Below are 72,089 nucleotides of genomic sequence, written 5' to 3'. Positions count from 1 at the left end.
TAGATAAGAGAAGTTGTTGAAACAGAGATGTCCTACAGTCCAGAGTCCTGACTGTGAATATATACATACACTGGAGCCTGCATTCAGGTTTCCAAGTTAGACACATTCCTGATCTACTGCACACACTTTCCAAATATCAAGTACTGACTAAAATAGGAAAATAATATTTTTAAATATTTCCTTGCTCAGACTAGTTGAGGAGAGTATAGAGAGCAGGTAATCATGGAGAAAAACACACATAGGACCAAAGGTATTGGAAGAATTGCAGTAAAGGGAAAATAAATGAAGGGATGAAGGGATGAAGGGAAAATAAATCCAGATGAATATGAAATATTTAAAATGGAAGAACCTCTTCTTTGTTTGGTTGTTTTTTTTTTTAAGAAAGAGGCTGAATTTCATTGTCCTATTTTAAAATATGTCATCAAAACTCTCACTAGAATTCAACTTCCTTTCACTGAATAATTTTTGGTTTATACATGTGCACACCAGATTCATATTCCATGGTCCACAACAGCCATTAGAGTGCTTATAGGACAAATTTATAGTAAATTATAAAAAAGTGTTTTCCTAGAAATGGAGAGAAGGTGGAGTACAGAAATAAGTGATGGCAAGTTGAAAACTCTGTAGACCTCTGTATTCCTTCCATGAATGTTGCACAGCAGTTTAGTGTATTGCATGGTTTCAAGACTTCAAGAACCATGGAATGATGAAGGGAAATGACATTAAAGTGAAACTGTCCTTGTTGACCTACCGTCCTTAAGTTTGAAGCTACTCCCCCTTGTTCAGTCTCTAAATCATCTTATTTAAAAAAAGTCCCTCTCCATCTTTCTTGTAGACTCCTTTCAGGTAATTAAAGGCCTCAATTAGACCTCTCTGAAGACTTCTCTTTTCCAGGCTGAACAACCCCAAATTTCTTAGCCTTTCCTCACAGTTCCACCCCTCTAATCATTTTGGTGGCCTCCTCTGGACTTGCTTGAGCAGCTCCATGTCCTTCTGGTGCTGTGATCCCAGAGCTGATACAGCACTGCATGTGGGGTCTCAGCAGAGCAGAGCAGAGGGGCAGAATCCCCTCCCTGGCCCTGCTGCTCACACTGCTTTGGATGTAGCCCAGGACATAGCTGGTTTTCTGGGCTGTGATTGCTCATGGCTGGGTCATGGTGGGTTTTTCATCACCCAAAACTCCCAAGTCCTTCTGAGCAGGACCACTCTTGATCTGTTCATTCCCCACCCTGGATCGATACCACCCTGACCCAGGTGCAGCACTTTGAACTTGGTCTTGTAAAACCTCATAAAATTCCACGGGCCTACTTCTCCAGCTTGTCCAGGTCCCTCTGGATGACATCTCATCCTTCAGGTGTGTCAACAGCACCACTCAGCTTGGGGTCATCTGCAAATTTTCTGAGGGTGCACTCGATCCCTTCATCTTATATCACTCATGAAGATATTAAATAACTCTGGTCCCAGTACAGACCCGTGAGGGCACCACTTGTCATTGATGTCCATTGAGACTCTGAGTCCTTGACCATGACCCTCTGGATGAGACCATCCAACCAATTTCTTATCCATATAGCAGTTCACCCATCAAACCCCCTTTTCCCAATTTAGAAAGTAGGATGTTGTGGAGGAGAATATCAAAGGTTTTACAGAAGTCCAGGATAAACACAGCTTTTTTTTTATCCACTGATGGTGTCACTCCATTATAGAAGGCCACTGAGTTGGTCAGGCAAGACTTACCCTTGGTGAAGTTGTGCTGGCTGTCCCAAATCATCTCCCTGTCTCCCACATGCCTTAGCACAGCTTCTAGGAGGATTTGTTCCAAGATCTTCCCAGGCACAGACATGAGGCTGACCAGTTGATTGTTCCCAGCTCTTCTTTCTACCATTTTAAAAGATAGGTACAATATTTCTCCTTTTCCAGTCTCCTGGGACTTCACTGGACTGCCATGACTTTTCAAACCTCATGGAGAGTGGCTTGGCACCTACAGCTGCCCTTTTTCTCAGGACTGTGGGATACATCACCAGGTCCCATTGACTTATGTACACTCAGTTTCTTCAGGTGGTCACCAATCTGATCTTCACTTACAGTGGGAGGGACTTTGCTCCCCAAGTCCCCATCCTACTGTCCATCCACTTGAGAAGTGTGGGAAGAGAGGATATCACTGAAGACCAAGGCAAAAGTATTGTTGAGTATCTCAGCCTTTTCCTCATCCTTGTTACCAGTTTTACAGCTTTGTTCAACAGGGGCCATTACTCCTTCTTTGACTTTCCTTTTCTGGTTAACATACCCATAGGAGCCCTTCTTGGTGTTCTTTGTGTCCTTTGCCAAGTTCAGCTCCAGCTTTGCCGTGGTCTTTCTGACCCCATCCCTACACAATTGTACTTCATGTGTATACTTTTCCCAGGACATTTGTCCTAGCTTCAATGCCTGTGCATTTGCTTCTTTCCTTTCAGTTTCTGGGGATTGTTGACTCTTGCACTCTGAGGGAGATTTCTTTAAGATTGTTAGCTCTGTTCCACTCCCTTGTATCTGGGGGCAGTGTACCAAGAGATCCCACTGACTATCTCCCTGGAAAGCTGGAAACCTGCTTTCCTAAGGTTCAGGGACCTAATTTTACACCTCGCCTGACCCATATCCCTCAGGACTGCAGGCTCCCACCAGTGCACGATCGCTGCAGCCCAGGCTGCCTCCAGTCTTGATGTCTCCAGTTCACTCACTGGCACTGGTGACCCTCGGGTCCAGTAATGCAACCCCTCCAGTGGAGCTGTCTATTACCTGGGTCAAGAAGCTGTGCTCCATGCATTCCAGTAGTCCCCTGGGTTGTCTGCAGCTCACAATGCTTCTTTTTTAGCAGATGTTGGGGTAGTTGCAGTTCCCCAGCAGGACAAGGGCCTGTGAACAGGATCTTCCTTTCACTGGAGCAGGAACACTTCATCCATAGGCTCCCCTTGGGCAGGCAGGCCGCAGGGGATGCTGACCACAAGGTTCCCTTTTTTACCTTGGTCTCTGATTCTTACCACAGGATTTCAATCTGCTCATGGCTGTTCTTCAGACACAATTTTCCACACCCAATCCCACTCTTGATGTAGAGGGCAACCCTTCTGCCTATCCTTCATCTCCTGTCCCTTGTGAACAGCCTGTACTCATTGATAGTCACACTCCAGCCATGGCACTCATCCCACCAAGTTTCAGTCATGGCAAAAAAGGTCACAGCTTTCTAGCAACATGGTGGCTTCCAAGAGATTGTTTGTTGCCCATGTGCATTGGTGTAGAGGCACCTCAGCTGGGCTGTCAATCATATCACCTTCCTAGAAGAACACACCTTAATTCCTTTGAAATAACTCTCTAGTGTTTCCCTGTAGGCGTCTATTACCTCATGAGTCCCTGGGTCATGTCCATAAGATTTCAAGTGTGTTCCAGCGTGGCCAGCACAGTTCAGAGTAAGCAGGGTGTAGCTGCACTTTGCTGGATGTCAGTTTCACTCCCAACACTGGTATGCCACCCATAAGCTATCTCTGCCAAGGCTGATGTTATCTGCTTCCCCTTCAAACCTACTTTAAAGCCCTCTCAATCAACCCTGCAACTCACAAGCTAGAATCCTTTCCCCTCTTTTAGACAGGTGAATTTCATCTCTCTCCAGTATCCCTGGTGCTGTATGAACCACTATATTATCAAAAAACCCAATATTCAACTGATGGCACGAGTTTTTAGGCCATGTGTTTATCAGATAGACTCTCCTATTCCTTTTGGCATTCTTGCCTGATACTAAAGGAGTTAAGAAAAACACCACCTGTGCTCCTGTCCCTTCAACCAGCTGCTCCAGTGCTCTGAAGTCCTTTTTGGTTGTCCTAGATCTCCTCTCACTAGTTTATCACTGCTGACCTGGAGAACCAGCAGTGTGTAAAATTCAGAGGGCTGAATTAATCCAAGTCTCCTGGTGACATTTCTTGTATACTTCTGCCTCAGTCAAATCATGTGATCATCCACGAGTATCTTGGGCCAGAATAAACTACTAATCTTGTCAACATATAGGCTAAGTTGCCACGGGTTTAAATCCTAATATTAATTAAGACTGGGGTCTTCTTTAATATTCTAAGTGTTAAGCAGAAAATAGTCTCTCTCTCTATATATAGTTTGATCAGAAAGTTATCTGCTATGATGCAGAAAAGTTTTTTATAAAAGTTTAATTTAGATATGGCTAAATAAATAATGTCTACCATTTTCCCAAAGGAAAAAAAAAAAAAGACAATTATTATAATTTGAATTATGTTATAGTAATGAAATTTCAATCAACTTCCTCTCTTTTACTTTCCATTCCTATCTCAGATGAGCCTCATAATATTTTCAAGGTCTTAAGCATGAAATTCAACACTAAATCTTACCAGTTGTTCAGACTCTCTTCTATTGGTTCTCCCATTTTTGTCTCTTTCCTTTTACTTTCACCCTTCCTGATCCACATTTTTGTTTTATTTTTTTTTCTCCCCAATACTCCCTTTAAATCTCAGGAGCAGACTGTAAGCTTTGCTGAGAGAAACATTCTCATCTTTGTTTGAAATACTTAATGTGACTGCTCATTAGTGGTAGCTGTTTTCACAATCTGGCCAGTGTGGTTTACCTTGGTTTATTTTATAAGAAAAGCTACTGATTTTATCTCTACAGCCCACATCAGTTCTCATATTTCTCCAGTGAGGAGGAGGGCAAGAGAAAGACCGTGATTGTCTCTTCCATTCCCTGTTAAATAAAACCTTTAGGCTTCTGACATAATAGTGGGATTCAGCTGATAAAATACAGAGGCTTACATCTGAAATAGTTGTTCTTTTTTGCCCAGTATAAAAAGAGAAACATTTGCAGGGCACAACTCATCCCATCAAAGTAAACTTCTAAAATGGGTCAGATGAATCTCATTTTTAGCATCAGCAGTTATGCAGAGGCTCTATTTTGAATAAGTTGCCTCAATCATTAACACTTTTTTCCTGATATTTCTTACTTTAAACATTCTCATTAATAAGTAAACAAGAAGTGCTAAACAAGTTACTCCATATCAGAGAAAATCTGCTTATTTCCATACAGGAACTTCGTATCCTCTTTAACACTCAAATTTTCACAGGGACTCACAATAGAAAGTAAAAGTTGTATATGCTCTGTAGGCATATAATCAGATCAACCTCATATCCTATTAAATGCTAAAGAGCAGAGTAGTAAAAAAAAGTGTATACATCAGCTATGGAAAGTTGCCATTTGCACTGATCTACCAGCCTGGATCACAGCAAGCTGCTGTGATATAAAAGGAAAAGAAGAGGTTGCATTTGAGTGACCAGTATTCCTTTATTTGTCTGGACATCCCAAACTTTTACATAATGTCTCAAAAGCTGAAACACTTCAGCTAAAATACAAATATGTTTGTTTGGAAAAATTCTTGGGTGCTTCATATGAGTTATATTACATAAGCTTCATATGCCATCTCATATTCCGTATCCTATCACGAGTCACAAGATTTCCTGAGATTAATATTTAGAAATATGTAAAAATCTTTCAGCTTTGGAAGGTAAAGTCCCACTGGGGAATCCTGAGCCCATGAGAGAAGAAAGACATGATATAACTGAACAGTAGCTCTGGTGAGTCACCACTGAAGCATATCCAGCTATATTATTTCACTGGGGAGACATTCTCTTTTTTTCACTTAAAAAAGTAATGAAATTTCAAAAGAAAGACACTTCATTAAAAATTATACATGAAAACATGGAGCCTAGTTCTCCATTATAAGCAATTCTGATTGATTGCTATAAATGCACAAGATTATCTTCTGTTAATACTCTAGAAAAGCCTGAACATACATTAGAGAGTGAAGTTAAGCATTGAAATGCTATATGAAGTTGACTTTAAATTAAATTTTGTCATCATATATTTGTTACCTGTTCATCAGGAAGTATTTACTCGTTCTTTTCCTTTTTTGTTTTGGTATTTGGGTGGGTACTGTTGTTGGAGATGTCATAGGGTAGAAAATGTACTGGTATTGCAAAAAGAACATTTAGGACTAGGAGTACACCAAACACAACTGACTTTTGATCCCTGGGCTGTCAACATAACATACCCTCACAGAACTTCCATTAAAGAGCTAGTAACACCACCAAAATATTTAAGCTCCCTATGTACTCCTCAGTCCACAATTCAAATTGAAAACTAACCATAAATCGTCATGTTCAAGAAAAAGAGCAACTGAAAATGTTATACAAAGCTTGTTGCAATGATTTTTTACCAACAGCACCTTATTTTATTGAAACACCTCTATAAACACATTTTGCTGAGAAGCTGTAAGAACTGACTGGTAGTATTATCCAATGTTTCTTGACCACAGTCCAGTATGCTCCCACTGATCTGGCTGTAAGCGTCAGTGACTGCCCTGTGGGAAACCAGAATAAAAACCTCTCTGGACACAATAGGAAGACAATAAGGCAAATGGTATCAACTATGCATCCTCCCTTTGCTCCCATAGGTAAGTAAGGCTGAACACAAAGCCTAGCTTCACAAAGATTTTTATGTTTCACAATAAATATTTTCTGAAGTAAAGAAACAACAGCAGGAATTAAACAATATTGGGAATATTTTCAGAAATAAGACTTACAAGGAAAACATCAACCAAGTCATTATGTGTAACTAGAACAGAAATTATTATTCTGTTTTTCCACAGATGCCAATTCCATCTCTTGCTGCATTGTCTGTCTTTTCAGTTCAACTGAGTAATCAAAAGCCAGGTTAACAGCTAGCATAAGCAGTATTCCTATGAAAGAGCCAGATGTGTTTTATAGTGCTTGATGTATCATGAATTGTCAGCAGCTCAATAAGGACACCTCATCTGTAAAGGGTCAAAGGAGTTGCCTCTTCTGTGAGCTCAAAGTACAAATCTATTTATAATTTTATATTCTTCCCAGTGGAGAGAGACATGAAGGACTGAGAATGAATGTTTAACCTACATACAATCAAGGTACCCAAGGGAATTTTTTCATATTTTTTTAATTAGGTCAGGATCCCATTAAGAATTACTTCTACCTTCTCATTAATGTACATTAAAAGACTTTTACCCTGTACTTTGGGTAAACAAACAGGCTGTCTATTTTGGACAATCTAGTTTGGAGGAAAGATGAAATATTTTGCTTGTTTTGGATTCAGGAAGGATAAAAACTGGGACTTTGCTGTACTGAAGACATGTGCTCCCATGAGCTTCTCTGTCTCCAAAATAGGTTTTTGTAATAAATAAAATTCTGTATAAATAGATTTGCATCATGTCATGAATTGAATTAACTGGCTAACTATCTTGGTTTAGGTTCTGTTTTGTCAGCAAATAAGCACTGAAATCCTGGGGACTGCACAGGGTTTTTTTGTATTTGTTTAACTGCCTTAAGCTAGGCATCAAACTTTGCCCTCCCAGAAGTCTAACGTTGGTGATAAATAGGGAGAAGAAAAGAAACAGAAGGTATACATCTAAATTAATGTTCAAAGACGGGAGAACAGAAGTTACTGCAATTCAAACCTGTACAGATTAGCCTAGCGATACTTTACAGTCACTCAGACCAACCCTCTGCATTGCCCATTGCCTGCTATAATTTTTGATTTCTCATATTGCCAAGATTTTCAAAGTATAAAATCTTCACAAAGGATGGGAATAGGATTGCAAAGTCATTTCACACAGGTTAATAGAGCTGCTTAATATTAAAGTTTGTATCCACTTGCATCACTAAAAAACTGAGGCTTTTATTTCCAAGAAAAATGAAGACAAAAAATGAAGAAAGTGGTTTTTATTCTCTCTCTGACAGGAATGCACATTATGACACAGTCTGAAGTCGCATTCATCACTCTGCATTCATAGCATGCTGTCATGCCAATCCTCCCCTCCAGCACTAAGAATAAAAATGATAATGCTAAGGAATTAATCACTCAAATTACTTACTCAGAAGAAGTACTGTCAACCAAAACCATCTCTCTTCCATCAGGTTTGCCTATGTTTTGAGTGACCTAGCAGGGACTCTCACATGAACTTGGGTCCAGCACAGTTTGAAAGTCAAATAAGACAAATGACATTTTGTGCTTCAATGGCTGCAGAAAGAAACAAAGACAAATAGCCCAGGGAGTGTTACAACCTTTCAAACTATTCCAATTCACTCTGCGAATATTTACTCTTTTTTTTTTCCTAATAAATATTCCTTCCCACACTTGTCATTATGCCATGCAAGATCTCACAGTTCTTTTTTTTTTTTAGAACATATGGTCCTTTTGCTACCTACTCTTTCTCTAGAACTCCATTTGGAAATGATGCATAAATACATCCTGTTTTTCTCAGCTAGAAGAGTCACCCTGCTCAATACTCTTCCTTATTAACACTTTTTCACTTGTTGTTGCAGTTGAATGCATGAGAGGAGATATAACATTTTCATTTCATATCAGCAAGTGAGAGGTTGAGGTATTTTTTAATTTCCTCACCAAATGTCAAGATGTCATGATGCTATTAAAATCAGTATCCTAAGATTTCAGCTCTAGATCTCATTAATACCTCTCAGTCCTACCTCTATTTAAATACTTTCTTAACATTTCAGAAACTAACACAATTACAATTTAAAATGAGACAGGGCGAATCAAAGCTTTATTACCACAATGTATGGTTACACAATAACAGAGTGGTTTTAAAAAAATGCTGGAGTAATAAAAACAAAGAAAGGGGAGAGGAGTCTTTGCACCATTAGGATTTGTATATTTTAACTATTCCAGTTTTAACTAACTATTATAGGTGATTATTCACCATATTTTTAAAAACAAATAGCTTCCTTGATGAAATGCAAATGAATAAGCTTTTGACAAAAGTATTCAACAAAATCTTGTTTAGGATCCGGCTTAAAATTTTGTCCATCAAAAAAACCAAAAATAGCTCAACATTAAAAATACACATTAAAAAGATGTAACATTCAACAGAGGAAGATCAGTTCTTTAATGAACAAGCACTAGTACCTGCCCAAGCTAAGTGGTTTCTTCATAGTGAAATTTTGTGTCACCTCATACCAACTTCTGAATCTAACTGGTGGTTTGAGCTCTATGATCAGCAAGAGCTCTTTTGTAAGTGTTGTCTTTGTTTAATCTTAGGGGTCAACTGGAGAAGTCTGTTCCTGATCAGCAGCCAAGATACATTTATTTCAGATTATTTCAGATTTATCTCTCATTTTCATGAGACGATGTTTTTAAACTGCTGTTGCAAACATAAGACCTTCCATTGACTGATCATATTTCTGTAGGAGGACAAGTCAGAAGCTCTATCAGACTTCATTGTTGTAGTTCTGCTCTTGTAGCATAGGGATAATAGAGCACAGACCTTCTTTCCTCTCCACCCAAAACTACACCAGAATGTTCTTGCTTCAGAAAAGCATTTAAACTTGCACATGTTAGGGCTTTCAAGAGGCATGTATTTCTCTGGAAATGTTCTGAGCAGGTTGCTCTTACAAAAAGTTGATTTTTTATTTTTAATTTACAGAAACTTTTAAAAATGTGTTATAACCACTCTACTATAAACTTAGAGATAGAAAGACTTTTTATTATTTTGTGTATTATCAGGCACTTTCACATCTCCATTTAAATACAAAGGCTATAATGTATGATACTTCTTTATCCACATGCCTTTGTGTTACTGTGCAAAAACTACTTATCTGAACTTTCTGTAAAATAGTTAATCCTCTGGGGTTTTTCCTCTCAAAGTCAATGCAAAACTTATGGTCAGTGTCAGCCCCCAAGCCCTCAGTATCTTTTTCCAGAGTACGACATCAGCCCAGACATCATCATCATTTTAAGGAACTGATGTTTCAGAAGACTGCAGATTTGGTAAGTAATTGATAGGAGGCACTAAGAGAGGCTCTTACCAGAGGACTGACATATTTCTGAAACTGTAAAAGCCACTATTGCACTGATAGTGGAACTGTTCAGCAAGCCAGCAGATCATATTCTTATTTAGTTATTTAATATTTCTCTTACACTTTCACATCCAGAGTTTCACATGTATTTTTCTGTTAGCATGTAGGATGTGTAGAATAGTGAATCCTTCTGAAGAAAATATTGTCTGATTTATGTAACTGATCCAAAAGCTGAAATTACAAAATATTTGCTGACAACTCTGTATTCTTTAAGGCATTAATGTGTCCTTGTCTTGTACTTGTAGTTTGTGTACATATGTCTCTCAAGAGCCAGTCTAACCCTAGAGCTAGAAAACTGAAGGACAGACACCTTTTTCAAGTCTGAATAAATAGCTGATGAACATCTAAAAGAAAACCAGTTGTACTTCACATTTATATGTATGAGCTCTACATTCTTAAAAGTATTTTTACATTCTTAAAAGTTTATGACTCCTAAGAATTATATCAAGGACATTTTGATAAGTTATTTTCCAGAACTGCTAACCATTATTTACTGTTTCAGTTGCTGCGCTTTGTCAAAAAAATGAAGGATTTATTTTAAAATGTACTGGGAAAAATATATAATTTAAAATATAATATGGTTCTGGCATGATTAAGAAAATGTCGTACTGAAAACTGAACGGGCATCTAGCAACCTGTGGTAATGAGATGGAGTTAGTATTTTTCTGCAGTATACTGCGTTAGCAGGGTGCTGAAGGGTCATGTAGAATTCACATGATATATGTAAATTGTGGAAAATTGATACACTTTTGGAAAAATGTAAGCAATTTTATAAGTGATATTGAGCTTCTGGCATTTCTTTTCTACTTCTGCCATTATATTTTTGAAGAAAGAAGCAAGTGTAAATGATGTTTGCTAGATTCCCTCTTATAGTCTCATTGAAAGCCATTGTATTATACATAAGTATAAACAAATAAAGGGGACTTTTCACAATACTAATATAAAAGAGAGTGGAAACTGCTGTGGACATGTTCGGTGTATTGAGAAAAATGATAGCTCATTTCATGCAAATAATCTAGTTGAAGCAGTGACTGAAACAGGTATAACAGCATCACTGCAGGAGAGAGTAGAGGTAGCACACTGCCTTATTTCTATAGTGAGTTTGGCTAAATATCATTAGCAGACAAACTGTTTTGTTCACACAGATTAATTACCCACAGGGGTTTTTTTCTACTGTAGTACCTGAAGCTGAAGTTGGCAACGCCCATCTAGAGAAGCAAATGTCTCCTCTTGTTGCAAGTGTACATCAGAGAAAACATTGGTACTTGTTTGTTTGTTTGTATGTTTTGTTTTGTTTTGTTTTGTTTGGTTTTTGTTTGTTTTTGTTAAGTAACCACCATTCTTTTAGGTATTAAAAAAAAAAAAGCAAATTAAATATATGTTTTGTTTTCCAGTAATGGAAGTTGGGGAGGAGGTTAAAAACCTTGTCCCAAATTGTCATCAAATTGTCCCTTTTTTTTAATGCATTGCTGCTGCACATCCAAACTGCCTGTGCAGACCCTGTCCTTTTTGCACTGGAGAACACACAGTGTCCATACTCACCCACTTTCCAATCAAGTTCACATATCCTTGCTGTCTCTGCACTGCCTATTCCACCTCACAATCAAGAGGTTCTCATCTGGTTTAAGCAGGAAAGTCTTTAGGAATTTCCTGAAAGACTCTGCTGGGATTCTCGGTTTAGATCCTGTCATACCCATAACCTGCTCCTGCTTTGGAGGGTCTCTTGAACTGCTGCATTACAAAAGCCTACATCTCACAAACTATTCTACAGGGAGCTCCTGATGTTATTTCCCTGGCATACACCATTGTTGCAATTACCAGTGCAGATGTTCTGATCCCATACACATATCACTTTTCTCAATAGGTTGTGACATCAGGTCTTGAAGTCTGACTATCAGAGAAGTGGGAGATGCTCACAGTGATGACTGCAGCCTTTTAATTTAGAACTGAGATCTGATGTTTTTGAGAGTCACCCAAGGAAACAGAAGACTTTGCTCAAACATCATACAAGGTGAAAAAAATGAAAGGTCAATCAAGGCTGGAACCCAAAATATGAGTTTTCTATGTGTGAACCATCAGACAGAACTTTCAGTAAGACAAATTAGCTCTTTTCTTTCTCACTTTCTGGTCCTCAGTCTTTCACACCAGTGTGTTCCAGCATGAATCCAAAAGATACTGCTGGGAAGAGTTTCTTGAAAGAGATGCTGTGAATAAGTCAGTGCTAGGAGTCCTTTCCTGCACACCACTCCCAGCAGTGTTCCTGCATGCAATGAGTTATAGAGTCCAGTTTATTTCAGGTGCCATGAACTGGAAAAAAAGCACATCAAATAGTAACAATGAAAGAAACTGAACCTCATGGTCAGACTCATACCAGGCAGAAATTAGTGTGCAAAATTCTTATCTGTGCATCAACATGCACAAGGGCAAGCTGACTCAGACCTGTGTTACACAATTCGGAAGTGTCTTTGCTACATTGCAAACACCAAACACCTTCTGGGAAGTGTTATTCTGAACCACTGTATGCTGAGACAAGCTTGTGGTGGACTAACTTAACACAAATCTCTTACACCCAGAGAGCAGAGATAGAACTCCTCCTGTCATTTTTCTCCCTCCTATCTGCTACTAGCTGTCATTTTCTCTGCTTACCTTTGACTGCTAGTGTGCACTTCTGAGTGCTGAAACACAAGCCAAATTTCTTTTCTTTCTTTCTTGGCAAGCTACTTTTCCTTTCATTACTGCATGGTATGTTCTCATAACTATCCGAATAGTCTGTAACTGATAAAACATTTGTCAGATAGAAATTAATTCTCCTTCATTTAATCTTGTTTTCTTCTTTGGTGTGTTTTATTTTTAAGGGGCGAAAAAAAGAGTAACGATAAATGAAAACCCACCATTGATAAAGGCACACATAGAGCACTGTTTATTCTGTCACTATCCTTTTTTATGTGCTACAAAATTCTAGCAAAATAATCTCATATTCCACTTTCTGTTGATGAATGAAAGGCTTAATTTGCAACAACCCCCTACTTGCATTCCATTCTGAACCCCGGTTTTATTTCCAAGAGTGAGATAGGCATAGTGACGAGTAAATTATACTGAATCAGAAGTAAATAGTTTTCATCCCACTCAGACGTGGGGATGTGAAAATGTACTTTTAAGGTTTTCACAGAACAGCAGGAATATTTGTTGAGCTATTTTGAACAGCTGAATTGCTGCAATTATCTAAAACAGCACAGAAAAGTTCTGCTCCTGCTCCATAGGTTTAATAGGCTGCCGTGCTGGTGGCATGTAAATAAGCGTTTGTTTAAATAGCCATGCTGCAGCACTCTCACCAGGGTCTGCCAGCAGCTATGCTTCGTGTAGAGTAAGAGAAAACACAGATGATATTGAGCACCAAGGAGCAAAGACCTCACCACAAACATGAGGCTGGGAGCAATGAGCTGTGCCAAGAACTGCCACACTGCTGTTAGGCAGAGGGCAGGTGTGCACCAGCATCCCCAAAGCAGCACAAGGGTGGGAACATCGTTCTGTGCTGGGCACGGGACGGACACTGAGAAAGGGATTGTCTCTTCCTGCAGGCATGGCATCCTAGGCCACTGTCCTCTCCAACACGCAGCATTCCTGCTGAAAGGTGAATTGTGCCAAAAGGCCACAGAAACAGTTCTGTTCCCAATGTTATTCAAAAGGATATTGTTCCCAAATTAGACTGATGTAACCCACTACCTCACTTCTGCACTCAAGCTCCAGAGCTGCCGGGAGGAGCCAGGGAGCTTGGGGCTGTTGTCTGTAATTGAAGACTCTTGAATATTTGGCTGTAAAATACTCAAAGGAATAGTTATTAGATCAGCGTAGTGCAAAGCAGGTTTATTAATTGTGGTGGAATTTCTAAACTCATAAACAATTCTTTCTTAAAACAAGGTATCCATATGAACACTTTAACATTTGGCTTTGCACCACTAAAAGCCAAAAAAATATGACAAAAGAGAAATTCTGCAAAACTTGGTTTTCAAAGTATAGGAACATCAACCATCTTTAATCCAATAATCCAATTATGTATTTTTCCTTCTTGATTTTCAGTTTACTGAACTGTTCAAGTTAATTCAACATCATTTGTTTGTACCAGTAGCTCAAATTTTCCTCTAGTTTTCTTCATTCACTGTATAACCACACAGTTTATAGAGGTTTGCAATATGGTAGAGAGGAGGAGAGGCCATTGAATCATGTATGATGATAAAAAAACCAATGTAAACAGTTTTCTAAAGTGGATAGCAGAAATTAGTTCTCTTTGAAAATTGAATTAGTTGCCTTGAATAGTATTTCCCTGGAGAAATCTTTAATTTTACAAGAAAAGCATTTTGTCCTCTCTCAAACACTGCTAAAAATTTCTGCCCTGTTCTATTTTCAGCATGAGCTGTATCTGTTCATGCCCAAATGGAATATGTCCCTGTGCCAGCACCCCACCCTGTGGTGACAGTGGCATGGCAAGGAGCACGAATGTCCAGCCAGACAGTTTTTGTGGTCTGGCAGGACTGAGGCTCTCCCATACTAGCCTCAGACCATGGCAGCCCATCCAGCCCATCTCTGTCAAGCCCAGGGCATCTGTCACATGATCTTTGAGAATAATACAAAGATTCATCTCAATCACCCAGTCCTATTTTTCTTCAGCAAAATTTCTGGCAGCTCCAGAAGCACTAAATTGCTCACTATAAAAAGCCAATATCTTTGGGTCACACAAGTGCTTAATGGCTTTTAATTAATTTTCTCAGTCGTTTTGCAGGGTAGATTGGGATATGAGTCGTTCAGATAAATTTCTTTCCAACAGATTACTTCACTGACTAAGAAAAACAGTAAACTATTATAGATTATATAAGTGAGATAAGAAACCAACTAGATTTTTGACAACCAAGTATCTAATTCTCATTAGCATGACAAGGCAATTGGCTTTCCACTAGGCATCAGCTTTTAAATCTAAAGTCCTATTTCTCAGTTCTGTGCTTGGGGGAACAGTTCCTCCTTCAGGATAAAGATGACAGAAGATGCTGTTATATCTTCTGAAACCATAATTATTTTAGCACCAAAATCTGAAGTTTATTCTAGTTGCAATTTTTTAATAGTGAATGTGGTAATCAGGCCTTGGAACTTTGAACACATCAGCAAATAATTCACAAATTCTCTCTCAAAATACATAATTAAAATAGGTGAAAGAAAATAGTTCTTTTACCCTCTGAAACTTCCCTTTTCTAGTATGTCCTCTTTTCTGTTTTGATGCAACTGATGGCTTTCCAATTCTACTACACTGAAAGAGACATGAAGTGACAAAAACTCCTGACAGTGATCTTTCAAAGAACAGCATTAAATCTTCATGGAAATTTATGCTTCTCTGCTTCTTTCTCTGCAGCATTTACAATTCATAGGAGTAATTGGACATTGAAGCCCAAAGGAGTAGTCTACCTGGAAGACTCATTCTCTGATTAATAATTCTGTTTTGGAAGATTAATGGGTTTTTATCTTAAAACAAGTTTAGACAAAAGTGCCTTCTTTTCTAGGAAAAGCTGTGGGCAAACAAATGAAAAACCTGCTCACAGCTCTGAATTATTTTTTGTATTTCCAGACAAACTATATATTTAATAAAATGTTGCTGACTTGTTTTAAATATCAGATCTGCTAAAATGTTAGTGATAATCAACCCAAGCCAGTCTATGATTCTAAGATAACAAAGGACAGAAAAAAAGAAACAACTTCCTTGTCCTTGAGTCAATGGAAAAGCCAGAAATAGAACTGAGCAGGGCCCAGCCTATGAGTGGCATCTCAAATAGCAGAATGAAAAACGGTTGGAATGACTGGCATCGAAAGCCAGCCCTCATGGGTAGTTCCCACACAATGGCATCCCCTGGCGAGCAGGAAATATCTCCATTATCTAAGATCCTGTTGCATGGCAACAGCCGGTGAGTGTTGACTTGCTAGCAGTACCCACTGTACACCAGAGTGATATCGCCAACACAATAAATGTTCATTTGAGGCAGCAGAAGTCCAAAATTACTTTTAATCTACAATTTAGACTTAGATTTTGACAGTTTAGCAAACAGATCTAAAATAATAGGGAGCAAGGCTCAGTTGTTAATCACAGAAGTGCTTTGATCCATGAGAAAACATGCAATAAAAATGGAAAATGTTGCAGGGTGGATAAACTGAGATATTTTGTCATTATCAAGATGCAGATTGTGAGTCATGCCATAAAGACATTATTTGAGCCTGTATAAACAAGATTTTTTTTTTCTTTGGTAATGCTAAGATCTAGATTTTTATCTGAGGTAGCAACATCAGATATAGGCACCCCAGGTGATGCAGCAGAGGTCAGTTACACATGTGTCTATTCACTGGGTTGACAATAGGAACTTTTGAGTCAACTCAAAGTTCTAAAACTCTACGTAGATGTGAGTGAATGAGCTGAAAACATATTTCAAGCTAAATTCTCAGGTCACTTAAGTCCTTAATATCTTAGACAGGTGAAAATTTATAAGACTTAAATGCCTGTTGTAAATGTGTTTGTCTTTCAGACCTTTACATGCATCTATGCACTCTCGGAAATCTGAAAATTTTATTCAGTGGAAGTGGTTATGTAAAAATAGCAGTTCTGGCAATGTACTTCCTACCTGTATTTAATCTCACTGCATTACAGAAACAAGAAATATATTCTCAAAAAAAGCTAAAATTCTTCCAGAAGTGTGGACTATCATCCTCTGTTTCACATATTATATTACATGAATAAGAGATAATTGTATATGCAAGCACTGACTGCAAAGTACTGACTTTATTACTAAGGTAGAAAAGACATCCGCTGGGATTTCAGATCCTTGATTTTCAGCACTAACAGGTAATAAAATTCTTTCTAGTCACAAGTTAGACAAATTTACTATGAGATTAATAAAATAATCTGCAAAACAGTCTTTCAGTTTCACATAGCATTATAAACCTACATATAAAAACAGTTATACTTCAAAAACCACACCTCATCTCTAAAGGAGGGATTGATATCCTGGTACACAATGAATGAAGGCATATTAGAAAGGTGTTTATAATTCAATTCAAAGATCCTCTTTGTGGTTCAGTATAGAAGAGTGGAAGCAAAAGGACAGAAAATTAAGGGGTTGATTTAAATGGTATTAGAACCACTTCTTTGCTTCCCTATGTGTTTCTGCAAGTTTCTGAGTGAGAGAAAGAATACAGCAGAACAGGAATTCTGTCGAGTTGTGTGTGATGTTTGGCTGAAGGATATCTACCGAGACCAGTCCTAAAGCTAAAGGGAGGAGGCCTCTGTCTGGGACCCAGTTCACCACAGCTGCTCCAGACTTCAACCCTGCCATCAGATCAACCCAAGGAGAGGTCCAGGAATGTTCCCAAGGGTGCTGACTGGCATTGCTGAATGTGTGCAGGCACCCTCTGTCCCTCACACCAAAACCAGAGGGTGTGAGGGGCAGAGGGTGCATGCACACATCACTGGGGAGGGGCTCAAATTACCCCCACAGAGAGTACAAGACCATAGCCCCTTTGTCAGGATGCCATTTGGGCCTTGGCTTGGTAAAAGACCTCAGATGGATGTATCTGCAGTCCACTTACCTAAACTGTTTCATTTGAAGCAAATTTTCTCATCTGAGTGAAGGAGATCTTAGGCCCAAAAGGTTTAGATACCTGCAGGGACTTAACAGCTCTGCAAAACTAATGAACAGTCTAAATTAGGCCTTTCCTCAGTGGGAATTGTTCTCTTTTGCCATAAAATATGTAAATATTAATTGGACTTGAGGTTTCAACTCTGTTTTTTAATTTTCTTTGTTAATCTCCTAGACAATGGGCTCCACAATGCTTCCCTCTCCCCAATGAATCTTTAATTATTCTGCAGGAAATAGAAGAGCTTCATTACCTTTCTTATTCTTAATATTAAAATAAATTCATTGACAAGAAGAAATTGAGAGGAATTACTATTCCTCAAAGGGAAAATGTGAAATAAGTGTAATATGAAACATATCAGATATTAAACATGAGCATTTATACCAATTTTCAACTAAAAAGTGTCTATTGATTTCATCAGAGTACATCTGTGTTCAGACTTTTAGGAATGAGACCAGAATTCATATTTAAGGAGACAGTACCAGAATTTGGATTGAACCATGAAGTCAAGTGAGAAGCTGTTGCCTTAGGCATGGTGGAAATCTGTCTCCACCAGAATTTTCTTTCCTAAAGGGTTTTCTTTATTTTTCTGTCCTAAGTGACATGAATTGTCAGCACAAGAGAGGCTTAAGAGACCAAAACAAGGATAGTATAGGTAATTCACTATCAAAATTCTGCTAATAAGATAAGGCTACTGGTTTCATCTTGAGGCAAAATCACCATGGCCTGGCAAAGTATTTGTAACTTTTTCCTGTCTTTGCCTCTCTCATGCTAAGCCACCTTGCTACAGTCCCACCACTGCAAAGCCATGGATGATCAGTGAAAACTCCAAAATGAAACCTGTTCCCACAGATCCTGACTGAAACTGGTTATTAAAAATGTTACAATCTGCTTTGTTTATGTGCTCATGCAGAAACCCACAGCATGGAGTTTATGATTATTACTCAGCTCACAGAGACAGGCATGTAAAGGTATTTTACAAAGGAGTAACTCCTTTTCTCCATTTTTCAAATATTACAAAATATCACTACTGGGTGTTCTCATGTTGTTAACATTTTCTTGTTGATGACTAATTAATAGAGATAATAAATAATTATAATGGTAATCAATTATGATTCTGCTTTGTATTACATTTTCACTTTAAACCTCCTCTGTATGCATATGTTCACACTAATGTCTTCTTCAAAATTTTGTGCAAGGATCCCATCAGCTAAAAAGCTTTGAGTCACCTGGGTCATGTTCCATGATTCTACAGAGCTTAGCTTTCACAAGCCCAAATCTCAAATTATTCAGATCTGACTTGACTTTTTATGATCAAGTCATTCTTCTTCCTTTGCTTGATCAGGCATTTTTTATCAATGAGAATTCTTGAGAACAACACAGTTGAATAAAGTTGAAAAGAATAACTTTGAAGATAAGGAACACTACAAGAATATATGAGCCTGATGATTCAACTAGGTCATGCTATTGTTCAAGTCCCTCATCTCTAAAAGCTAGTCAATGCATCCTCTCTGTAGTAAAACTCAGTGCAACCAAGAGTGTCACAAGTAAGCATGAGAACCTGAGGAGGCTGGGAGCCTGATCTTCTTGAAGCATTAATTGGAAAATAGGTATATATGTTCAATGTTTTTTTACTTTACTTTCTTCTCTGAGTTTCTAATCATCTAAGAAATACTGAATGAAAAAAAGGATGGAGCATTTCAGCACGAATGAGCTGAAGTAAATCCAGTTTGGTTTTAGCACAGCAATCCACAAAGAAACCATAGCATGATGCTAAAATGCTAATGAAATTTACTTTTTTTTTCTTATGACCTTGGCAATGCCAGTGCAACTTGGTCTTCATAGACTATGGCTCTCCATATGCTCTCCATAAGACTTCATAGACAATGGCTCTCCATAATATGGCTCTCTCAGTTTGCCATATTTTTTCAAGTTCTCATCACCATTAAAACTTAATATGGAGTTCTCAAATACCAAGGTCTTCCTTATGTCTTGACTTCATCATCTTGTAGTAATGAACTCTCTAGAAAATAAGGTGTAATTTAATTATAAAGTCTGTATAATAAGGTTTATATGCATTATATGTTTATAATTATGCTCTTTGTGAATATTTGAACTCCTCCACAAGTGTACTCCAAGCAAAAATGTAAATGTGTATGCGGAGATACATTGACAGAAGAGCTAAGCTTTACTAATCAGTTTCTTAACTGAGGTATTTCTTGCATCTCTGCAAGAAAATGAAGTTATGAGACTCAAAACAGAGACCAACTACGAGAAACAGCTTTAAAAATTTTATGCTGATGGATGATTCACAAGATGTAATAATTTCACTATTGCTTCTCTTAAATCTACACTGCATTACTACATCTGGGAAAGAGATTATTTTATCTTTACAGGGAATCACCTCATACCAAAATCATCAAGTTATCCACTAAGTTTGAGGAAAGGTAGATGGAAGGGAGGCAGGGAAGGAAGGAGGAAGGGAGGCAGGGAAGGAATAAAAATATTCATATGTGAAGGAGATCAGAGACCACACTGAGACTGATTAGCAGAAAAATAAAGAAAGATGTTTTACTTGAAAAGCTGAAATAAACCTTGTCAATATTTGTTAACTTTGATGGTACCTAAATTTAGTTTTCCCCGCTTGAGAAAACACAGCAGCAAGGTTAGCAGCAAAGCTCAGTATTCCCAGAAAGATCTACAAACTTTGATGGTTGTTTGTCCAGGGAAGGTGAACCCAGAGCTGTGGGCAAGGACAAGGCGATAAGGAAACAAAGCAAGTCTGCTACTAGTCATGGGGATTCCAACACTGGTTTGAGAGCAGCTGGGATCAAGGTTGTGAGCACTCACATCTACATTATAACTTAGGGCTGGGTTGGAGATCCTATGCTGTGGATGCCTCAGCAGCACTAAGCTGCCTGTCCAGAGCCGCTATTGTCAGCCATAGTAATACCACCAAAAGGCAAAGAATACCAGAAAATATTAGCAAACCAAATCCTACTTAGAATCCATAAAATTTCCATTTTTCCTCTTAGATGTCTTCATCTTCCAAAAATAATACAAAGGCAGCTGTGCAGCATATTTATTAGGGTCAGATACAGAGATTCAAATGACCACTTGAAAGCCAATAACCTTTTCTGAGATTTAATAGAGTCAAATTCAGTACTTTGAAGTTCATTTTTTTTCCCAAATATTTCAGCACTTTCTGTTCCCTGAGCAGCTGAGAAGAGAATATGTATAAAATCTCAGGAGGAAAAGAGAGCAGGCTTTCTTTTCCCATTTAACTCTGGGCCAGCTGAGAGAAGATCTAATTAAACCTTTGGATTTTCAACCCTTTTCTGAACCAAACTCAAATTTTGAAGTTTGTTCATTATTTTTTTCAAACTGAAGTCTAGTTTATGTTTTATACTCATATAGTGTGTAAAAACTTCAGAGGACTCAAAAAAGTTATGAAAGTCTTTTTCCTTCACACATATTCCTAATGCATCTTGCTGAGTTCATTAAGGAGCTCCATAACAAACTGTTGGTCTGAATATGGCAAGCTATTTCTGTACCAAAGTGGTGAAGGTAGAAATACACATCTATTTCGAAATTTCCTTCTAAATAATCAGTCCTATACCATCAGCAAAGACCCAACATTCATTTTATTACATTGAGTACATTGGATGCACTCAAATTAGCTCAAACAGTTTCTCCACTATTTATGCAATTGCACTTAGCAAGTTGAAATTGAGAGGGTTTCAGAATTTCTTAATTTCCTAGATGGCTTTATGAAAGTGCTCGATTGCTGGTGCACAATAAAAATCACTCTGAGACATATTACAGGACAAAATCTAGGGAGACTGCACTATGAAGCAGCAAGAAAACTGTTTAAAATTACACTATTTTGAAGATCTTCTCCAGATGATAAAAAATAATGGTATAGACTGGTTTGCATTTTAGTTTTATATAACCTTGTATCATGTTACAAGCTGTAGCCCAAGACACATCCCCATGTGCAGTCTTCTTGCTGTAAGAACTGCTGTGGGTCACCCTTCAGACAGATTAATTTCTCTGAACCTGAAAGCTCCTTTTCTTTGAAAATGTCTCATTGATTCTTTGCCACCAAATCACATCTAATCATATGACAGACTGAGAGCTGGAGGAGAAGTGAGAGATCTTCAGCAATTCCTCAGGCAGCAGCTCACTCCAGGTCCCTTCTTCCAGAGCAAGGCTGCACAGCACCTCATCCACAGTCCTGGACACTTCTGCATAAATCAGACACTGCTGGGAACTACCAAAATAGGTGAGGGTACTGGGTGCTGCTGGTACAGCCAGGGTCTCGCACTGGCCCATCTCTTGGCACCATCCTTTTATTCTGCTACTCAAGACCAGAGGGGACAAAAGCCTCTTCCAGAACAGTGGTCAAATTTTGCTGTCCTCTCCTCTATGGCTGTTAATCCAAGGAAAAAGGGATTACCTTCACTGCAGCATTGCCAGGCATTTCATGTAGTATTTCTCCTAAAAGCCTGTTTTTCAGTAGTCCTTCAAAGAAGCTTATGACATCTTAGATTTTCCTTCAGGCCTCTTCCTTCTGCTGCCTGCTGCCTTTTGTTCTTATTCTATTTTCTTTCTTCATACCAGCTTAAACTCACTTTATGCTACTTATGCTTCCCCACATCAACACATGATTAGGTATTTCTAATCTCCTTTGTGACTGTAGAGAAACATTTAAATATAGCCTCACTGAAATCAGATTCTCAAGGATATTGTTGGTTAAATATTGTCCCAAGACTTTTTACATTACAGTACCTATCCACACTTACTGAAATCAATAGCATATGTCATATTTCTAGTACTGCACCAGAATTCTGGGTAGAAAAATATACCTGCGGTCACCCATGGTTTGATGAAATGAAGAGTTTAATTTTTTATATTTCCATTATAACACTTTTATGAACACTGGAAGGACAGGTATGCGTGGACCTCCATGTGAATTTGTACATAACAGAGTCCATCTGATAATGCACAAGGATGGGGATTGCAGGGGTGGAGGAGACTGAGGGGAATAGTTCATCTACATCTCTTCCCAATGCCAAAATATATCTCTGTGGCTTTCTGCCAGAGCAGTGCTTTCACATTCAATAATAAATGCCAAGGGAGGATGCTTAAGCACTCTCCTAACAATGAAGTATGCCCATTCAGGCACTGGAGCAGAAAGCATGCTGAAAAAGCCCGATGTGATGTGATGAGGTCTATAAAACTTTTTTGTACAAATATTTAAGCTGATGGGGAGAAAAAAATAATTGGAGCAAAATGAAATCTGTGTGTATTTTTTTCCAAGATTCAAATTTCCCTTGCAGGAAAGGAAACTTGTCTCTTGCCTCAAATATATTGCTATAAAACTAAGATCATTTTTTTTTTCTGAAAATGACAGGAAAAATTCTAATTTTTATTGAAAAGAATGTGCCAATGTGGAAAGGATATTCCACAGGCAGATAGAAATTTCCAAAAAGCTTTGTTACAGTAAAAGCAAAGAAATATATGGAACTTATCAAATGTCAAAATATTTCAACTCAGTTTCTTAGGAGTGCCTTTTAGAACTATACATGAATTAGCCAAATGGCAGCCTTATGATTATCAAGATTATGCAACATTCATCTGATGTCATCAGTAACTCCTACTTAGATTAAACATGCATTTCTTTCTGTACTGTATCTCCTCTCAAGGCAGTACACTTTCCTGCCTTGCAGCTGTTTTATATTTATTCCATATTTTCCACATGGTCAGCTCCAAATTTCTATTACAGTCACAGCACTGCACATTGTTCAGGGTAAGATTGTATGTGCTTTTATCTCACAATTCTCTCTCTAATTATTTTGTCAAAGTTACAGGACCTCCACTTTCCTTCTTTTCCATTTGCAGTGAAAGTGAGAACAACCTGCGGACAGAGAAAGGCAGGGAACTGATAGGCTGCAAACAGGTCTGGGACTCAAAGGATGCACGCAAATTCTTCCACTCCCATATGCTACTGCCTGCACAGGCAGAGGCAGGAAAAAGTTCAGGAAGGAGAACACAAGCTGCAGGTCTCTATCACTGGTACTACCTTATATCTTCTCCTGTCCTTCAAATTGTAGCTAACATCCAAATATCCTTTTACTGACCCAGCTAGTTTTCATGTGCATGCTGATATTTGTTCCCACACTGTTCTGAATTATAAAAGTGACCAAAACTCTCACCTATTGTTAGCACTTGGCAGCTCTGATCATGAACATGTTAAGTTTTACATTGTAGAGATTTGCAATTTTATAGTGTTCTGTGCTGGATAAAAATCTTATGACAGTGGTAATGAAGGGGAAATGCCAACACATTGAAAAATTTTATTGAAATGTTTATAACAGAAATCATCAACCATCTACCATCTCAAGCTAGGAAGTAGAGAAAGCTATGTATAAAATCATTGCTTAATTCAGAACATCAAAACTTTATGCAGCACAATCTGTACAACTCATGAGGAACAAAGTATGTTGGGCAACATTAGCAACAGGCAGTTCCAAGATCTTTAGCAAGCTGAGGCTCAAAATTATAAAATTTCTCTCAATTCACAGATCACCATGAGCACTGGCAGGCAAACATCATGGAAATTGCCACAGGTATAATAAATGGAAACACATACAGATCAGTAATTTCCCTGCCCTCCATTAAATACCAGCCAGATAGGTTTAGGGATTATATCCATTTGTGAAAATCAGTTATGGTCAAGATCTTGTTGCACAGGACTGCAGAAGCATTTCCTCAGCCTTTAATCTGCAGGATATACCCCGTCATCAGCCCCACTGCTGTGGCTATGAGTGAGTTTGCCTGGCTGGCTTTGGTTTCAGAAGCAGCAGAAAGGGAGAACAGTCTCTAAGTGACAGAAGACAGGTATAAGCTTTGGTGGCCAAATTATCAGGTGAGAATAAAATTCTGTCTTGTCCAGTCAGAGGAGTGTCTTATTCCAACAGGATCCTCTGGGGTGTTGCCCCACATCCATCAATCTGCCTTTGTGACTTTGATTACTCACAAAAGCATTTTGGCAAGCTCTTCCAAGATGCCTCCAAACACAGGTGCACCATCAATATCTTTGGTATCCTAGATGCTCTGAGAATAACAAAGCCTAAAATCCAGCTCTTACATACAGCACAGCATGACACCCAAATTACTAATGATGGCAGTTTGTGTTTTATGCCTCCTCTATCATTACTTTGACAGTTGGTCTTCCAGGTTCAAAAACACATTAGAGACTAGTGCTGAGCAATTTGACAACAAAACTAGCAACTCACTTCTGTGAGTTCCGTGACTTCCCTTGTTTATATTCTGAGGCTCTCAGACACCAGTCAGGCTGTCTGCTCATATCAATGCTACAGTACTATTATTGGTCAGCCACACCTGCAGAAGGATGTAGTCTGAGACCATGGTGTTTCTCCTGCACTATTCTGCTGTGCACATTCCTGTAGTAACATATGTACAGCATCTGAATATGCCAAAATTCTTTTATTTTCATTTTTCACACATATTGTAGAGTTGAAAGGATATTCCAGAGTCTCTGTGGATATAGTTGCCAGGGTGATGCAGTCCCAAGCTACTCCTGTTTTCTGGCTGTGATGGATACACAGAGGTGAGCAGTGTGCTGATACACCTGCAGCCTCAGACATGTGAGTGCCATCAGGCCTGCTCTTGGAATAGGAAGCTCTGCTGTGCACTGCGGTCAACAGGGTGAGGAGTCCCCAGTCCCAAAGCCAGAATTTATGCATACTCAATGCAGGCATTTCATGAAGGCATGGGAGTTGGAAAAGAGACACTTTCATGGCTGAACTCACATGTTGCTCTTAGACTGGCAAGAGCCAGTCTGGATTTGTCTGAATTTTTCTGTCTGAATTAGTCTCTGGAGATTTATAAACCATTGGAAATACCAAAGTGAAGTGAATAAGCAAACTCCCATTCAACTCAATGAGTCTTGGATTTTAATTCTTAAACATTTATCAAAGAAATTTCTTGAGCCATAGATAGCTCAAGTGTCAGCCATGATGGAGGCAGAGAGATAAAGTAAAAATTGATCAGTATCTTTTAGGGTTGCTTCAAGATTTCTAAAACTGTTCTTTTGTGTTCCGTGGTAGATTTTTTAATGGAAGAAAAGGATCCTTTTAAAAGAATGAAGAAAGAATTCTTTAGGAAAAAAAAAAAGGATTAAAACCAAGAATCCTTGATTTTATAATGTACTTTGTTTTCCAAAATCCATTTCACACCAAGTTCCTGCAGACAGTTTGCTGCAAAACAAGAAAAGATGCTCTTCACTCTAGAGAAGATCAAGGAGCTTCTCCCAGGGAGTAATCTGTTACACTCTGAAAAACTCAGAGGCATACACAGGGAGCACTGGAGTAAGACAAATGCACAAAACCCATACCAGGTTATCCTCAGATAAATTGTCAGTAGTTACCACTCAGATGCAAACCTCAATTAAGACATAACTGGTAATGATATCACTGACCCTAAGTGTGCTGTTGTTCACAAAATGGTTATTTTCAGATGTGTCTTTTGGAAAAACTTCAGCAAACTTCCTCGTGAGCAAAGAAAATGTCTTAATTAATCAAAAATTAATATCTGAGTTGTCAGAAAATCTTCAGGTGTTGTTATAGGGGAAAATGGAGAAAAAAATATCCCATAATAGTGAGTTCAGACTTAGAGAAAAAAAATAATCATATTTTCAAGTATTTTTTTCATAGTAATAAAGGAAATAACTCAATCTTTCTGAGTAGATCTAGACTACTTCTTTTAACTTGTACAATTTAAAATGCTAAATAAATGAGTTAGAAAGTAATGTTCATCATTTCACTCTACCTATTCATTTATTCTGATGAAAATAAGTATTCAAATGGAGCAGTTAAGCAAAATATGTTTACTTTCTGATTTCCCACATGTCCAAATGTCCAGAGTGACAATTTTGGGATATCTTCCAGCAGCAAATGAATAAACAGGCAGTGAAAGTGGTATTTTTTAGCAATAGAACTTCCACAAAATTATTTCTCAGAGTTTTAGCCTGAAAGGAAAAATACCTTGACACAGGAAAAAGCTAGTATCAGAAACCAAATTTTGTCACAATGGTAGATTGTGACAGAAAGTGCTTAAAATCTGTCATTTCACAGCACATCAAAAATCTGCTGAAAATAGAGTTGGACTTTAACACTTGAGGAAGAAAACGACTTAGACATGACCATTCCATCTTTTAAAGTTTTTCTTGCTTGTGCTGCTGAAACACTTAAAGGACTTAGCACTTCCAAAACCATGTAATTTCTTCTGTAAATAGTACATTTTGCTTCTGGATAGAAACATACCCTTTTTGAATTCACATTTTTAAAAATTAGTCAAAATATAAAGTCAAACATATATACAAGAATAAATCTGACAGATTCAATCAACAGCCACATCATTTTTTGAAAGTAATGCATGGCCACACTATTATATAAACTATCTTTCTTCAAAGCTCAAAAAAAAACCCTATTACTAAAAGCTATGCTTTAAATGCATGTTGAAAAATATAGAAAGATTAATGGAATGTAATCATTTTTAATAACATAGCCTTAAGCTGTGATAAAAGAGCCCATATTTCTTGTTCTGATAATTTGCATTTTCATTAAAAGTATTAAATTGTGTTCCATTAACACCTGTGCAAGGAAGTGATCTAATTTTCATGTTAGAAAACATTAATTACTGAATTGAATTCAAGGCTCAGTGGAGAAACTTTAGCATTGCAAACAAATTTAGTTGTCATGTTTGCAACAAATATAGGGTTTATTAGAAGGAGTGGGATTTTGTGATAGTTTGGGGTAACCTAAGCACATGATTTTCAGAAAATATTTCTGTAGTTAACAAAGATTAGCATACCACATGGCTTTTGTGAGCCATCAAGTTACAACATTACCATAAACATGTAAAGACTGAAAAACAAAATCATATTCAAGTAAATATAAAAAGATATCTATAGGGAAAGAGAAAAGTTTAAGAACTTTCCATAGGGAGGGCTAGAAAGACATGATTTTAAAAAATCAAGGCCACTGAAATTACTCTTTTCACAGAGCAGAATACCAGCAGGCATTAAAAAGCAAACTAAACAAAATGAGTGGGTTTTTTGACTCTGAATGGCACAGAGCAGAAGAGAGGCAGGAATGCATAACTGCAGTACAACAAAAATGTCTACCCCACATGAGGTCTTTGGAGAGGTCAAATCAATAATTTAACTGTTTCCTTGTCTGAAAAGAATGAGAGACTAGAGGTGGTTAAACCACCTGCTAATAGTATAGGTTAGAAAGGTAATTTCCCCAGAAGTACAATTAATCAGTGCCCAGAATGCATTTCAGGTGACATGCTTAATTTATTTTCCCCAAGCTGGCCCTCCAGCAGAGGCTTGTTCTTGCACTCATTGCCTGCACCCTTTAGGCACCAGCACCCAGCTGGAGGCCCAAGGGGTAGGTGCTGGGACTGCTCTCTTCACCTGCTTAGTAACTCATCTGAGAACCCTCATGCTTAGTTTAGACTGTCAGCCAGGAGAAAGGAAGATGCTTAGTAATGTTCTGCAATCTCCAGTTCTGTAAGAAATAATTTTAACCTTTAGCCCTAACACTGTGCTTATACTTGGTGCCAGACCAGGGATCATGCTAGAGAGGGTGTAGTACACAAAACTTTCCCAGAGCTCATAATGCATTGGTACATTCACACAGTCAGGAGCTCCAGAAGCGGTCCAGGGCCCCAGCTGTGGTGAACACCAGACCCAAAGAAAAAGTTTGAAAAGGACATTTGAGGGCTGATAATGCATAGCTGTCCATTGACATCTCAGATGTTAAAATGACAGTGCTGCTGTGCCAGACATCATGTGTACTAACAAAAACCACTGCACTGCCCCAGAATTTATTTTACTTGCATGCCCATGAGGAGTGTAGGATTAGATCTCATAAAATACACCCTCTTCTAGCACTTCCACTGCTCCTTCAAGCTTTGCATATGCTTTTGAAATTACTTGGTTACCTAATTGCATTCACCAGTTCTAAGAAAAACAACGTCTATTTTACATGCAGCCTGCTGAAGCAATTTTTCCAGCTCAACCTCTCTCCCCAAGACAAAGGCCACCTCCCTGGCTGCCTGCCCACCTGCCTGGGTGGGCAGGGCTTCCCACACTGTTGTGTGAACTGGTGGCAATGCTGGCACCCTGTGCAGCTTCTGGGCCAAGATGAATGGGGGTGATAGTCTACAGTAAACATCCCTTTTCCTATTATTATCATAGGCTGTATCACTGAGCATAAGCTCAGCTGCAGATTTCAAAATAACTTGAAGTAAATGTTTTCTGTCACTACTATGAAGATATAAGAGAGCAAAATTCCAAGCAATATGAAGTGTGCTGCTTAACCTAGCAAACCTAAAAGGCCATGATACTGGCACCTGCCTTATGCAATTGCACCACAATAATTGGGCAATTTCTGAGACTTCCACACAAAATAGCATAAAAGGAAGGAGAAGAAAGGTGTTAGAGTCTCCTTTGCCTTCTTGTTAGTGGTGCTTGTTTCAGAAGAAATATATCTCACATACATTATACACAATATACACACATTATATTCATGCATACTTACTTCAGTAAGTATTCAAAGTACTTAATAAAGCATTTTAGCAAGAGCTGATACCTTCAAGGGCTTTTGTCAGACATGCTCTTGGCAACACTCCTATATCACTGTTAGTGAGATTTTCTTTCTGAGATTTTCTTTCTTTCTACAGAACTTCTGCCATGATCCATGGGGTTAATATCCATCTCTCCCAAGGACTAGATGTAAACTTTCAGAATAATTTGATTTGCAATATAAAGTTTACACCAACGGTATACCTTTGTTGTATTTCTGCTGATGTCTGAGTCTCTCCTGAAGCCAGTACTCATGCCCAAAGCAGAGGAATGCTGCACTCTTTGTAATCAACAACCTCACAGAGGTAATAAAGCTCTCCTAGTACACAATGATTACCTCCATCTCCCACAAAAATCAGTGCTAAGTAAACTGATGCCTTTTCTGTCGATTTCAGACATTCTTGAAAGATAATGTGAGCATCAGGGCCTTTATATAGCACTCAAGGACTCAAGAAGTGATGGCAGGGCAGTGCTAGACCATGCATCTCAGTTCTCAGCATTGGAGGTACATGCTTATTAATTAAAAGGCACAGACTTTCTGGATTCCCTATATTTAAACATTCTGTTTAAAACAGCCTCAAGAAAAGTTTTAGTTCCTGCCAAGAGAAGGCAAAATATCCTTGACAAGGAGCCCACCAAATTACTTCCTCAGGCTACTATATGTCTTTTAAGCAAAACTTCTTTTGAAATCCAGTTTGAGAGCAACGAATGTTGACAAATTGTATGGAAACCTGTATACTCATTCCCTCAGAAAATATTGTAGAGATTAAGAGACCAACCTCCTTTTAAACAAAACATGGCAAAAAATTTGGACTTCAACCAAAACAACCTGATTTCTCACATTTGCTATCACTCACAATGAAGATTATGGACACTTCTAAGAGTTAACCATATAACATTCTAGGACTTTATGAAACAAAAAATGTACTTTACAGGGTTTTTACCAGTTGCTTTCTCACTTAGGTACAAGCCTAGCACATCTGGCTAAAGGATGTCATCATCCTCCACATGTTTAAAATTGCTTGAAAGAGCCTTCCCTGAAAATCAGTGCTGTGCTTTCAAGCATAATCCTGCTTGTTGCCATAGGCAAAAGAATATTTTTCCAATTCACCTAAGAGTGATCTTTACCTGATAAGTTCACTAGCACACTAAGAAAATAATTACTGATTGATAAGCCATGAAATGTTTTTAAAGAATATAGACAATATACACGGCTGCCTAATTGAAGGCAGTATTATCAGCCTATGAAGGTAAAGAAGTCTCTGTTCCAACATCTCACTGAAATCATGACTTTTCTGCGCTGAAACACATATTTGACTGTCATCAAGAGAGAAAGTACCAGAAAGCACAGTTAAACAAATGACAGGCATAAAATATAAACACAAACACTCCCTTCACCCTTATCTATTATTCAGCATAATGCAGGTAGTTAACACTGTACTACAGCAGTCAAAAATAGGCAAGTAGAATTTTGAGGGTTTGTTTTCCAGAACAGTGCTGCACATTATCAGAAAAAGCTATATGAAACAGAAGTCCATGTAAAACAGCCCAAATATTCATTTTGCAGTAAGGTCTACCTGGAACAAGAGGAAACATTGTCCAGAAACATAGAGAGCAAAATCAATGAAAACTATAGCTAAATCAAATTTAGCTATTGTTTGCTGACTTACCTACATTTTATTACATTTATTCTCCTAGGAGAATAAATATATGATGGTTTCAAGCTAGCAGAAACCACAGCTGCAAGGATAGGAGCTGAGACACCAACTGCTGTAGAAGTGAAGCTTTAACAACTTCATAGGGTTATTTTAATATATTGTAGGTACTTTTGGCTTCCTAGCTACTTTCACTCCATAAAATTAAGGATCGTAAAAGATAACTGCTGTTTTGTTTCATTATCATACGTTTAAAGGTAGTGCTAACACTGTTAAGAAAGTCACAAAAGTAATTTCCATCACAGGAAGTGTTGGTGTTGATAATAGGGCGGATGAGATTCATGCCAAAATAAAGGCACAAAGCTATTCTAACTGTTCAAGTGTGTACCCAAGAAACTAAGAGCTTAAACTCAAGGGATAAATCACTTGCAAAAACCTGAACCAGAAATCTTACTGAGCCATAACAGCTCTTGCAGGTTTGGCTGGTTTAATTCATCAGAGGAAGCAGTGACTTTGGCCCTGAAGTCAAACAAGAAGTCCAGCAAAACAATCCAAGAAGTCCAGGCTTCTCCTGCTCTGACCTCAGCTGCTGGAAGCCACCCTCCCCCTGTTGTTGCTGTGATTCTTATAAACTGGGAACCTAATTTCCAGATTCTTAAGTTTACAGGAATTGAACATGTTTGCACTTAATCTCATCAGTGTAAAATGGCTGGATGTACACAGGCTAGTTTTTTCAGAAGGAAGCTTTCTTTCAAGTTCTCCAAGAGCACATTATGAAAAGGTAGATATACTTTAGGTTATATCTTTCTTGCCATCTCTGTGCAATTGCTTCAAGGCATAAAAATTCCTTCCTCTTCAGATTCTCACAACACACCTGCTTGGATAAACCTCAATTTCTCTGAGGAAAAAAATGTTCACAGAAACATTTTTCCTTTGACCTGGGACTCCACCTTTTCCTTGAGGCCAACTGGCAAGGCCATGTCCTCCTCAGCTGTTCAAGCAACGCCCAGTAATCATAGTTACAAAACAACTGGTTATCTGGGCTGATGGAGGTCTCTAGTGGAAAATCAGCAGAAACACAAGTTCATCTCCAAAATTCAAGATAAGATCAGTTTAATAGGAAAAAGGAAAGGCATTTCCTCCTCACCCATGAGGGCAGACAGCAGAGACTTTTTGCTAAACAATTTTCTCCTCAAAAAAAAAGAACTTGGAGAATCATCTTCCTGGGCAGGGTGAAGCTTTGTGGACATCAGAGCAGAGGTGTGATTGGAAAGAAGAAACACCCATTGTTATCTTAATCTTGGCTAGAAGTGGTCAAAGAAAAATTTATTTGAAAAAAAGCCAAGAATTTCTGGATTTCTTTTAAATGCTGTAACTTGTGACCAGTAGTTCTCCACTGCCAACTTCAGCTGATATAAAATAATTTCCCTCACTGGAAAAGGTAATATTATATTTTAAAAAAAGGTAAATTACATTATGTCGATGAGAAATATTATGCAACTATATAAATACCGAGAGCTTGCTAGTAATTTTCTTAATGGCCAAATTGCTTAGAAGCAACATATATACATAAGCATAATCATGATTGACAAACTCACCAACAGAGTGTGGCTAAGCATAGCAGACCTGCTTGGGAATTGCTCCGTCAGCAGGTGCAGGTAGATGTTCTACTTTCAGGTCCAGGTAGACATCCCAGCAACACAGAAAGTCAGTCAGCTGCCACATGCTGAACAGGCCTCCAGGAAGAAAAGAAACCCCAAGCCACACATGTTTCTAGCCTTGACTTTCTTTTTTGGAAAGTCATGTTATTTACCAAAACTTGCTGATTGATAAGAAAGAATTACACTGCAATTTAGAACTATAAACCATACATGTTCACCTGGGAAATAACTGCTCAATGAAGATAATTCTACTAGTACAGCATATTCACCCCAACCTGGGCAGAAACTTAAATCGCACAAAGAGTGGTATTCAGAGTATTCAACAGGTCTAGAAAACTCTTCTACCAAAATCTGTGCAACCCACCACCCTAGGGAACACACAGAAAAATGTGACACTTTCTATAGGGATTACAGCATGTTTATCTTCTATCAGATCCAGCATCACATTCCAAACACCTTCACACTGAAAATCAAATCACTTTTTAGTTAACCAAATATTCACTCTGGGCCAGTATTACTGTTTTAGAACAGTATTATTGTTTAGCGCCGAAATCCACGTTAATCTGTTTTATAATAAAGAAGATATACATGCACATGGTTACACCAATAAAATGAAAGTATTTCATTAAAATAGTCTGAAGAAGGTGAGAAATATTTCCCTGTTACACCTATAGTAAATTATGCACAGATGAATGGAGGTTGGGAAGTTGGATACTTCTGTTCTTGATTTCTTCATTCTCCAGTGCATAGTATGGTTCTTATGCAAATCAAAGTAATCCAGCACTGGGAATTTCATTCATGCTATGTTGCAGGAACTAGTGGAATTGTATAGTGCAGCAATGATGAGAGAGTTCATCACTCTGATATAGCAAATTTTTCTTAAAGTGCTCTCCTTGTGTCAACTTCCATTCAGTCATATAGGCTTTTGCCAGTAACAGAAATTGATTGTAGATTGAAGTATTAGTTTCCTTGCTTCCTGTGATCCCAAATTCCACATTGGCATAAAATCTTATATTGAATCAAGTAAATAATTCACAATTAACAATTTCTCTTGCTAAATACCTTCCAAGAGGATATACTTTCCTACTTGTTATGCAAACACAGAGCTAAATTATTTCTAATTATATTATGTCATCTTTCAATCAGTAACTGGAATTTGAGAGTTGCATACTGTTGGTATATGGCCACTGGGCTCTTAAATCATATTTTTAGGTTACATTTCCCAGTCAGAAAGGTAAACAAAAAAATACACCAGGTAGGAGATGTGTTTATTTGTTTAATAAATACAGAAGGCACAACAATATAAAAAAATATTCCCCTCTCTATCCAGTAACCCCTGCACAGCCCAGCTCTCCAGCTTCCCCCAGCCCTTCCCAGATGGCTATCACCCCCAAATGTGCTCAGTGGGCATTGCCTCCCATTGCCCCAGTCACCTGAACCCCAGGAGGCTCAGCTGCATCTGCCCTGGCAGGAGCTGCCTACAACCAGTCATGAGTTAGAATTAGGCCCTCCTGGACTTGGAATTACTTCCTACTGCTTCAATGAAGGCTTATGCAATACACTCAGTGGTCCTCACATTCCTTGAAAATTAATGTGAAGGAGGCGTGAATACAGTTCAGAAAAATTTATTATTATTCTGTCTAGACTTTGTAGCAGTGCTTTTCAAATTTTCCTATTACTTCAAATGAAAAAACATTGTAAAAAGATTGACTTCATTAAAAAAATAGCATCTTTAGCTACATATGCATTTACAATAAAACCCACAAAATGTTTTACTCCAGAATTCCCTTCAGGATAGAAACTTGGCTTTAATTTTCTCTAGTCTAAAGGAGCTTCAGTTGTATAGATGTTCTGTGGGCCCCCTATGCAGAGATAAAGTGTTACTTTATCTGTCCCCATATCACTCTGTAGACTTCGTTCAAAACACAAGTGTTACTGTACCAACAAAATCACTGCTTTGCAAAATGCAATACTTACAGCTTTACAAGAGCTGCTAAAATCTGGTTTGCACTGTTCAGTTTCATTGCAAGTACAGATTAGTACAATGCCCCACTTTCAGTCTGCTGAACTAAAACCTCTTATTTAGAAACAGAAATCTGTCAATACCCTTCAAAAGGGAAAATAAAATAACTAAAGTATCGTTTGCTATTTGTGAGTACGTGGATTAAGAAGCAACTACTTTTCCAGATATTAAGGGGACCACAGTGAGGACTTGCCTTTAGATACCCAAAAAAAAATACATCAAAAATGATTTATCATTGCTTTTCTCAACGAATTCTTTTCTCCAAAATTGAAATAGCTAGTAACCACTTACAGAGCAGAACAAACCATATCTTTAGAGATCTCTGGTTCTCAAAGATTAAATATGAGAAAACATGAAAATTCAGTGTTCATCTAAGGTTTAAAAAAATTAAAAAGTGCTGAAATGTGATTGCCCTCAGTCACAGGACACATTAGAAGCAACCCATTGACTCTAATTCAACTACAGACCCACACTGATTTTCCTTTCTTGGTGTTGAAATTTTTGCAGAGAACTGGTTTTTAAGGAACACCAATTAAGAAGATTTTTTTGGGCCATCACTCATGCTGCCAGAATCTGGTGTACCAGTGAGACATGACTGCCTCCTGAGGCTCACAATCAACCTGCCCAGTGTTCTTCCCTCCAGTCTTCTGCTGGTCAAGGGGTTTGCATATAGGTGGATAGGTCTGGCAGTTAAGTCTGCTGCCTCTAATGTCCCATCCAGTTTTCCTGGACACTGTGTGAGGCAGCAGACCACTGTATTGTGTGGCAACACGGGGCAGAAGAGCAGCGATGACCCACTGGCAGCAGAGACCCTTCCATGGCCAGGGCACCCATCTGTGATCCCAGACTATGGGTGCACACTGCCTCAATGTCTCACTGCCTGCTGCTCAGATACTTTCAGTGCACACAATCCACTTCACTTTTAGGCAGATTTTGCCCCAGCTGCTAAATCCCTGACTCTGAAGAAACGAGCACTGCTTTGCATACTTGTGGAGATGAAGGAAGGGTGGCAGGGAAATCTATTCTGTTGCAAGAGCTTCAGGAATAATCAACCAGGCAGACCCAGGTGCATGGCAATGTATCTTCAGAAGAGCTGAATATCTGCCCTAGACTGATTTTAGCCATGCTGATAAATATCAGGTGAAAATGTGGGTGCAGGAGTTGAGAAACAAAGGTATGTGTTTTGCAGCATATGTTGCAATTTTGAGCTTCATGCAGCAGGAAGAGGTGAAACATCTGATAGTAGCAAATGCCCTGGAGACAAAGACACTATACATTAATATTATGGGAAATGTTCAAGACAGTATTCAGTGTGTGCTAAAAACTGGCCAACTGGCATACTGTTTCCTTCCATTAATCTGACTTAATTAAGTGATCTGCTGAAAAAAATAGTTAAACAGAATATGAAAAACAACTGTGGGACATGTATTTCAGCACCAGAGGCTGTGAGGTGGTGAGCAAGAATGATGATAGGGACACAGGCTCAGGGACCAGGGGTCAGCATGACGAGGGCCCGTCTGCTCCCAAGGGGTGGTTTGCACAGCACAAACTGGTTTGTGCACTCTGCAGAGGAACCCAGCTCCAGGCCAAACTGGCTTGGGAAACAGGTCAGTGCATTTCCACTCAAGTCAGATGACTTTCATTCCCGACAGCTGTGCCAGCATTTTGTGACCCCTGTCACTGAGGTTACTGTGGGACTGCACTTCACAGCACCACAGCTCACAAACTCTGTATGCCTGCACTAATTAGGTCTCTAACTTCCATGCATTAACATGTGATGATACATATGCATGTCTGATTAAATAGTCCATAAGATCTTCAGAAACTTGGGATTTGCTATTCTCCATGTCCTATGGAAATCATTATTATAAAAGAAAATGTATTAAACCTCTTCTCCTATCTTCTCACCCCTTTTCTGCTTTTTAAAATCTTACCTGGAGATAAGTGCAAAAGGCTTCTTTGTACAATGTCTCTGTATGTTTTAATGAGTGAAGGCTCACTTTGTGCACAGTCAGGTTCTTTTGCCAGGTTCCCAGGGAGGCAAGCATGGTGGTGTCATCATCACTGTGAAACTGGAGGAGCAGATGTCAAGCAGAGCTTGTCAGGACATCTTCTGAGGTTTTACTGGGAAGCCTTCAGGGTGAAGAAAATTGGAAGTGACCTTTATACAGAATTACTACAAACACAAGTAGGCTTAGATGGAGAAAAAAAGGTTCAGGGAAAGGTTTCTGTTAGGTTTTACTTATATTTCAAGCCAAGTAAAGCAACTTCATTTCCCGAAGAAAGTGCTGCCATATGGATCGGGATGAAAATGTAATCTAGTCAGCAAGAATTATTGGATGTTATAATAGAAAACATTAGTAGGAGTTTGCAATGTTATATAGGGTTTTGATTTGCTGCAAATAAGACTGGTTCCTGTTATATTCTACTGTTACAAATTAATAGCTCACTATAAAAAAATAAAGGAAGGGTGGACCTAAAGAGCAGGAAAGACTCAATAAGCACTAATGAGCTTCAGGACTGTCGCACCAGGAAAGCTGTAGAAACTTCTTCCCTTGAACTTTTAAATAGTTTCTAGCAGTATCCTAGAGGAAATCTCTTTATCCACGCCTTGCAATGATTTAAAGAATATTTATTTTTCTGAAGGGAAAAATCCATGGGCATAAAAGAAAAGTTGTCTATGTTGCTAGTAAAAATTAGGCTTATATTTGAATTTTATTGACATTATTTGACCTATTTTATTCATTTCATGACTAGTGTAAAAAAATGAAAAGGTGTATAGACAAATTCTAATATCACATTCCATTTTTACTTTCTCTCCCTTGTTCATATACAAGCAATAAATAAAATGAAAGCAATAAAATAAGTGCAATAAATTAAAATCTGAAGCCTGACTGTGGTGTCTTACTTATATTTTGAAAAGCAGTCTGTGGATCACCTTTTGATATTTTTTGTATCACAGGTATAGTAACAGTGAAACAGAGGATGACATTCACTTGAGCCTTGCTCTGTCCTTTTCATAATAAGGTAAGTGCCACTGCAGAATTCCTTAGGTTGATTACTTTCAAGGGAAAATGTGAGGCAGATCCTACAGTGCTGTGCAGGGCCAGTGTAAATCACAACACCTTGCCTACAAGTTGTTTTTTTTGCAAGTGCACTGTTCTATATCTTTGCATAATTTTTCTGTATGGCTGTTCTTGCCATCCAGCATCTCTGCAGAAAAGGAACACTGCCATCTTCTCAGCATAGCTGACTCTGGGGCCCCTTGCATGTGTCCCACTTCCCCAGTGCAGCCAAGGGCACCACTCCTCTGCCTGCTCGAGCTGCCCATCCTCCCAAAATCCAATACTGCTGACGATCCAGTCCAAGACGCTCTCTGCTACACCATCCTTAGCTGGTCCTCCTTCTAAATGGCAGCGTAGGCCCGGGTCCTGCTGTGAGGGGAAAAGGACAAGCTGTTTGTGGACCCAGAAGGGCATACCTCCTCTGGACAGCAGCAAGGGCAGAGAAGCAGCAGAGATGCATTCCATAGGGCCATGAGAGAGGAGGCACAGGTGCCAGTAGGGGAGGAGAAATTTTCCCCTCACTATGCACAGCACAGAACTACTCATCACAAAGTGAGTAAATTATTAGTAAATTATTCCAGCAAATAAGCAAATTATTCCATAATTAGCAAATTATGAGTAAATTATTCCAGTGTCACTGGATTAAGTACAAAAGTCCAAAATTCATGAGTTTATGCAATTCCTTGCATACGCCACCTTGTGTCTGGGTTCAAAGAGCCCCCAGATGACTCTTGTGCCTCAAGCTGCAGTCAGATACCCACGTCTCTGATTTTTCAGGTTCAAGAGGATTTTTGTTTTTTCAATCAGATTTTTGGACATATTCATGTTCCTATATGGGATCCAGATCCAACAACATGAGAAAAACACCTTACCTGCCAGTCTGAAGAGAACATCGCACAGCAACTGGAGACGAATAAATCCCAACACGCAGACTTTAATAGGAGGCTGAATGGCATGTTCACAGTTAGTACATTTTTAATGCACTCTTCCTTCCTTCTTTTTGTAAACTGCTTTTAAATACAAGGATGTTAAGTATTTGAATGAACCTCCCATCTGGCAGTTGCAGTTGACCCAATGTAGTTTTTGTGTCACATTTGGTCTGACTGTGGCATAAAGCAAGCTCTACAATGCTGCAAAAAGGCAGCTGAGAGCTGAACAGGAGGTCTCAGTACCACCTAAACTGAAGTTCCATAGTACTGGAATGGGGGAGTGAGTTAAATTTGATGAGAGAACATAGTAGTGATATTTGTTGTTTGTGTAATATTTACTATCATTCTGTATTAATTCAATGGCTTTTTTTTCACTTCCTTTCTACACGAGCTCATATAACAAAACTCTGTATGTGTTCGATTAATTGTATTCATTTCCCTTCTGTTTAGATAATCAGGATTCTTTTGACCAGAATTAAGAGGACTATGTGTCTGGGGATATGAATCCAAACCTAGACACATTTAACCAAAAGTATTTAGTGATACTCTGTATTCACACACTACTGTGCTTCTGCATGGTCATTTCCCTCCTTACTTCCATCAATTATATACGGAAAGTTCTAATCACAAAATAATGTTCAACAACCAATAAAATAATGATTTTTTTTTTAATGTGGAAAAGGTCAGGTTTAACAAGGTCTTAAGCAATTTGACTTATTAACAGTTCCTCAAGAGACTGGAGGTTTCTCTCTTAGCTCAAACATTGAAATAAACTCTTACATTTTCTGGAGTTTATAGTTTTCCAATCTGGCAATTTCACCCAGACAAACTAAAAGAAAATCCACTCATAAATTCCTTGTGCAACATTATCAGGTCAATAAATGCCCCAAAAATCCTAATGCCATAGGGAACACTGCAGAATGTCCTTTTTACCTTGCCTCAAATTTGGGCAGGATAAGTAAAATGGTCAAACTACTGGAGGTTGCCTTCCAGGTATTTGGAAATGAAAAGTGATGCATCTAAGAACTTTCTTACAATCAAAGACAAACACCCACTCAGTGGATTAAAGGTAGGTGAGATGGAGGTAGAAAGATATCTGCAACAGGTTTTGCTATGCTATTCCCTGATGACAGGTTTAAAATGCAAAATAGAGACAGATGATTAATTCTAGAATCCAAGTGACAGAGCAGAGTTTTAGAAATGACTGGACAAATGCACTCTACACCAAAAAAATTGTCATGATGTCACAGAGTAATCCATATAAAGGTTTATGTGAATAAATAAAATACATGTCTGTATGGTATCTCTGCTATTCAGGCTTATGACAAAGGTCATGGAAGTTCTACCATGAAATAAATTGTTGATCTATTATATTGTGGTGCTACAGGAAGGGGAAGGTGAGGGTTCAAGAAGATCAGTAACAAGCTGATGTGAATGCAAATTTCCATTTTGTTCCCCTGCCTCCAAGGAGACCAGAATGGAAGGGGTCTCAGAGGAGAGTGGTTCCCTTTACACCCAGCAAAGTGAAAGGCAGTTAAATGGAAATGGAAGAAGATCTAACTGATACACAGAGCATACTTGCTCATTTTTATGTTTTTATTATTATATTAAGGATGTCTTTCTGATAAGGAAAAAAGAATTCTTCTTGCAGCAAAACATTTTCATATATACACACCAGCTTCTACCAAACCAGGAACAAATATGTCACCTCTACCAATGGTAAAAGTTGTCAACAGACCAAACTTGACTTTCTGTGCTTACTGTCAACAAGCAACTAATTTTCTTAGCTTATTCCCTTAAGTTTCTTCCAGGAATGTGCAGATACAGAAATGTATCCCTACAGTTTTACCATTTTTGCAAGCATAACTGTTGGGGAAAAACATAAAGCCTTGGTGTGATGAGAGCACTGGTCAAAGGCAACAGGCACAAAACAAATCATACTTATCTCTGTTCAAATTACCTGTTTCATTGTGTCTATGCTGTTCAGCCTCCATGCTGACTCACGACATTACCTCATGGGAAACTCTTCTAAAAAGTGATGAGCAGTATTTCTGTGATATAAATACATGATGTCATTAGCGGCATCTGACTTTGCCACTGCTGTTGTCCTAATGAGATAGCTAGAACTAAATTTGCTGAGGTATACTGAAATAGCCACCATTACAGAGAAGGTATCAAAGAAACTTTGGAGAGAAATAATAAAAAACAACTGTGCTATTATTTTTATATTGTGTGATTATAAGGAAGATGAGGAACTGGAAAATTATTTTACATTGTCTTTCTTTGTAACTCTTCTGTTGACATGCTGTGTGTTTATTTTCAGTATCTAAAATCCAACATTTCTCAGGTTTCCATTATTTAAGGACAGCTAAACAAACTGTGTACAGAAATCCCTTGTGAACTTCCTCGGGTTAGAGCTTTTCTTTGCTTGGCTTTCGTCTAAATTCCTGTTCTTTCTCTTTCCCCCACAAAGCAATCTTTTCTCTCCTGGAACAAACCTTGTGAGATCCTTCTAGCTTTACTTCCAGCATAGGTCAGCAGGAACCACCTTTTCCCCACCCCTGATAACTTCATTTTCAGCCTTCCCTGTGATACTGACACAGCCAGAGGAGACTCTGAGGCTGCAGCTTTGCAGCACGGTGAACACTTGGTTTCAGCACTCAGTTTTCCCTTCCACAGAAGTATGCTACTTGCAGCATGAGATCAGTTAGCTGTTCATGACAGAGCATGTTACAATAAACAGGCTCTGCTTTCATCATGCAGGCTTCCCAGCATTTTTTCATCTGGGAAACAACTGTGAGAACAATGGAGGATATGCCGCTGACAATAGGTGCAATATCATTTACATTTCTGACAAGCTCTCAGCATTGCTTTATTTCAGCTGAGTTCCTGCCTCCATTATGTGACTGCAATGTGCCTGCTGAGAAATGAAATGCTGGCTCCTTGACAATAGCCAAAGAGGGATACACCCAGTATTGGTTGAACACAAGGTGACTTTCCCAGCTTATAGAGGCCTGGGAAAAGACATGAATAATTCTGGTGTAAACCACAATATCCAGAAGGTATTGAGCTTTTCCTCACACATATGAAACAAAAATAAATAATGGCCAGGTGGCTACTGCTGGTGCACATAATTACACATATGCTTTTAGACCAAGTCTTTGAATCTTACTGGAGAAGCTTCCTCAGGATGCTTGGGACTTTTCTGTACAAGAGCAATCCCTTTGCACTTCTCAGGCAATGGTTTACAGAATGCAGTCTGGTTTACTAACTGTCCAGATTCTTTTTGCCCTGTTCCGGGAACTCATGCATTTGCAAGACAAAACAATGCCATATCTACTGTCAAGGAAGTTAGAACAGTTGCAGAGAACATACATAGCAAGTGTGGTGCTGGGCAATAACTGTGGGAGCAGTGTGTTGAAGACCCATTCACCAAACACTTCTGTCAGGACCATGGTATGGCTCATCTCTCCTTTCACAGTGCCACTATGCACACTCCTAACAAATTTCAATGAAGGATTGTGAGTAACCAAGCACAGGAAAAACTCTAAGCAGATGTCACAACTTCAATACCTCAGCATAATTCTTTCTCACTTATATTCGTGAATTTACATTGTCTTTTCAAGGTCTGCATGGCTATTTTTTAGGGTTGGATATACATATTCCATACCACCTACATAAGAACATATTACATTGTCAAACTCAATTCACAGCAGTCCATCCTACCAACCTCAGGTCAAGACTGGTATCTCTGTACAGCAAACCCATGTTAGGGCTAGTTATTGAATTGGGCATAAACTGTCTCTTGACCTGGGCTGATCTCTGAGCTCAAAACGGGTCCTACACTACTGCAAATAATCTGTAAACCATGCTCAAGCAGCTAAATTGCAGCTTGTGTCAGACTTGGCAGCACTACTTTCCAGTGTGTTGTATTATTAATTTTCAATTTTTTTTTCCTTGAAAAGAGAATTGCAGAGTTTACCAGGCTGATATCTCAAAACCCTTCAAAACGGAAAAAATAAATTAACAGCATGCTCTTCATGAGAACAAATGCACCAAATATTTCAGGTGCTCAGAGAGCTCTTCCTAAGACTCAAGGAGATGGTCTACTACCCATTAAGAAAAAGCTGCAATAATATTACTAACCCCAAAATAGGGACAAGATTTACAAGAAGGCAAAAGCAGTTATTTTGATGACTGATGCGTTCTACTGTCCAAGGTATAAAGCTATTTTTTTTCCCTCTGTAGACCACGTTGGTTTTATGCGGTCATATCCATAAACACTGCTTTTAAGTAACACAGTGAGGTTTCTGTACCTCTTTCTGCTTCCCCATCATAATTTAGATCACTGTTTGATGCCCCCTGCACTGATTCTGCCTCAAAGCTCACATTGTTTCCTAAAGCACTGTGGCAGCTTGGGCCAGAATTTGAGAACTGATGGCTCATTGTAAACAGCAGGAAGACACTATGTTCGAAGATAGATTCAGGGATGTATTTCTTCTATGTAGTTCTGCCAAGTGCAGTGCTCAGCAGCAAAAAATCATGGAGTTCTGTGGTGTTATATTTTAGTTAAATGTCTCACCCCTCGAAAATGTATGGTTTATTCCAAGCCTGTGATCCTCCCCTGCAGTATCCTGGGTCTGTAATCCCATTGGCCCAATCTGTTCCGCACCCACTTTGAATCTCCCTGTTAAGTGTGCAGGGGGGACGGTTCGCTCTCTCTCTTCGCTGGCTCTCCCTGGCCGCTGCTCTCTCCCCCTCCCCTTTCCCCCCTCACTCCCCTTTCCCCCCCTCTCCCTCAGAAACCATGCTGCCTCTTGGGGGTAGGACCCCCCAGTAAACCCTCACCTAATGAGCACCCTCAGAAGCCATGTGGAGTCTCCTTGCCTGCCTGCTGCTACCAGTGAAACCACAGCCTTGGGGAACCCCCCAGGGACACCCCCGGAGGGTCCCCCTGCCAAAACGCACCTCTACAGAGTTCAGTGCAAGTGAAGATTAAGAAGCTGGAAGATGGAAGTCAGCAGTCCTGACTCCTCTCTGCAGAAGAGAGACCTGTGTTTGCACAACATTTTGGTGAGATAATTTTATGATCATAGGGAAGAGTAGAAATCTGGTCTAGCCATTCCAGGCATATGCTAAAAAAAAAAAAAGCCCAAACTGACAACACTGCTGCCTTGGAAGTCCTTCAAAATCACTCCTCTGTGAAACATGAAGTGTCATGCTAGATTTTGTTTCTGGGATCTAAAGCATATTTTTGCTGCATGTGTTTGAGAAATTTCCTACCTCCAAAATGCAGAGGCCAGTTAGGTCTACCTGCACATTGTAGACTCCTTAAGGTTGAAAAGACCGTTAAGATCATCAAGGCCAGCCATTAACATAGCACCACCATATTAATCTTGAAACCCTGTCCTCAAGGGCCATATCCACAAGCTTTCTGAACACTTCCAAGCATGGTGACTCCACCACTTCATCAGGCAGTCTGTTCCAATGCTTCACAACCCTTCGCATGAAGAAACCCTTCCTAGTGTCCAATCTTAACCTCGCCTGGCGCAACTTCAGGCCATTTCCTCTTGTCCTGCTGGGAGAAGAGACTGACCCTCACCTGGCCACAGCCTCCTTTCAGATAGTTGTAAAGAGTAATAAGGTCTCTCCTGAGCCTCCTTTTCTCCAAGGTAAACAGCCCCAGATCCCTCAGCTGCTCCTCACAGGACTTGTGCTCCAGACCCTTCCCCACATCCATTGCCATTCTCTGGATTTACTCCAGCTCCTCAGTGTCTTTCCTGTAGTGAGGAGCCCAGAGCTGGACACAGCACTGGAGGTGTGGCCTCACCAGTGCCCAGTACAGGGGGACAATCAGGGCCCTGCAGTTTATCAGATACCTAATGGAAAGAGAGGGGACAGAACAATCCTTCATCTGCAGATCCCGTGGTGAAGGCTGGCAGGTGGAAGGTAAGCAAGATGCTGGTTCGGCTACAGCCTCTTCAAAGCGTAGGACTGTGAAATGGATAGATTTGAGGAATTTGTTTTGCATGTCATCCTGAATTATGTTGCCCTTTTTGTCTGCTTCATATCCATTAAGACAACTAATTTGTTTGTGAGTGAGGAAAATTAGGCCACAAGGCAAAAAAGGGTTTTATTTTTCTGAATTGTTCAAAAATAGCCTAAGACAATGATTTATTACAAATCACTACAAATTTAAACCCTTTGCTTGTGATTGTCTAAGATGCATATGTAGCACAGGTAGAAGCACGTTAGATCCAAAAGACAGATTTCAGTTTCTTTCAGTTTTACTCATAATTTTGAGAACTTTGTAAACTCTGAGCAATATATTTGCAAGTCAGAATTTCTTTTATCACAATCTTGCCATCTTACCCAACTAAAAATGTTGTTAAAGGACAAAAAGTCCCTACTTTTTGTATGAAGGAACTCAGTGCATTACCATATCTTCATGACTTCTGCAACTTGGATGCTCACTAAAAGGGCAGTCTTTTAAAATGTTTCAGGGGACCTTCAAAAATTCCCCAAAACCTTCTAGAGTTGAATGCTGAGTGGCTTTGCTCTGACCTAATGCTTTCTTTTCTTGTCCACCTAGGATTGCCTAAGAAACAGAATTACAAAACACAGCATCAAGTTGCAGCCAATACTTAGCTTTAAAAGCAGTCATGACATTACCACAATATATGGGAGACATCTCCAGCCATCTGGTTTCGTTTCTACTTCTTTCTCAGTGATGACTTTTCTTAGTCTCTTACTATCAGAAAAAAGGTGGAGCAAAGCCTCCAAGTGGAAATTTATTGCTCTGCCTCTAATTTAGGAGATCTCCTGTTTAGATAAAAAGCTTGCGCTTCCAGAAAAGGTTTATTTAGTAAGAGGTTTCTGACATGGCTCAAAGCAGGAAATGGCAATGTGTAGGAGATCACCAAGAAAAGGTTGATTCCAAATGTTTTTCTTATTGCTGCATAATTGCATGTTATTTCTGTCTCCAATAATAATTTTTTTTAATTGTACCTCTGAGTCACTGTGCTTTGCAGCTCCTACATGTTAAAAATATAGTACCCTCATTTATAGTTATTTATTTTTATGAACACCAGGAGAATGCTGTACAGAAGCCTTTGCACATTTTCAGGGGTTTTGCTTGCAAGGCCACATTCTTTTGATTACCTGCATTCCCCACACTTGGTATTGCTCATCAGAGCAGGGCTGTTTATAGTTTCTGATTAGTAGAACTTGACTCAGGAGAATTGCATTCTTAGAGTATGAAGATAAATTCTTTCATCATAGTAGAGGGATTCATCTGCATGAATGCCATTGATGTAATGCTGCTTTTTCATTAATAAGCAAATTAAAATCACAACCCACATACATTCCATGTGCTGGTAATCTGAACACGATAAACTGAAGGGAAGAACTCAGTGCATGCTATAGTGAAAATATATGATGCAGAAAATCCTTTGTCTTGTCTGAAAAGGACCTAGTTAAAACTAACAACATTTGTTCATGGTATATATCTTGTACCTTCAATACAGGCAATATTAAGTAATAAGAAAAAATTGCTGAGCACAGAATTGCAATGAAGGATGAAAAAAAAAAAACCAAGTAAAGAGTTTTTTTTCTCAGTGCAGGAAGCAGGAAAAAATCAGTACATAACATCTTCTGAACAACAAGAGCTCGCTGTGCTAGAGAGAGAAGGTGCAAAGTTTACAGAGGGCCCAGGCAAAGACTGAAGTCAAACTCTTTGCACTTGCATGTTGTGGACTTGCAGTGAGGCGCACCAGACTGGGGAGACTCTTGCACTGCTCAGACTTACAGCCCATAAATGGGTTTTCTGCAGAGTAACTGGGCCTGGTGCTAGTGATGCTGGTGTGATCAGTGAAAGGGTAGCAGCTCTTGAGACAGATGAGGAAACACTACCAGCAGGTCTGGAAAAGCTACAGAGGGCACATGTTCCTGGAAGACTCAGAGGAACCCAGTTCTGCTTCTCTCACCATCTCACTCTCAGGAGCTGTCAAATGGCATCAGTGAAACCACAAAAGAAACCGCAGGCCTGGGCAGAGGGTGATGTGTATTTTGGGACAGGCTGTCTGAGAGATGTGAAATCCTTGCTAGAGATTTCTTTTGTCACTGATGCAAATACTGTCATCTACCTTTGTGAATATATTTTCATTTCTCAAAAGTCTCTGTGCAAAACTATAGCCATAAACTCAGTCCTATTTCCTATTTGCTGTCCTACTGATATTTACAGCCCAAGTTTAGGGTGTTCTACCTGCCCATCTATGGTGCTGGATGCATCATTAACTGTCTGAACATGGCAGACCTTTTAAGCACCTGTGTAGTCCACCCCTGTTGCCACACTAGTTGCTCTGACAGACTGGAATTGACAAAGCAGGGTTTTTCATAGCAACTCTACCACAACCAAATCAGCTGGGAGAGGAGAGAAGTAGATCATGAGAGATTAAACATATGAAAAAGTAAACGAAGAAGTATGGTGAGGGAGGTTAAAAAGTGTCATAGAATAAGTAAGAGCTGCACTGTAACAGCTCTGGAGAAATGAACAGGTGAGAAACTTGGTAGAGATAAGGAAACAGCTAGAAGAATTAATAGATATGCCTTGGGAGATTAAAAAATTGTAATATCTTCTAAGAGAAGAGCCTGGGAAGGTAGTAATGCCAACTCTGTTGAGGGAGGATGAGAAACAGACAGGCCAAGATAAGCAGCAAGAAGATGAATACCAGGAATAACCAACAGACAATGCCAGGCTTGAGTAACAAGCCAAGTAAGCCAACAGAAGTGCCAAGAACCTGAGAAATAACCTTCAGGAGACAATTAACTTGAAAGCCATCTCATGAGAGCCAGGAGCTGTGGTTTGGAGATCAAGACATAAGATTCTTTCTTCAGGTTACACTAAAACTGGTATTTTCTGGTATTGAAGGTCTTTGCCTAGGTTTCTCATAGCAAACAGATGCCAATTTTATCTGGTTCTACATTATGTATGTTGCACATGCTAGAATTACTAACAGTGGTGGTTTTCTGTGTAGTCGGTGGAAACTATTCAAATGTACTTAGAAGTATTATGAAATCATAGCCCTTAACACAATGTGGTCTCTAAAAGTATAAAAATCACGCAAAATCAGCCTCTCTTTGCACCTTCTCACCCCTCCAGGGGTTCTGGTAGCAATCCTAGCACATGTTTTCTACCAGGTTCTTCTTCTCTTTGATATTGCATACTATGGCAAGGATCTGGAAAGAAGACAAAATGCCCACAAGTCCCTCCTGCATTACTGTCCTTAGCTGCCACCCTGCACTCAGTGACCCATCACAGGCAGAAAGATGTAAACATGTAAAGAGAGGGAATCTGAAAGGGGCAAACTCACCTCTGCTCAAGCAGGTATGCCCAAGATAGATATGTCCCTGTACCACAGGGTCTTCATCTTGGGAATCACCATCTGACCTCTCTCAGAAGGACTATATTTTTCAGATTTCCTTGGGATTTTTCTATTTCCTAAGAATAGGCAATTTCCTAATTGACTCAGCAAAATAAACTCCCTGGTCACTTTTTTAGAATGGAAGCTGTCAGGGTGCCCTGTCATTCTGAAGGCAATTTAATGGCATGAACCATTCCTTCTGACCAAGAGGGCATATAAGTATGTACATGTGTAGCATTGCTCCTTTATACACTTGGGGTGTAATTCTGCACAGCCTGTGAACCTTGCAAAGTTTTTCAGCCCAGTGCAAACTCTGAAGGTCCCTACTTTAGAAGGAGAAACTCTCTATCCTACTGATGGTTAGGGTACACAGCAATCAGAAATCCAATGAAGTTTCCCCCTTAGTGAGAAAAAGCGTGGCTAATTCTGAGCATGTTTGGTGCTTTACTTGGTCCTTGATGTGATAGAGCATCATTAAATGCTTTGATCTCAAGATGTCATCCTAGACAACACTGAGTGTGTATGCAAGGAAGCACAAGGGAGTTTCCTTCATTAAGACATAGGCTATGAACAACAGGCTTTTCTAGGTTTGTGACTTTCCCAGGAGACAGCTTGTACACTGCCTCTCCAAAGGTCACTGAGTAAGCAAGTGATTTTCTGGCATGTCACAGGGACAGGGCATTACCACAGCTTTTGGTTTCATAACATCTAGATCTATTAGGACTGGATTTACCAGGCAAATGCAAAAAAATACTGGTTTATGTATTCATACTCTTAAACCTATTGTATATGGTTTATGAAAGCTGCAATCCCTTCCCAACTCCAAAACTTTCAGTGATTTCAAAGACAAATATTTTAAATGTACCAACAAAATCATTGCTATTGGCTTAATACCTACACTTAAAATATGCACCATGAAAGCAACACTTTCTTGTCCCTATGCCTATGTGGGTTTAGATAGAGGAACAGAAAAGTTTCACCACCTCTTCTCTGTTATTTGTCATTTTCTGTATTTTTCACTCACAGCACTGAAATGAGGAACATTTAGTATGTAAATTAATGAAGTGGCAATGTGAGTAATTTTACACCGCTATATTTTGAACATACTAGTACAAACTGGATATTAGCATCAGCTGGTGAGTCAGCTCCTCTGAGCACAGGAAGAATCAAGAACATGTTCAATATAAAAATTTCTGTCATTCCTATTAAAATGCAAATATTTGTTCAGATACCCTTATGATTAATTGGCATTAAGATTGCATTAGATAAAAAAGTATTCATACTGCTAGAATACCAGCGGAATAAGGTTTCTTTCATTGTTTTTTTCACTACCAGGGATGTATTTTAAAATCATTCACTTACTTAAGACACCACTTCATCTGCCCCACCACAGTGGCTGTGACAGTAGCCAGGAGTCAGGGCTTAGGAACATAATAAATAGGGCAAGGAGTGTGTGACCTTTCTACTGATATATCTTCTCAGGTCCTCTCAGTTAGTGATTTAGGTACTTGTCAAACTGGAAGTTGTGCCAATGATGGACTGTGGTATGTCAAGCTGCTCAAGTTCTTTTTTAATTCACTTATGCGTTTAACAAATCCATTACAATGGACACCTTAATTTGATTATATACTTTTTGTAGAGATAGTTTCCATTTCATTTAGTTATAACTTTTTACCTGATCCTATTGATTTCTTGCATGGTGGGAAATGATGCTTTAATCACCTTCTCTGTGCCATTTCTACATTTTGACACTCTACCAGACTCTGCACAGTTATGTGGGACCTGTTACTATCTGAGATTAAGTTTCCCACTTTACTTCTCCCCAGACAGAAGCAATTCTATACATCTGTTCAACTTTGACAACATTGTCAATCTATCTTCTACTTTTATTGCTGCTTCTCTGACAAAGGGTAATCAAGTTTCCTTGCAATATTCAAGGCACTGATAATACATGGCTTTCCAGTAGCACAGAGCAGGTTTGGTTGTTTGTTTGTTTGTTTGTTTGTTTTTTTTTTCGTTATTCTTTATTTATTTGTTAATATTTGAGGACACTCACAGTTAAGTTACTGACAAAGTCTGGAAGCCATCCCCTGCTTTCTCTTCCCCCATATAACTAGAAGACAGCAACAATTTCTAGCATTATTACTAGGGGAACTAACCCACAGTGAAGTAATGCTTTCAAAAAACTTTTTCTAGGGTGCTAATTTAAAGGCTGTTGCAAACTTCTAATAATAGCTTTTTTCCCCCCGTGTGCATTATTTCATACTTTCTAGCCTTACATTTAATTTGCCATTTTATCATCTTGTTTTTCAATTAAAAAAAAATCTTTCTGAAATCCTATGCCATCAATTTATAACTGGTCTGTCCTAATAATTATGTGTAATTTGCAAACTTTGCCAAGTCACAATTTATCCCTATACTGGATCATTTAACAGCAAGCTGGCCAGCTAGAGAAGGCAGAGGTAGACCTTCATTCTTGCTTTACCTGAAAGATGACTCATTGCTGTTACTACTTGCTTCTTATGTCTTAATTGCTTTTCCACTCATAAGCTCTCGTCCTGTGAGAACTTCACACATGTACGATTCATCAACAAGACCCATGTCAAAGCCTTTTTTTCCATGTTCAGATTCATAATTTGAATCTACATATGGACAATTTTTCAGCTCCATAATAGAGTTCTAGTTCTCCTAAAACATTCTTTTAACTATTTACTTCTAAACTGACAGTGAAAACTCTAGAGTCTCTCTTTCTGCTGTGAGAGCATGTTGGGCCAGACCCATTCTCCACATCCAATACCAGCTGCAACAATTAATCTGGCTTTTCTGTAGTGACTCTTTTTCTCCTGAGTGCTCCTTTCAATCCTGTCTATCTACGGTTAAACAAACTAACTTTGTTCTCCCTCCAGTTAAAAAAAAATAGAAAATCAAAATGCTGACCCATTTGAAATAGGTTGTTTGTACTGCTTGAAAGTAACTCAGTAATTCTTCTTCCATATCAATTTTTTAAAAAAGTCACTGTGTTTTATGTGTTCCTGTTACCCTTCCATTGGTTGGTGATTGTCTGTCACCTTTCCATTTTAAGGTTGCTGTAATCACCTTAGCTGTTAAACGATGCTGTAAAGCAGTTTCTAAACCCATAGGTTTTAGATATGGAATTTCAGCCCACAGTACTTACACAATGCATTCCTGCAACTGGTTTTGTACCATATGTTGTACTTTCAGAATGTGTTGTCTTTTTTTTATATTTCTTCCAGCAAGTTTGCAAAATGCTTATTCTAATTAGTATTTTTTAGTGTTACGTATTGCTATTTGTCCTGACTTTCTAGAGAATTTCAGCACACCTGTGGACAGGTATAAATCTTCATGTTCTACATATTTGCATTATAGAGTGCAAGCTCTTTTTGCTGTGGCAAAAATCAGTATGTCTTAAAAGATTAGATAATTCTATATCAAGGCTAAGTAATTTTAACCAGGTATTTTAAGAATGTTAACCAAACCACACACCAAAGAAGTAATGTTTAAATATTATAGGGTAATTCCTTCTCAGACAAAATATCACAAGATATCTCACAGCAGTATCATTGAGCTATAAGCAAAAGTGTCCCGAAGTAAAGCATCAAACTCTCATTATCACTGACTTTGCTATCAAAGTTTGTCATACAAAAATATGCAGATATTTTAAATGGAGATCAAATGATATTCAAATTCTAGTAACCCAAAGCAATCATCTTAATATTGCTAGGTTTATATATCTTCTCAATATTAGAAAGGAAATTTTAATGTACTTTTCATCTTTATATTTTTTTTAATTCCTTGCCAAATCATTTTCTTTTATCGTTCATACACACTGCATCATCATTACAGTCAGGTTGTGCAAGAGTGCAGAGCAAATTTTCTTCTTCAAAAAACTATGTAGGAGTCATACAATGCATAGCTACTGTTGTGATTTTTGTGTAACACTGTGAAAAACAGTTCCTGGTTTTCTGAGATTTGGTATATAGGATCCTAAAATACGAATTTGGAAACAGAAACAAATTCTAAAAACTGTACTGAAGAATATGGAGAAGGTAGCAAATGTGAATGGGTACTTGGTGCTCTCAGGTGTGTGTGGTTGTGAGGTAATTAGCAGCTCATTCTTTGCACTGCATGAGTCACTCATCATTTAAAGCAGTTGGTCTCAGTCTAGTGAGATCTCAGGAGTTAGTTAATGGACATTTTACAGCTTCTTGATGTCTTTATTTTCTTCACAATTTATATCTCCCCTGCCATTGCACAGACAGGCTAAACTTCAATTGTGAGATGCTTAAGCGAGATGTTTTCACAGACATGGATTTGGCGTCTGCCTGTGACTGTCACAATAATTCTTTAAAGACAGGTCATGTCACAAAGACAGTTATTTAAACAAGCCTGACTCAGTCGTTACCACCACTACATGGAGTGGGTCTGCAGGTGGACAGCGCTGCACAAGTAACACCATTCTGCCACAAGTCCACAGATGCTCATTTAGGCGATACCCACACAATGCACTTGAGCCTCAGCCTGATGCCCTTGATGTTCTTGATGCAGAGGCAAATTTAAGCCAGTCAGAAGTGCTTAACATGAAGTGCAGTCAGAAAGCAACAAAACTATGCAGAGGTAAAACTGCCTAGAAAGGCAGACAGTGTTATCTCTCCCTCCAAATCCCTACTTCCATGAATGCTTTAGAAGTGCTGTTTGACTAATCACTCCTTTCCAGGAATGTGGTGTCAAAAAGTATTATCTGCTGGGTAGCTGTAAGTGTTTCACACATAAATGAATGCAGTATCAGATATGAGAAATGTGAGAGAGTTGCAGGAGGGGTGGTTAATAAAACATGCAAACCTCTCACCTTCCATGTTCTCCCTCTAAGATAGTACCATCAGGAATTGGGACATTCTCATTACTGAAATCAGAATAAAGCCTGTCGGGAGACTATGTACTGTTATTCATGCTGAACAGGTTTACCCAGCTCTATAAAGAGGAGTTGCAGTCTGCACTTCTCAGTGCATACTTGGTGTAGAAGTCTCCTTACCTTATGAACTTACAAAGTGACAGCACAGCTTACCCAGAAAAAAAAAATGCAGCATATCAATAAACTCAGTTCTTAATTACCTCTCCTATCTCCACTTCTAATACTGACAGATCTTGAATGGGCTTTTTGTTATGACTATTGACTTTAGCCTTTTGAAATATTGCTGAGTGGTGACCCAGAGGGGTGGAGGTGGAATTAGATTCAGCGGCACTTATACCATCATCTGTTTGGTATGCTACTTCCTTTCACTCTGATGTTGGGAAGATCACACCCAGCCTTCACATTCCTCTTAAACAAGTTTTGTCAAGGAGAAGGGAGAAAGGAAGTTGCCCCACATACCACGGGAATCAGAAAGGAAGGTCTTAATGAGGATGTCAGGAAGTAATTTCTACAGAAATCAGCCCTTCCTTTTGTCAGTCCCAGGTCCAGCTGCTATAAACATTCCAGCATCATTTTATGAAGTGAGGGCTCGAGACATAGTACTGTATTCTCTGGGATTATTTAATGTTCTTGTCTTATATATAAAAAGAGTGCTGAATTCTTAAATTCAACTACAGTTATAAATCCCTAAAACTGAAATGAAATAGTGGAGTTTGTTTTGGCTGGAATATCAAAGACAGGTGAGGTGATTAAAACAGACAACAACATGTAAAGTATCTTCCTCACCATCATACAATAGCAACCCATTCCTAACTAGCTGAAATTAAGAACTCTGCTATATTCTTATTTGTAATTTTTTATTCATAAATATTTGATATATATTAGAATTTTTTATCTGCAATTTTCTATTTTTCAGCAATAGCCATAATAGCTAGTAAATAGTAAATAACCAGAAGACAAAATGCCTTGAAATGCACCATCATGGAAATATATTTACAATGTTCCTACTTAAGAAATATAAAACTAATGTTTGATCATATTTTGTAGTGACTCATATGTAAAATACTGCATGTATTTCTGTGACTCATTAAAAGCCTCTTAAAACCAACTCATTCACCTTAGAGAGGAATGTGCTGGAAATCCTTTGTAGCATGCCTATAAACCTCTGTGAGGGTATAGTAATTCAACATAAGAAAGCACTTATAGTATTTCAGTCATAAAGGAAAAAAAAATCTGCTAAACCAGAATCAAACAAAAATCTGTCTCAAAATATCTTCTTGTTTGTTTGTTTGTTTGTTAATAGCTGGATTACGAACCATGATATTTTATGGTCCATTAGGGTCATTTTTGATACTGAAAAGTAAATTGTGTTAAGCAACAGTATGAGGTTCAACAAGGCCAGATGCTGGGTCCCAACAACCCCAGGCAGTGCCACGGGCTGGGGCGGAGTGGCTGGAAACTGCCTGGCAGAAAAGAGTTCTGATTGACAGCAGCTGAACATGAGCCAGGGTGTGCCCAGGTGGCCAAGAAGGCCAATGGCATCCTGGCCTGGATCAGCAATGGTGTGGCCAGCAGGAGCAGGGCAGGGATTGTCCCCCTGTACTGGGCACTGGTGAGGCCACACCTCCAGTGCTGTGTCCAGCTCTGGGCTCCTCACTACAGGAAAGACACTGAAGAGCTGGAGTGAGTTCAGAGAAGGGCAATGGAGCTGGGCAAGGGTCTGGAGCACAAGTCCTGTGAGGAGCAGCTGAGGAAGCTGGGGGAGCTTACCTTGGAGAAAAGGAGGTTCAGGGAAGACCTTGTCACTCTCTACAACTGCCTGAGAGGAGGCTGTAGCAGGTCTCTTTTCTTGGGTAGCAAGCGACAGGACAAGTAAAAATGGCCTCAAGCTGCATCAAGGGAAGTTCAGATTGGACATTAGGAAGAAATCCTTCACAGAAAGGGTGATCAGATATTGGAAAAGGTTGTCCAGGGAAGTGGTGGAGTCACCATCCCTGAAGGTGTTCAAGAAACAACTCAACATGGCATTTTGTGCTGACAATATGGTGTTCAAAGTTTGGGCTTGATGATCTCAGTCTTTTCCAGCATTAAGGGTTCTGTTATTCTCTCTCTGGATAAATAAGGTGTTTAAACTTTTATGCAATGTTTGAACATTTCCAGTAGTGTATGAGGCTGGTCTTTTTTCATTGCTCGATGTTCATGATACAAGAAGAAAATGAATGGCAATAGCCACCTTGAGTGTTAGAATAAGTTCTACAGCTATAGCCACAAAAGCTGTGCAGTTATTAAATAAGAAATGCCCCTCTGCTTGCCTGCAGCCATTTCTCTGTCCCAATGACAGGACCATGTCCTTGAATTTGTAAACCTGAATACACACTTCAACAGCATGACAAAATGCCCCACCAAGAAAGTGCAAGTTCAGACACTACATCACAACCATTCCTGTAAAACTCATGGACGTCCCCATGTCATGAATTTCAGAAACAAATTCATGGGAAAATAATCACTGAGATTATTCTCCATCCGATCATCTGTCAAACTGAAGACCATTTTATTTTCCCACACCTTTGCATTCGAGCGCAGGACAAACCATCAGGACAATTCTTGCTGGTTTTCTTTTTATATGCTTCAGTTCCCAGGACTGGATACCTGTTGACCTAACGAATGGCTTATATTGTCCTAGCTTTTTAAAAAAGGCTTTAAAATTGGAGGTAAATACCGCTATTCCCACATTAGAGCCAAATGACCCTCAGAATGAGGTAGACAGGCCTTACTGCAAATCAGTACCAGGCATCACAAAGCCAGTGAAATCTTGGCCTTATTTAAACAACTGCCTTGAGTTTGCATGGCCAGTTTTTGGTAGCAGGGGTGTTTACAGGGGTTGATTCCATGAGAAGCTATAAGAAGCTTCCTCCATGTCAGAGAAAGCAGATGCCATCCAGCTCCAACATGGATCCACCACTGGCCAAGGCCAAGTTCATCTAATATGGTGGTAGCTTCTCTGCATTAATATATTGCAGAAAGAAGAGGAGCTATCATGGAGATGTAATTTCAACCAGAGAAGAGCAGGCAGAGAGAACAACTCTACAGACACCAAGGTCACTACAGAAGAAGGGACAGGAGGAGCTCCAGGCACCAGAGAAGAGGTTCCCCTGTAGCCCATGGTGCAGACCATGGTGTCTGGCAGCTGAGCCCCTGCAATACTCGGAGGTCCCCGGGGATGCAGAGATCCACCGGCAGCCCATGAAGAAGACCCATGCTAGAGCAGGTGGATGCTCAAAAAAAGGCTGTGATTTCATGGGAAGCCCATGCTGAAACAGGGTCCTAGCAAGGACCTGTAGACCCAGGGAGAGGAGTTCCTGCTGGAGCAGGTTTCCAGGTAGGACGTACGACTTCATGGGGACCCATGCTGGAGCAAGCTGTTCTTGATGGACTGCACCCCACAGGAAGGCACTCACGCTGGAGAAATTAATGGAGAACTGTCTCCTATGGGAAGGATCCTACACTGCAGTAGTGAAAGGACTCCCCTCCCTAAGCAGCAGCATAAGCAATCTGGAGGGAGGGGTGGGAAGAAGGTGTGGTTAAGATTTGTTTTACTTCTACTCAAATAAGCTCAGTTATTCTCCCCAAGTCAAGACTGTTTTGCCCATGATGGTAATTGAAGAGTGATCTCTCTCTGTCCTTAGCCCATGAGGCTTCTATTACACTTTCTTCTCCTCTCATGTGGAGGAAGGTGAGAGAGCAGTTTTGGTGTGTACCTGGCATCCAGCCAGTGTCAACCCACCACAAACACAGAGTTGTTGAATACAAGAAGGGCAGTATTCCATCCAGTTTCTTTAGTGCTTGGTAGAGAAACTCACTCCCTCACTGAATCACATAAAACTTAACAAGTTATTCTGGTTTTTTGATTATCTGTCTTTCTCTGCATGCTTTGAATCATACATGTAATCATTATCACAAAGAGTTCTGATTTACTTATTATTTAAATTAGACCCTTCAAGATCAAAACTATTACAAATTTCCAGTGACACCTTTTTCCTATGGAAATTTTGTCAACATTTCAGCATTTCTTCAAAAACACTATGCAAGTAATGAGGGACAGAAAGGAAGACTGGACACAGAAAGAAAATTCTGTTGTTCTAGCTCCCCCTGAAATATAATACTTATGCAAGGCAAATTTTAAACAACAGTGGAAATAATAATTAAATTGATAATAAGCTTTTGGCATACTACTTAGTTACTGCAAACATACAAGTATTATGGATAGTAGCGCAGCTTGCTTTGTTGCCTACAAAATGTTTCTGACTACTGAATAAGGTTTTCCTAATATTGGGATTACATGATCTAAAGGAACACCTATGAAAAATACATTCAGCAAACATAAATACATAATTTGATAACTCTGGATTTTGCTTATGCCTGGTGAATATATGTAGACTGCACTACAACTTTTCATGTAATGTGGATAATCAAATTGTTCTGCAGGTTTTCAGTGTGGAGAGTAGAGTTCATCTTTACTAATGTAAGAAACTCAGGTTCAAATCCTTCAGATCACACTCATTAAAATTTGTTTATGGCCTCAAACAGTTTCTGATCTTAATATTACTACGGGACAAAATAAATCTTTATCACAATGGTAGTAACTGAATATTGTCTTTCTTCATTATTGTATCTCTTATCTTTTTCACCTGCCATACCTGGGAGATCATCAACTCCACATAGGATCTGTACCCAGGCCACATATAATTTACCAAATCTTTCTAACAAGGTGAGGACTGAACCTGATAATTCACCAAGATTTAAGACCTTTCTTGTTTATAGTCCACAACTTTCAATTCAAAACTGAAGCATTTCAACACCGTAGTAACTGTTCTTTTTAAGAAGGAACAAAACAATTTTTAAGTATTCTCTTTCCATTCCCACCTGGCCTTCCTCTTCCCCAAATTCAAGAATGGCAATACAGCTTCCCTAATTCAGAAGCTTTGTCTGAATTATCCTTTCCAGCCATGCTAACAAGTTCAGCACAAAGTTTCCCAGCTGTGAGAGTCCTCTACTACAACTCCAAAAGTGGAAACAAATTACTTTTTCACCAATGAAATTACTTTTTCACCAACACAGACTCATGCACTGATCTCAGAAATATACTGCTTCCATCTGTAGTAGAGTATCCCCAGCCTGTGGTCAATTATTGATGCTACATAACACAACCCAGTTGACTAACATCCCTTATGTAACAGAGAACAGAAATACAACACAAAAAAAGGTTCAAATCCCACTCAAACTGGTATCAGGTTCGACTCTCTCCCAAGAGAGATGTCTTTGCTAAATAGAAAAGTTGTTTTTACACTGAATTAGTAGAGTTGTTAAATCCCACACGCACAAAAGGTTGCAGGATGCTTCAGTGTACATACACAAACCCCTACGTATTGAGCCCAGAGTGTACCTACCCAAGCTTCATAAGTGCTAAAACCACCCATGACTCTTTCTCTCCTGGGATCTGTCCAGTCAGTAATTTCTTTGTCAAAACAGAACATAAATGTCACCTCTGCAGTCATGCAGGGCAGAGACACTGAACTTGCTCAACAGAGTAGCACCCTATTCAAGAAGCAGTGGCAGTGGCTGTTGACAAAAGCAGGGAGTGTGAAGTACTTCACTGATAGTAATGAGGGCACAGATTCCAAGTGCAAACCTAAAATGGTCAATAGGATGAAGAGATGAACATAAACTACCAATCAATCAAATATTTGTTGTAACCTTCTTTGTAAATACTGGCAAGAGTCAGCTACAGCAGTAAGTCAGGAGCCAGTATGGCTCCAGAAGTTCAGTGCTCTCTCCCTGCCCTTATGCCCTTTCCTCCATTATGCACACACAATACACTCACATTCCCTGAGGGAAAGGGATCTGTCTGAAACTTTCACTGGTATGAGTCATGATGCTATCAATTTTTGCTGTGGAAAACTAGGTAGTACACTAAAGATCCAAGGTGCCAAAACCCTGTGTACTGCACTGGAAGGATGAGGATTGATGAGCTTCATTCTTCCAAATTCCAGCAAAGAGGACAGGCTATAAAATAGAGCATGCAACAAGTAATTCCTCTTGGAAAATCAGCTCATAAGTGATTCCAGTTGGTTTTTCTTAGCGTAACTCTCAAAGGGACACTACTCTGTGCCTCATCCCAAACCTTACCCTACAATGCCAGAGAACTAGGTTCAACATTTGAGCGCAGTCTATAGAAAGGCCTATCAGTGATTGCATAGAAACTGTACTGGAAGTTGTTGCATCCCGGGTTGGTTCAGTTAGGGAATTTAATGAATGTTAGTTAGATCGGTTCTATGTACCCCTATTTCCCTCTCATAATGGTTTGCTCCAAGCTGTATCACAGGAGCTCGGTCATGTCAGTCTTGTAACCACTCCCTTCTTCCCCATGGAATGTTCTGTATCAATCACCCCACCTCTGTAATCCCATTTGTCCCAGAACCCTGTACACACCTCTGTAATATTCCCATAGGTTGCTGTGTTCCGCGTCACTCCCCTGTTGTCCATCCCCACTGGGTGAGGGGGGCTTCCACCCCTGTCAGCCCACCCCCTGTTTAATCCCCTGCTCCCGGTACCCCAGCGCCATTTTGCCCATGCTGGCTTGAGAACAGCTGCATTATCCACCACTGCAGCCATGCAGGAATAAAGAGTTCTTAACCATGTGAGCAGAGTACGCCATTCTCTCACTCTTTATCTCACCTCAGCGTCTGGCTATGGCGCAGCAGACCCACGCGGAGGCTCAGCCCTAGAGCTCCAAACACATGCGGTGGCCCTGGTCTCACCAAGAGCAGCGTGCTAGCCGGACACCCCCGCTGCCCAGGACCTAGGGGAAGAAAAGTGGAACACAGCAGAGGTAATGGTAGAAAGTATTGTGATAACTCATCTATAGACTAGGGCACATCAGATAGCAAAGGCTTGAGGTCCTGCTTGAGGACCTTCTTGAAAGGTCCTTCTTCTCTTCAATTAGCTCCTGTGTGATTTTTATGTCATTATGTCTTAAAGGGTCACAATTAAAAAACACATAATTTGAAAATATGTCAAAATGAGAAGTTGAATAATGCCTGCAAAGTAATAAAGTGTCAGTGGACAATGATATAAAGAACAAACATTCAGCTTCAGCTACTACCATCACTTAAAGCTAGTTCTGTCACTTAAAAAGATGTCAAAATATAAAAAATACAGACCCATATCTGCCTATCTGTTTTCTATCCATCACAAATTGTGCTTTCTCTACAGCTTGAGGACTCTTGAGGCAAATAGGATATGGCAAAGGGATCTTCATATAAGCAGAGGGAAGACACAGAAAAACCTAAACCTAAAGATGGAAAGAGCTTCAGTAATGCAGAATGTCAATTACTAGCATATATATCTCTTCCCAGAAGCACCTGACATAAATACTAAAAACAGACAGCAAAACTTGACCTGTGGGAAGAGTAAGGGCTTCATGTCTTAGGGACATCTTAGGGGATGATCCTGTGGATAAGCCCAGTGTTTGGATTGTGCCTGTAAGCAGAAACTCAAAGCTCTGTAGGGCTTCCAGCATGTTTTCTGTTGTCAGGCTAATAAATAACCTTGCAGCTATTTCCTTAAAAATAATGCATGGCAGTTATACAGCCAGCTATGTTTTGAAAGAATTTGGATTTTGTGAGTTTTCTCTGCATTTTCCTATGAGAGGCCAAAACCAAATCCTTCTGTTTAAACAGGTAAAGATTCCACATTAAAGACATAAAAGGATGATTTTGGTATTTCTGTGAGGGCCTTTTTCTACTTTCAATCTCAGACACAACATAATAATGTCAATCAGCTGCAGAGCTTTGAGCCCGAGAGGCAGGATTAGGTTTTTGCTTTGGCTTTTTCTCTTTAGGAGGAAAGAGATTTGGAATTAAGAAATCAGTCTTTACATAAAGCACTCACTGTGAAAACATGGACCCAGATCTCATTGGTATGGTTCTTAGAGTAGAAAGGTCTGTCTCTTCTGGGTATACTCTTGGAAGATGACAACATCTTACTGGACACTGTTAAATGCAAAATGAGTTGTGTTCAAGAGAAAAGATTGTTACTGTGGAAAAACTCATTTAAGTTAGAATTATATGACACAGACCAGGGTCTGCATTAAGTAAGACATATGGTTATCATACTGGAATTTTAGGTGTCTTAGGGACCTCTTCAGATGTCTGAGGATATATTTTCAGGTAAAACTGTAGTTTGCTCCTTGCTTCAGAGGGGATTCTCTGTTAACCTACCACAGCATGGTTTTCAGAGGTTTTTGGCCATAAGATGGGTTCTGGGTACACTGACTTCTGCAAAATCCAGATTACAGACATCAGCTTCTCACAGAAGCAAAAAAGAAAGAGCATTCTTGGGCCCATTCTTTCAGGATGAAAAAGGTCATGACTCTTCATTATAGCTTATTGCTCTCTTGCAAGACCATCCTCGATCATTAGACAAAAAAACCCAGTATAAAAATTTTACTGTAAAATACCAACACATATGTCACTCTGGAAAATAAAATAGGATTCAAGATTCTAAATATCATAGAGGGTAAGCATAGGGTGTCTTATATTCCATGTCAAATCTCTACTCTAGAGATATTTGAGTTAATTTATCTATTCATCTGCACTCAGGGAGGAGACCTTGTGAAGTTTTTGGCATAAACATTATCCTCTCTTTGTCCCATGAGATGAGACTACATTATTCGTAAAACAATTTCAAAGGAAAAAAAATCTTCATAGAAGAAAAGCTGATTTATTGATAGGCTTAGGTAGTTTGTTACCAAACCAGTGTTTGAGGTTTAAATATCACTTATAGCTCTAACTTCAAAAGAAACATGTACTGCATAAAAATACTCATTCATTTCCTCCCATCCCCACAGCATTTTCCTGAAACACTGATAAACACTGTAACTTCTGCCAGACAGCAAAACACCTACTAAACTGGAAATTCAAAACTACTGAACTGAAGTATTCTAAATGAAACTGAAAGGCCAAAACAGCAAGAGAACAAATGAAGCTTACTTTCTCCTATGTTACCCCCAGGGACAGGTTTGGTCAGGCCTCAGAAATCCATCATATGCCTACCTCTCTTGGGAGGACTCATTGAATTACTGAATCAACAGCTCCTTGCTGAGCAGTGCAGATCAGGGTTAATTTAGGCCATGCCTGGTTAGTACCATGCACCACAAGTCTCTGCATAAGTTACTCTCCACACTTCTCACACACAGCAGCTATCACCCAACTAGGACACCTTTAGTGGAAACAGAATAATGAGTCAACCAGAAAAGAAAATTCATAAGAATTAACTAAGTCAATGCCAACAGTTTTGCAACTGTTAGAGCATATTGGCATAAAAATTATAAACACAGACCAAACCAGCTGACAAGCAATCAAATAAGCAGTGTAGAAAGCAAGGCAGCACTTTAATTTTTTGACTCCTAAATATTCCTTGGATAAAAAATGTGGCTAAACATGAGTAAACAAGAGAAATTGAAAAATTTTCTAAGAATCTTTGAGACCTCAGACCGTACTTACCGGCAAAGGTAACTGAAGATCACAAAATAAAAGACACCAATACAAGAAGGCTAACGCATAGTTCACATAATTTTCACCTTTCAGGGTGACACATCTGCAAAACAAACAGTACCACATACAAACATAACTGAGGAAAAAAAGTATATAGGAAGTCTGTTTTACTTTATGACTTTTGTCTCTCACCTCCATTGCAGAAATACTAATTCTTAAGAGTGGCCACAAGACTTTCATTCCAGGATGGGCAGGTAGGTTCGTGCAATGTTAATGCAGCTTAGTCAAAGCTGAGCAGCACAGTAAACATTGCTCCTTATCAATCCATGCAACACATAAGTGACTGAAAAACACAGCATTGATCTTGTAGGAGGGAGAGATGGAGACAGACACACTCAATCAAAACAAAGACCATGTTGATTTTTAAATTTTCCTTCCTTTTGTTCCAGTAAACCTATACGAATGCAGAATCATATGAGGACCAAAACTAGGCCCTTGCAGGTTGGAATGGGGTTTCCTGCTTGACTGACTTGAAGCAATGTTGGACCTTAATTTTAACACTGCAATACACCTATACCACCTCTCTCTTGCCTTCCTTCCTCCACTACTCTCTGTGATTACACAGAGCTGTAAATTCTCCATGGAAAAACAAAACCACCAATATAGCCTTGATGCTGTAAGCACTAACAGCTTTGAAGCCATATGACTAGAAGTTTTCTGGGAGAAAAAGACATAGCTAGAAGGAAATAAATATAAGCCACTGGCAGAGAGAATAAGGAATTTAAAATCATCATTTCATACTCTAAGTGTAGAAAACTTAATTCTGTTATCCCTCCCCTTTCCACTCCACCAAAAAAAAAAAAAAAAAAAAAAAAAAAAAAAAAAAAAAAGAGCGACCCATCTCATATTTACCTAGCCTCTGAAGCCTGTTTTCTCACTACACACTTTCCCTCAGGTATGGTAACAGATGCAGTTTTATTCCCTCTTTACATTAAGACTCCCATTACATTTTCTTATTTTCTTGCTAGGCCTATCAGTGGCTATGACTGCTGCCCTCTTGTACCCCAACTTCATTTCCATGAGAGAATCAGATAGTGAAAATTGTTTCATTCCTGTGAAGATATAAGGGAAACAGTTTGATGGACACAAGACAAGAAGAATGCCTTCACTGTAAACATTATCAGGATGAGCATGCATGTGGATTAGGCAAGACAATGAAGAGGCTAGCATAGTCCAGATATTTCAGCACAGACACCTGTTTGAATAGCTGTCCTTGACTGGGACAGCATAGACAAAGAGCACAGAGCCTGGAACAGGCAGCCAACAGGGTTTGTCAAGATTTGCCTTCCTCATGGGGGTTCATTGTTCTTACCTGAAGTTCAAACATACTTAGAAACTATGTATGGTTTAAAAGGTTTGTTTGCAGTAATAAGCTTTAAAAGAGAGTAGCAGAAAGTCAGGCCTTGTACAAGACACAGTAAGAACAGCAAAACTTTGAACAACCTGGTGTTGAAGTTGATGACTTCCAAGACCCTTAAGTCACTTTATTTATCTCATGTATATGACATGAGATTGCCTTAAAAAGTGACAAGTTTCAAAGCTCATCCTTAACAGGTTATGGTCTTGGGCTGGAGTTTGAATTCCTCGAGCAATAAGTTTTACATTACCTGGGTGACTGCAATGGCTGCTCTGTCATAGGTCCTGTACTGAAAAGTGAGGGGTGGAAGTACAAATTCACAGGCAAGAACTTGCTTGCCATATTCTAACATTTTTTGGCTTTTCTTAGCAACTTAAGCACTAAGAACCTCAGCCCACAGGTTTTTAAAAATGCACTTATTTTTACAGCTGGCATAAAATGTTATGATTCCACATTTAACTCTTCGGAGAAGGAAGACATGCTATCTCAGATCTTTCAATGAGGCCAGTTTCTTTCAGAGCCTCTGGCACCAATCATTGCCACTGAGAGTCTGGACTGGAGCTGAATGAAATCCAAGTAGGAAGCCCAAGAATCAATTTGGGGGGTGGTGGGGAGGTTTGTGTTGGGCAAAATTGACAGCTTTCAACTGGGACTCTACAGAGCTCTTGTTGAAAACACTAATATATTGTCAGGTTTTGAAACCCCAAAGAGCATACACAAAGAAGGCAGAAAATTTCAGGTTTAAGAGAAACTACAAAGCAGACATCTCATCAGTGTTATGTAAATTGACCTTTACAGTGGTAAAAACTGTTGGTGTACTCCCTCATTAAAATCCTTTCATTTGCCAATATGTTTTTACAGTCTCTTCTGACATAAAATAAGCCATTCTCCCTCCGAACTGGCAGAGTCCCTATTGCCATTGATACAAAGGATTTTAGCTCCCACATCTCTTTCCTTCACATGTCATCTTTTTCATAAGCAGACCCACAGCTAGCAGAGAAAAGACCTCAGACAAAAAAAGCACTGGTGGGCTATTTGAGATTTGCCATACAACAGCTGTGCTGAAGGTGTAAGTCCAAAATTGTGCATTATTGTGCATAATTGTGCATTTTGCATTATCCCATAAACACGATTCTGGGGAGATTAGTTAAAAGGCATTTCAGCATTCTGCCTCCCACACCATGCAACTGCAGAGGAGTTTCAGTTCAGATAAAGTACCCACATTTTTATGGAAACAGCAGGGATAATTTCCATTAATTTAACAAAAAGTCACAGCTCATGGAGAAAGTAAGGAAACTGGTATTGGGAACATTCTGCAAACAATTAACACATTAAGCCCTTTGGCTCTATTTTCACTTGTTATTCTTAGCAACTGGTATTACCAGGAGTGGTGATACATTTAGGATCATAGGAGGAGCAAACAGGTTTCTCTAGCAGGTAGAAACTGGAAGCAAATTATGCACATACTGACCAGGCCAGCTAGGAAACCTGCCTAGCTGAAAGTCATGCAATCTGTACCACTCTGTCTTCATTAAAATCTCTTCTGCAAAAATACCTTTCTCAGTGATGTCCACCAATGCTGTCACACACATAAGTCACAATGATGCTGTTATGATCTTAGAAAATAATTGTAATCATTCCCTTAAAAAGAGAGCTGTGCCCTGAATTTTTCAGTGTATCATGAGTTTGATACTGTTTTCTTTAGCTAATAAACCTTTATATTCTCAGTATTTAACATATGCCTTGGAACAGAAAAATAGTCTGAAGGATTTTATTCTCTACTTCTATGCATAAGTGAACTCATTTATCAGCTGTTATGGTAAAAATACACTTTTTCTTTTTTTATATCTGAATGGAATGTAAGTACAAGAGTTAAATGGTGTTAATAAAATACGACTTCCAAAAACCTGCTTAACTAAAACCATGTAAATATTTCCCACTTGAAGGAAAAACATCTTGAAATACTTCTTCAGTCAGGCTGTTGTACTTTAGTTACTGCTTTTAATGCTGAAATATAGTAACTTCTATCAGCACCTGATCTCTCAGCATGACAGATAGCTCAGAAACTATCTCTTATGAGCTGGTCTTAAAAAGACAGAAACCAAAACTTCTCTTTCACTGGATTTAACCATGCAGGCAGAGAAACAGATAAGTGCATTAATATTGACAGAACTTCTTTTCCCCATTCCAGGACATGGTAATGTTTTACAGAAAAGGACATGTCCACCCTGCACTCTCATCAACAGGTATAAATACAAGTAAATTAAAACCCATACTCCCAAAATTTAACCACAAAGATAATGAAGAGTTGTAAAAGTTACTTGTAAACAAGCAAATAAAAATGCCAGGAGTCATCATGCTATATTGCAGTTCCTCCTGTTTGGCTGGCCAGTTGTGCATACATCAACTTCTAATGATATGCAGTCTAATCCAGCTATGGAAAACAACACTTTTCACATGCAGGATGACTACAAAAACACTTTTAGGAGCAGCAGAAATGTGTCTCCTCTATGCAATGTGAACAAAGACACTGATCATAAGACATTTTTCTTTTTAAAACACCATATGCTTTCCCTGTCTGCATTTGAATTTCCAGGTAGAGGGAAAGTTGTATTCATATGGCTTCTCTGCCTTGCTCAGGAAGTAGCTGGTATTAAGACCAGATTGAATGCAGGTAAACTGCAGATGATTGCTCTGTTCAAGCCCAGACTTCGCAGTCTTCATTTGAATCTATATCTGAAGGGATAGTCTGTTCCAAAGAGGTAACAAGTGATGTTTAAATAATACCTGTTACTACTGCACAGGTGCTTTCAGCAGACCAGCAAAGAGGCCAGTTTACAATCTTTGTGACTTAATTGTTCAATATAATCAAATTGACTTGAAAAAGGCTCATCCAGCCTAAAACTGCTTATGGAGATCTGCTAAGAATATCAGAGAACAGCACGGTGACCTGAAGAAAGCAATGAATGAAATTCTAGTGAATGCAAAATATTATATGTGGGTGAATACATAACCTTACATAGATATGCATAGCTATAAACAAGGCTAGCCAAGACCATGTAGGAAATCTGATACACGAAAAACATCAGAGGTCAGTGTTCATACCAATCCACCCTGCTGTATATTTAGAACTGAAAAAGCTACAGAGAAGTCCAGTATGGTGATAGATTTTGGAAGACTTTCTCTGAACAGAGGGACTAAATTAATTCTTTTTTTTTTTAATTTGACCTTTCCAGTCTGTCATTCTGACTAAATCAAGTTAGTCTCAGGTTTCTTCAAGAGGAGTACTTGGCAAGACTCAAGAAGATAGGAAAATGAAATCAAATACCATAAAAACAAAGAAATTAAAAAAAAAACAAAACCAAAAGCAAAATATGAAGAGAATATGGTAGGAGACTACAAAATGATAAATGCCACAAAGAAGGTTTGTAGAGATGGATTCTCCATGACTTCTCACAAGACATAAATAAGGAGGCACCAACAGAAATTGTCCAGTTTAAACAAAAGGAAATGCTTTTTCCACATAGCTTCTTAATTGGACTGTGGAATTCATTACCACAGGAAGTTGTGGAGGCCACAGCATAAAAGGAATTGAAAAAAAAAGGGGGAAACTTGTGGAGGATAAACCCACTGGTGGCTATTAGACACAATGGTCCGGATGCAAATTTTAGCACAGGAAATTCTTAAACCATCAGTTACTGGAGGTGAGGATAATCGTTTCCTACATCCCCTGTTTCTCATCCTTCTCTTTAAGCTCTTTTTGCAGGCCACTGCTGGCAATAGGACACTGGATTGGCTAGACCTTCAATTAATTTGTATAGAAGTTGTTATGGTCTTAAGTCAAATAGCATTTATGACAGTGTCAGAAAACATAGTGAGTCACCACCACCAAGTAACATATGAAATCAAATTTGTATAGTTGGCCAAAGCAAGAGATGCAGTTTTCTGAGGATGGCATAAGAAAATTCATAGTAACTACAAATTACATGCTTGTGAGAGAGATGCTACATCAGGGAAGCCCTAAGTTTTGAATGACAGTAATCTCCTTTTTTGGTGTGTAGCACCCAAAGGGAGACCTATGTCTGGCTTGAACCTCAACAATTAAGAAACATACCTTCCCCATCTTACCCAAAAGCTCTCCAAGGAGGAGCACTGAGGGTGCTAAATAATCCCTAGTTTTAATTATATGAGTCTGAACTATGCCTAGTCTTCATCAAATAAGAAAAATACCATTCTACATACCAAAAATATTGCCAAGCAAATGTATCCAAGAATTCAAACTGGGGTAGGCACCAGCAAATGCTGTGCTGTCCTTATGCTGCCACTAAAAGCATGAAAAGCTGAGCATTCTGGTGACATCTTAATCAAAAAGTTTACAGTAACATTTCTGTCACATACTATCTTACCCTGCAAGAAGATTGGGATCTAAGTCTCTAAAATGGGGAAGTGGGGTTGGGGATGGGGGGGTGTTCCAATTCATTATTGCAGAAAAAAAACAACATGTCTTGTGACTCAGGAGGGCTAACCCCAGAAAAATAATGTTGCTCAACTAAACAAACCACAGACATTCCTGACTACTGTGAGCAATGGGACATGCTGTAGTCTGCTGTAAGTTTGTAAAAGGCAAATTGTTGCTAGCAAGAGCTAGACTTCATACAAAACAAAACCTCTAATTTTGTTCATAAATGCACTCATATATTTACTCAGGATGGGTCTAATAGTCTAGGGAGCAGAATGCTTCTGGGGTAGTACAGCAACATTTTGTAACATGTAGTGCTGTCCAGAAAGACAAAGAAAAGTCCAGGACAGAAAATCTCAGGGAGTTACATTGAGCGCCTGTCTCCTAACAAGTAAGAAAAACTTTTGTGCTCATTGGAACTCAATAGCAGAGACTGATGGCTGTACCAGGTTGCCAGGAATACAAAACATTGGAAACGAGGTGCAGTACTTACCCACACCTAATTAGCTACATATATCAGGGATGTTAGCACCCAGCTACCATATGTGTATGGGGAAAAATTCTTCATCAATCATTCTTAGAGCTTCTCATGTGAAACAGCACAGTAAACTACATCAGACTTCAATACACTGCATTCAAAATCTTTTGTGCCATTTTCTCATGACCCTACATACACCTAAATTTCCTAATTTAAAGTAACAATCCTCATTATTATTTTCATCTATAAAATTGTAATTTAAAATTATTTTTTATGAAGAAGCTTGATAACATCTGCTTAAATATAATTTCCTTTAAACTAAAAATCTCGTGATTGTGTATTTGGTCATTACATTCATCTGCTATTAGAAGTGCACTTAAAAAAAAAAAACAAAAACATACGCCTAAGTGATCAAAAGAAAGTTAATTGCTGAGACTGACTTACGATAAGAACTAACCCAGTCAGCACTTTGAAAGCATGGCTCAGAAGAACCGGCACCAACAGAGAGGCTTTCTGTAGTCGTCTGATATTTACATTAGAAGGAGTTTGTGCCAAGCCCAGCAAATTTTCTGACTGAAGGCAGCAAGTCTCGTGCAGAGGGTGAGGAAGGAGGGGCGGGCAAGGGGCTGCGTGCAGTGGGAGCTGCAGGGTGAGAGTTCCTCTCCCCCCAGCTCAAAGTGTAGGAGGAACAATGCTGAGAAAGGCAGGCGGCTACGCCCAGGTCAGCGGAGACGGACAGTCCCCCACCGGCGATAGCCCCCACCACGTCCTGGCTTTTCAGTAACATTTACACTTTCGCAGTTGTGAACTGTGGAGCTTGATTTCCTTGTCTAACTTGGTGGTTTCAAGGGGAAACACATTAGAAGATGAAATTTGCTTACAGTGATAAAAGGGACAGTTTTTATTGCATTACTTGTAGGCATTCCTTGGCTGACATCCACGTAACCCCTACAGCTTTTCTTTCCCAATGAGACCTGCAGTTATTGCAGCACATTCCAGGTGCCTGAGCTAGGCATGTGGTCACCCCAAAGCAAGCACTGGGGACCCCAGGTGCTACCCAACCCAAACACTTTTGTCACACTTTGTCATTGCTCTCTCATCTCTCCCGGGCAGAGCTCTCTGTCTGCCTGCCCTCCTCCTCTGTTAATACCCCTATATGGACTGGTTTCATACACAGGGGGCAAAACTGAGTTTATCAACAGATTGCATTTCTTATAGAGCGATGCTGTACCAATTAATTAATCATACTTGCCTCAGATACTTTTGCGATTTGGGACATCCAAGCATTGCTTATGTGTAGCAACTGCACCACACAGCAAGCAGGTGAGGCTGGGGAAATAGCAGCGTGGCACACACTTGCAATGGCACCCACAGGTCACAATGACAAGCAGGTTTCCCTCAGAACGCCAGCCCCACGCCCAGGCACAGCGGTTCCAGCCCTTCCTTCTCACGGCAGCTCTGCACTGAACCTCCATCCTCCAGCACTAGGCTTGCCTACAGCCCGAGCCATCGGGCCGTGAGGTGCCCCCTTGGGGACTGGGACTGCCCCGAGGCAGCCGCAGCCCCTCACGGCACCCCCGTCCTTGCCGCAGAGCTGGCGCACAGCCGTGGCTCGGCCCGGCCGGGCTGCTCGGGCACAGGTTGCGGTCGAGCCCCGGCCGCCCTTCCGCTGTTCGTGGCGAGAGAACCCTGGCTGCGGGACCTGAGGACCTGCGGGACTCGCAGACCATCAGCCCTGCGGCCGGCTTTGGGAGCGAGAAACGCGGCGGGCAGACAGCGTGGGGCAGCAGCCGCAGGCAGCGCGGCCCGAGGCACAGCTGTCTGCGGCGGGGCGATGCAGTGATGCTCCCGCATAGAGGGGGCAACGGCATGGATGCCTCTGGGGAACTGCACCAACCTCCTGCAGGGAGCAGCCAAGGAAAGGCTTGTGCTCTGATAAGCGAGGGGGCGGCAAAGGCACTGGACGTCTGACAGCACCATAGTCCACAGGCAGCTTCGATGAGACACCTTAACCAAGGCTCTAGGTACACCTAACCTGTGTCGAAATTCGTGGAACAGCTCACTACCAAGGGAGGCAAAAATTGTGCTGATTTCCTCTCTCACACATGCTCACACTGGCCAGCAAGCTTTGTGCTTCTCTTCATAAATGAAAGTGCATAAATCCTCACCCTATATATTTATTTTTTCAGAAAAAAAAACAAATAAATCAAGAAAGGAATCCTACATACATCATATGCTCACTTGTCACAGTTTTCTTCCCATTCCCCATACTACAAATAGGCATAAAGCAAGGCATATCCATGTCTTAAAGAGTGGGTCTCTGATCTGCAGGCTTCTGCTTTGGAACAGTCAACAGCTACTGATGCAATTGTCTATCATGGGGTTCCTGTAGCTTATTGTGGATATTCTCAGTTCAGTCAGAGAGAAAAAGAGAAGGTTTTCTAACCAGGCGAAGAGCCTAGGAGACAGTTGGGAAGGAATGTAAATAATCCTCTAATCTATCTTGTTGTTCACATTGTTTATAGATATGTTCTGCCACCGTGCGTCATTCACTGCACACCAATGGTGTGAGATGTTTTTACTCTAAGACCAATGAAATTAGTCCGCACGATGTTCTCTGTAAATAGAGTGGTACATTTGAAATAAATCAGTTCATTCTCTTGCCTTTGACTTGGAGTCATTCTCGTTACCATCCTGCTCTACGGCGACAGCTTTTGTTTAAATTTTTTGCTTTCTGTGAAAGGACTCAGCTTTTTCCATGTTTTCATAGAAATATAATGGTTTTCAGAACACACAGCAGTTTGGGATGCTAATTTCTGGGCATAATCACTGTGGGATACCCATCACACACAGAGGGAAAAAACAGGCACAAAATAGCTTGTAGTCAGACATGACAAACTGACCCGAAAATTGTGGCACCAGTGACTGGGCCACGTAACACAACCACAGTCAACATAAGCCTGAGTTTAAACAAGTTCATTTTTCATCATAGAAATCCCCAAAGTGCCTTGGCAATACAGGACCCCCAAAACCCTGAGTATGCAGAAGAGAGGTCTGAATAAATATATGGAGTATACACACAGACCTTACACCTCTTTAATGGTCCCTTTCTGTGTAACAGCTGCCCCACACGACGGCTGGTGGGTGGAGAAGTGGGAAGGGTTCATTAGGATTAGAGAAGGGCATTTACATACACAGGCATTCATT

General features: G+C 39.4%; 1 long non-coding RNA gene across 1 annotated transcript; it reads right to left on the bottom strand.

Annotated features, from left to right (window-relative positions):
- Positions 1-31,138: 31,138 nt before the first annotated feature.
- On the bottom strand, positions 31,139-62,899 carry LOC137464955 (uncharacterized). The gene is made up of 3 exons (XR_010994501.1): positions 62,721-62,899; positions 36,563-36,761; positions 31,139-32,680 (listed from the first exon to the last, which is right to left on the bottom strand). It is a non-coding gene; the product is annotated as an uncharacterized lncRNA (long non-coding RNA).
- Positions 62,900-72,089: the final 9,190 nt, after the last annotated feature.

This window comes from Anomalospiza imberbis, chromosome Z (genome assembly GCF_031753505.1).
Source record: "Anomalospiza imberbis isolate Cuckoo-Finch-1a 21T00152 chromosome Z, ASM3175350v1, whole genome shotgun sequence".
In the NCBI taxonomy this organism is placed as follows: Eukaryota; Metazoa; Chordata; class Aves; order Passeriformes; family Viduidae; genus Anomalospiza; species Anomalospiza imberbis.
The sequence above is the reverse complement of the archived record's forward strand: the minus strand, read 5'-3'. Positions and strand labels throughout refer to the sequence as shown.